The sequence below is a fragment of the Hippopotamus amphibius genome, chromosome X (genome assembly GCF_030028045.1).
Source record: "Hippopotamus amphibius kiboko isolate mHipAmp2 chromosome X, mHipAmp2.hap2, whole genome shotgun sequence".
In the NCBI taxonomy this organism is placed as follows: domain Eukaryota; kingdom Metazoa; phylum Chordata; class Mammalia; order Artiodactyla; family Hippopotamidae; genus Hippopotamus; species Hippopotamus amphibius.
Genome location: NC_080203.1, coordinates 101,875,935 through 101,948,023, shown reverse-complemented (window position 1 = coordinate 101,948,023; position 72,089 = coordinate 101,875,935). Strand labels below are relative to the sequence as shown.

General features: G+C 44.9%; 1 long non-coding RNA gene across 1 annotated transcript; it reads left to right on the top strand.

The window, feature by feature from the left end:
- Positions 1–22,697: 22,697 nt before the first annotated feature.
- On the top strand, positions 22,698–52,823 carry LOC130842093 (uncharacterized). The gene is made up of 3 exons (XR_009050348.1): positions 22,698–22,990; positions 31,643–31,830; positions 52,684–52,823. It is a non-coding gene; the product is annotated as an uncharacterized LOC130842093 (long non-coding RNA).
- Positions 52,824–72,089: the final 19,266 nt, after the last annotated feature.

The following is a 72,089-nucleotide window of genomic DNA, read 5'->3' as shown; positions in this document are numbered from 1 at the left end:
AGTTTCTTTGGGAGGTGATTGCAGGAAGTATCACTAAGGGGTGGAGAAGGGAGACAGAGAAGAGAAGGAAACTAACTCACAGTGTCAAAACTGGTTACCACTGTAGGCGACAGTCCTGCTGGGGACCTCAGGGAGGTGATATGGAACATGCCTCCAAGTCCCACCCAAGGGTGGGGAAGCTGGGATATTTATCCACCATCTCCTGTTAGTTACTGGCTTAGCGCTGCGCCTATGTGAGTTACCTCCCCAGCACTCTGGCCTCTCCCACCTATGGGCTGAGAGCATCTCATTTGCTTACAGTAAGAAGGCATCAGGCTACAGGGGGACAGTGAGTGCCAAGGGGACAGGAGCAGGACACTGACATCATCTGCTGCTCTTTGCTTAAGAGCTGGGCCAGTTTATGGAGGAGGAGGGTCTGAGGGAAGACATATTGGAATTAGGATTCTTTTTGTTGCAAGTGACAAAATTCCAGCTCAACCTAGCTTAAGAACAACAGCAGCAAAAAGTAATATTAACTCCGGGTGCACAAGCAATGCTGTCAGGGCTCTGCCTTCTATGCATCTCTTCCTTCTGCTCTTTTCTGTGTTGGCCTTCTTGTCTGGCTGGATGAGAAGAGACTGGAAAAGATGGCAACTCTAGGCTTACGTGATCCTTATTCCTCGTGATCTCAGAGGAGAAGAGCATTTTTTCTAACAACTCTGGTGAAAATGTTGAAGAAGGCTTTGATTGGTCTGCTGTGCGTCACGTGCTCATCCCTGTACCAGATGATGTGACCAGGAGGATGGAGCATTCTGGCTGAGCGGACTCAGGTCACGTGTTGTGTTGGGGAGGATGGTGTCATCCTACCCAAACATCATGGACCAAGCAGAATATGGGGGACCTGAGAGAGGGGTGGTTCTAGAAGTATGCTGATAAACCAGCTTTTAAACAAACAAACAAACAAACAAAAACCAAAGGCCCCGACATATAGCTGATTTCCATGGTGGAGATATTCCCAGCACAACTAATTTCAAACTAGTGACATGATGTCACTAAGCGTGGGGCTGGAAAGAGATGCGTGCAGTCAGTCCTCATGAGAGTGTATGAGCTGGCTCCAACACACCGCTGAGTGACTCCCACGCACAAGGACCCTGGGCAGACAGTGTGGCCACTACGGCTGTACAAGACAAGGGCAAGGTCTAGCTTGTGGAGCCTTGGTAGCCATGCAGACCCAGGTTAAGAACTCACAAGACAACTTGTTTGACATGTGCGATGCTTAGGATGGATTAATATATTACAATCAGCATTCTTCCCCCAGAGTCTTCGTCTTGCAAGCACTTCCAGGAAACCCTTAACTGACAATTTGATGATCTAAAAATAACATTCGGCAACATGTGCTCCACTACTGTGTGCGCTCCAGGAGGCGGGGATCTTTGGCCGGTAGGTTTAGTGCTCTATCCCCAGGGTCTAGAAGGGAGCGCAGGAAAACACACAGGCACTCAGTATTTGTCAGTTAGGATGGATTCCTCAACAGCACACGGGTCCACACCTAGTGAGTCACCCGCCCCTCGCTTGTGATGTTCAAGGCGTGCAGACCTCACTGCGTACCTCGAGGCTGCCTCCACAGGCCCTCCAGACTTTCTCTTCCCAGTCCCGGAAGGGCCCACCGCTGGTGACTGATGCCCACAACCCACATGCCACACTGCTTCCTGGTGTGAGGAAAGTGCGACTTTGGCCCTTTGTTCCATAATTGCCCCTTTGCTCTCCTCGCTCCTTGATTTTTCCAGCTCGGAGCTGTTTGTGGTTTTACACCAGGAGGGGCGGCTCTCCCTTCCTGCCTTGGGGCTCAGCCCTTCCCAGGTAGGGACCGGCCATGACCACGACCATGACCATGACGGCTCCTCCTCATTAAGTCACGGGAGCTGCCAGGGCTTGTCTGGTTAGAGTCTCCTTACACGTTGGTACAGAGAACTTTCTGCCTTTGCCATTCTTTTGTTTGAAAATAAAAAGCATAGCTAGGAAGCTTCAAGCTTGGAAAGTTGTTAACCACACACACGCACACACACACACTCACACACTCACACTCACACTCACACCAAACCAGATTTGCTGATAACAGGAGAATGGGAAGGCCTGAAGCCGAGGGAGCATTTCAAGGTCACAGGCAAGGAGGGGCCTGCGGTGGTGGCGATGGAAAAGATGACTAGACAACAGTTGAATGCATTATTTAGTGTGTTCCACATCGCAAAGCCAAGAATGGTTCCTTCGCACCAGAAGATTTGATGTATCAGGCTGGCTGTCTCCTCAGAGGACACCCCCCAGTCTCCTCTGGAGTTCATGGAGACATGGTTGTCTAGGTGACAACTGTCAGGCAAGAAGCTGCAGGCTGAAGAATAAAATCGCCTCAGCTAATAGACCGGCGTGCTATTATGTACCTGAAGGTTTAACTGCTATATTACCCTGAAAGAGTCATTTGGAGGGGAGGAAGGAGCTGGCTTTTCCCTGGGCTACATCAGTGAATTCAATTTCTGTTGAAGAGAGACTAGCATTTTAAAAAGCACGGTGTGTGGAGCTTCGAGTCCTTTTCTTCTTTCCGTGAGAAATGATTTAATAATGAACTTACAACTGCAGGGCCTCCAGTCAGCCCCCTGGAGCCTTGAAGAGGGAAAGGCAGTGTGGAGGTGCTGGTGGCTGGCAGGCTCCATCCTGTTCTGTCCCTGCTCAGGCCCAGGCTCTGTGACTGAGGTTACCCCAGAGCAACTCAGTTCAGACGCGGGTAGCGTCTGAGCGATAATTTTCTTCCCTCCTAAGATTGCCGGGCGCCTCTAATTAACGGTTGTGAATTCCTTCGATGGGGTTGTTATCAGATGGAAAGGGGCTAATTGTACTGGTCACAATAGTTAACCTCTTCCAGAAGGAAGGGTGTGTGTCTGTGTGTGTGTGTGTTTCCTCACGTGCGCGCGCATGTGTGCGCCTTGGTTCTTTCTGCAAAGGAGGCAGAAAAGCTTGAGAATCGTCGACATTCTTTGGCATCACAACACCAGCAAATGAAAGACTGTATTCACTAAGACTTTTTCACCAAGCAAAGAGTGGTCAACATTTACTGGGCTCTCTGTCTGTGCCTGTTAGAGCACTAAGCGCTTTACTAGCTTAATCACGTTTAACCCTCAGCATTCTTGAGTTTTAAGAGCGATTATTATTATCCTCAGTCTACAGATGGAGAAACCAAGGCTTAGTGAGTTTAGGAGACTTGTCCAAGGCCCTACCCATGCCAGCAAATGTGAGGGCCTTTTACATTCAGAAGATCCCACCTAAGGTTGAGGGCTGAGCAGGGGAATTTGAGATTCCTTCATTAAGAGGAAAGTAGATGCTCCCATGCAAGGACCTGGACAACTTGGCACCCTCCACACATCTGGGCCTTAACCTCTTGCCTTAACTTCTGCCCTCATTCCTGGCTCTGCCCTGTGTTTTCTTCAGCCCCATCCTTGGACTACACACAGCATCTCTGTTCTGTTCCTCTGTGGCTCAAGTATCTGGACTTCAGTTTGCCCAGAGCCCATCTCAGGCAGCCTTCCTAAGATATACAAATGTTGGCTGGTCTCTGCCATGTGCTGGGTGCTGCCGGGAAGCTGAAGAGGCAGAGATAAATGGCATCAAGGCATTGCCATGAGGAAGCTCACAGTCTAGAGAGAGAATGAGATGTGAAATTACACTATCAACACAGCATGATGAGAATACTACTACTACTAATAATAATGAAGGAATGATATTAATAACAGAACAGCTGTTTTTGGAGTGCTTCCTATGTGGCAGGCCTGTTCTGAGCACTGGAAACAAGCCTGTGATGTAGGTACTACCATTATTTCCACTCTAAAGGTTAGAAAATTAAGGCATACGGAGATTAGATCATTTGCCCAAGGTCATACTTGTAGTAAATGGCAGAGCAGGAATTTAAACTAAGGCTCTCTATCTCCAAAGCCAATTGTATTCACCACGATGCTCTATTGCACATATATAGACCAGTGCAGAAGCATGTGTGTATAATAAAGGAAGCCCAGATGAAGAACATAAATTCCTTCTTAAGTAGAGTGGTTCACTGGAAGAGAAAGAGAAAAGGTATAAATAAGAGGGGGAAAGGCCGTGTGTCCAGAACATTGAAGACACAGACCAGACATTGGGCTTCTGTCTTTGACCTTATGGCCTGTATCTAAGGTTGCATAACAAGCCACTCCAAAGCTTAGTGGCTTAAAATAACAAGAATTGTTTATTACTGCTCATAGTTTCTACGGGTCAGCAAGTCAAGAGTGGCTCATTTGCATGGTTTTTAACTCAAGATCTCTCATGAGGTTGCACTTATGTGTCAGCTGGGGCCGCAGCCATCCAGTAGAGCTTACTGACGTGGCTGGTAAGCTGGTTTTGTAACCAAAGTTCTTCTCAATATGCGTTACTCCACAGGGCTGCTTGAGTGTCCTCATGACATGGTGGCTGCCTTTCCCAGAGCCAGGGATCCAACAGACCAAGGTAGAATCTATAATGCCTTTATGACTTCTATGTAAGTCACACAGTGTCATATCTGCTGTATTCTATTGTCTGTATACACCAGCTCTGATTCAACATGGGAGGGGACCACACAAGGACACAAATATCAAAATCCAAGATCATTCGGAACTATTTTGTAGTCCACCAGTGAGAGTTTAAAGTTCTCATGTACTGAATGCAAAAATCTATACAGTCCTTCCATCCCTTGCTTGCCTTGGAACTTAGCTGTTCCAAGCTATAGTCTTAGGATTGAGGGGCTAAGTATTTATGAGGAAACAGCATGTTTGATATCTTAGAAGTCCTATTGTTCTGGACAAAATGGTGGCTTTGATGAGGAGGAAAGAAGTGAATACAAGGCTGATAGGGAAGCTGGGAAGAGGGGCTGCAACTGGAGCTACCTGTAGGTCTTTTGGTAACTAAGCCAAAGTACCAAAAACCCCTGGAGATCTACTATCATTTAGATCGCTGGCCAGGCCCATGTTCTGGTCCGTGAATCCTATGCGGACAGAATCTATTTAACCAGATTCTTTTGCTTCCAGATTGGATGTCTGCTTGTTGACCACATGCAGAAGGAAGTCACAAGCAATGTTTTCTGTGGAAAAACTTTGATCCTGCTTTCTTTCTTCTACTCTGGGTTATGTATATCTGGAAGTGTCAAAGCCATCCATGAATAAGTGGCTATTCAATGGTAAGTTAAAATACTATATTGGAAACAAACATGGATTTAATAGACTCAGTACTTTGTGGCACCCTGCTGTGTGCTGGGCAGGATAACCTGCTAGATATCGGGGTAAGGGAAGGAAGGTGGTACTGCCCTTATGGTGCTTGTGAAAGACATGTATTAACCAAATAACAATACAGGTAAATGTCTCGTTATGAACTGAGATAAGCACTATAAAGGAAAAGACGTGACATCAGGAGATTAAAAATTGAAAACACTGAGAAAGTGGTGCTTGAGCTAAGATCTGAAAAATAAATAGGTTAAAAAAAATAGGAGGAAGAACATTCCAAGTAGCGGGAACAGCACGTGCAAAATGTGTTTGTAGAACTGGAAGGACCCTAGTGTGGCTGAAGCAGAGGGAGTGAAGCAGGGTATGATGTAAGATGAGGGTGAAGAGGTCATCAGGGACCAGATCACACGGAATCTTATATAGCCATGTTAAGGATGTTGGTTGTAATCCTAAACAATGGGCAGCCATTGAAAGGTTTTAAAGCAATACAGTGACATGATCAGATCTGTGCTTTGAAAATATCACTGTCTGTCATATGGAGCCTGGATTAGAGAGGATAAGACTGGAGGCAGGAAGGCCAGTTAGGAGGGAGGCTATGTCCAGAAGAGAGATGTTGGTGATTTGGACCAGGATATTGGTAATGGAGATAGTGAGAGGAGGGTGGTATTGAAGTATATTTAGGATGTAGAACTGACAAGTCATTGTGACCTGGAAGGCAAAAACAGACATCATATCTCAAGGGCCAGATGAGAGTGTGAGGGGAGGATGAGAATTCAGAATGGAGGCTCTAAGAAGTAAGAGGAAGAAGGTGATATGTGAAAGATAGGTTGGGTAGAGCAAAGTAGAACTTAGTCTGCAGAAGGAGGGCTGCATAGTGCCTGGAGTGTTTGAGCAATGAACTTTGTTGCTAAGTGGCATTGGCCGTTCCTATACAGGGTTCTGGTGTGTAAGTACCTTTGGAGGTGTAAGCAATACATCTGTAATGATCAATATTGCTGTTCTATCAAACAGCAGCTGTGTCATGTCACCAAGCGCTCCCTGGAGTCCTTCATTGAATAGAGCAGTTCTGGCGGTTTTTTATTGTATACTTTGTAAAACAGGACAGGTGGTATCAAAAATGGGTTTTCAGGTAGGGGCTTTAAGAGTGAACAGTCCTTAAGAGAGACTTCAGACCACACATCTGAAATTATTACTGAATTTAATTTAAAATGTGGGTAGTTTATAAATAGGCAGACCCGAGACCAATGGAACAGATTAGAAATTCTAGAGATGGAGCCAAATACATATAGTAATTTGGTTATAAAGGTGGCATCTCCAGCTGTTGTGGGAAAAGCAGGTCTGATTAATAAATGATATTGGGACAACTGGTTAACCATCTAGATAATATTAAAAGGAATCCAGTCCTCATACCATATAACAGGGCAAATCTCAAATTTGATCCAAGATTCAAATGCAAAAAGATGAAATCTTAATGATTACTAGCAGAAAACATGGGGAAATTCTCTTATAATCTTGGAGTAAGCAAGGCCTTTCTAAGTATGACTTGGAAACTGTAATCCATAAAAGAAAAAGGTGATAAACTTAGTTACATGAAAATCAGACTAAACTCTCTGCATGGCAAAAAGTACAATAAACAAAGTTAAATAAATAAACAAATAAATGTGGACAAATTAGGAGAAAAGTTGTCAACCAAATCACAAAATACAAATGTCCCTGAAAAAAATAATTGATAAGAACAACAACCTAATAGGAAATGGACAAAGGATACAGATAGTTCCCAGAAAAGGAAATAGAAATGTCTCTAAAAGTTATGAAAAGATGCTCAACTGTGCTCATAATACGAGAAATATGAACTAAAACTCTACAGAAGTATCCTTTCATAAATCTATCAGATTTATGAAAAATAACAACAATAGCCTACCAAGTGTCTATTGGCCAAGCTGTGACAACAGGCATGCTCATACCTTAACTGTGGGAGGGTAAATTTGGTGTGATCCCCCGTGGCAGACAATTTGGCAATATCCGTCAAAATTACAAATGCCTATTCTATTTTGCCCACTTGTTTAACTTTAGTACCCTATGCTATAGAAATACTTGCTCTTACAAAATGATGTACATGCAAGGCTATTCATTGTAGCGTTATTTGAAATAGCACAAAATTAGACACAACACAAAATGTCCAACAATTGAGAACTGGTTAAATAAATTATATCACATCTACCCAATAGAATACTATGCAGCCATAAAAATGAACGAGGGCCATCTCTGTATATGGATACAATCAGATCACCAAGATACACTTTAAAGTGAAAAAAGCAATGAGGAGACCATTACATACTCGTTGCTATGTTTAGGATGTAGAACTGACATCTATGCTCATATTTGCTTGTATTTGCATAAGGAAATTAGGAAACATACACAGGGAGACAACCATACTTCATTGATTCTAAGGTATACATTTTTTCTCATTTTGACACCTGTGAAATAGGAATGTATCTTCCATTACATTGCATTTGAGAATGTAATTAGCTGTATTATCTTTGTTAATGGTACATGAAATAATGATGCATCTTAAAATTGATGATGTCTTAGACTGGATGGAATACACTAATAACGATGGTTACCTATGAGGAGGGGAGCCTAGGGAAAAGGACGAGGAGGAGTCTTCTCATTTATATGTTTTTATATGGTGTTTGAGCATGTGAATCTATAGCCTACTCAAAAGTTGAATAAATAATATTAATAAAAATTTTACATATATATACACATACACACACACATATACATATTACATATAAACAATAGATTAGTTCCTGGGATCTATGTCCTTCTATAGTGTTAGTCTAAGTATGAAATCCAGTTCTAAGATGTTAAAATGGGATGCAAACTGACCCACACTTGAAACGTATTAATTGCTAAGAAGACAACAGCTGTGTACTGTGCTGACCTGGGTCCACCTGGAGTGCTGTTGTCTCCTCAGCATCGCTTCTGGTTTTGCCAGTAGGCAGGACACTATTATTTTTCTAGATGTGACTAACGCACGTTATTTTGGGAACCAGAGAGACACTGGCTCATCATAAAGCTTTATGAGAGGTGGAGGCATGCTGTTAAGGCTTCTGTTATGACCTCGTAGACATTTTCAGAGCTCTCAGACAAAAATCAATGCTTGGGAGAACACACAACTAAACCAGGATCTTGCTTTTATTTTTTTTCTCTCTGTGAAAGACTAGATAAGCTCCGAATTAGATAGGTTTTTCTTTTTGGCATTTATTTTAGTGATGAGAGCAATTGCTTCTCTTCTCCTTCTCCCTACTTCCACAAACCTTTATCAGCCTCTTTTGGGTTAAATGTAGTTTCTAGGTAAGACATTGACAAGAAGCAGGGTGACAAACACTACAGGAAGGGCCAGATGTATAGCATCTTAAGTTGTGTTCCAAACTCATCTTTTTAATGAAAAATAGAACTGGGAGAAATCCCAGAAGGGATTTTCTTTTTGTGAGAGAAAAAGCTCAGAACCTTGTGGAATGCCTAGCTTAGGTTCAAGAGACCTGGTTCTAGGTCCAGGCTCTGGCAAACAGATGGGTGCCTGCTGCATACTCATTTAATGGCTGTTTCCCTCAGTTTTATTATCTGAAAAATGGATGCGATAGTACTTATTCTGCTTTCCTTAAAGGGCTGCAGTGAGAATAAATGAGCTACTGCTTGGGAAGACACTTCAATGCATGTCTACCAAAGTTCTGCAGATAGAGAGGAGGTTCTATTTTTGCCATCATTTGAAGGCCAATCAGAATGTGTGCAAGAGAGGCCATTTGACAGACACTCATCATGTCTCAGCTTGAGAGTCTTCTTTCCCAACCGCTCTGTGTAACAGTTAGAAAACATCCCTGAAGAATGACAGTTGGGAGCAGGGCGGGGCTAGGCTTGTCACCACCTGATGAGGTAACAACAATAATAACTAAATTTTCCTTCCCAAAGTACTTTCACAGCCTTTATGTCACATCATCCTCTAACAGTCCTGTGTAGTGGGTATCAGCATTATCATCCCACATTACAGATGTAGAACCTGAAATGATGAACGAAGCTGAAATATGGACCCAGCTCCAAACTTTGTGCTCCTTCCACAATACTATCCTGCCCGCTCTCCTCACTGCTCTGAACTGATCTCAGCAATATGTCACAGAAACCACAGGAAGCTGGGGCCTGGGCTGCTCTGGGGACCGAAGATAGAAATAGGGAGGGTCAATGGAAACTTTTTCTACTTCTAACACAGGCTATTAGCACACATGTACTAGCACATATGGTGACCATCTGGAACTGGAATCACTTAGGTCATTGCTGAAATTCAGCCCAACAACAACGCACTCAGCTTAGACAGTATCATAATGCTCTAGTCCCTGAGAATTTTGCCTTCGGGGAGAACGCCCTTGGCAAGTGGTGATCAAGAGTAGCAATAATCTGTTGACACACAAAATAAAATGTCAGCCAATGTATGGGGACTTGGTACTAGTTTAGTTGACCTTAAATGTCTTCAGGCAGCTTGTGTCCTAATCTAACCATAGATGTCACTGTTAATGATCTAGCCATGCAAGATTATACCAACAAAAGGGACACCCACAAAGGGATCCAACTTAGTTCCATAAATCAGATGCCCCTACTGAAGAGCCAAATAACCAGTTCCAGCCTCAGCCCTTGGGCCAAGTCTGGCCCCTGACCTGCTTTTTTTTTTTTTTTTTTTTTACTATTTATTTATTTGGCTGTGCCAGATCTTAGTTGCAGCCCATGGGATCTTCGTTGCCGTGTGCGGGATCTTCAGTTTTGGCCTGTGGGCTCTTAGTTGCAGCATGCCGGATCTAGTTCCCTGACCAGGGAGTGAACCTGGGCCCCCTGCATTGGGAGTGTGGAGTCTTAACCACTGGACCACCAGGGAATTCCCCCCGACCTGTTTTTGTAGATGAAGTTTTATTAGAATACAGCCACACTTATTCGGTAAGTGGTTTTGGCTCCATGCTATGATGGCAGAGTTGAGTGGTTGATGAGTTGACAGACACTGTGTGGCCTACAAAATCGAAAATATTTACTATCTGGCCCTTTACAGAAAAAGTTAGCCAATCTCTGTTCTAGACAATGAATGCGCAGGTGAGTTCATACTTATGAGTGCAGCCAAAAGTGCTGGCCATGTCTGCATCTGATGAAACACAGGAAAAGAAGGGCAAGAGGAATCCCTGGCTAACCAGGCCCAGAGAGGTACTCCAAGGGGACTGGCTCCTGGTGAAAGGGGGCAATGGTCCCATGGATTCAGCCATCGGGGAGCCTTGAACCACACGTATATAGTTTATCAATTTGAGTTGGGGTCTGAAGAGCCTCGGAGAACCTGGCTGACCACTCTGTTGGCTGCCCTCTCTACCAACTTCTATGGTGTTTGAATTAAGCTGGAACAGAGTGAGCCATTGTTAGAAGGCTATTGTGAGTGATGTCCCTGGGACATTGGTGGCCTCTCTTAGACAGTTAAGTGACTTGACAGGCATTCTTCAAGGGATACTAGAGAAAGCAGTGACAGCAGCAAATCAGGTTGTCATAGCCCTGGAGGAGCCTCTTGAACCAGAAACCCAAACTAGTAGATCTTGAGGGACCCTCAGAGATCATCTAGGCCAAAAGATTGGAATGGCTTGTTCAGGGGCTCACTGTGAGTTAAGTGGTGAAGTATTCTAATCCCATTCAGGGTGTTTCTCACTACTCTACTCACTGTGACCTAACATCAGTCCACAGCACATCAATGTCTCAGATACCCACTGAGCTGCAGGAGTGTTTATAGGTTCATTATAGCCTATCCCTTGTGATCTGGACCTGCTAGGCAGAGATGATTGTTTTAGGGAAGCCACAAAGCCATGGTAATCCCTGAGGCTGAGTTTCTTACAGAGGTTAAGGGGATGGGAAGGGTTGTGAGTGAGCCTTTGTGGACATGTGGGAGAGGAAGGAAGGAGCTATCAGAAATGGCTGATGTATGGCTCTTAAATAAAGGTCTGGATGAGTAAACCTGGGTCAGAGCCAAAGGGGCAGGAGCCAGGACAAGTCACCAAGACATTGGGAAGAGAGCCAAGACATCCCCAAAACAGTGCCAGAGTCTACATCCCTGGGTAAGAAATCAGTCAGATCAGAATCAGAATCCGAAGTCACTAAGAAAAAGGACAACCCAAGGAAGGGGAGGGGTTCCATTCTAAATACCGGGATAGTGCAGACAGGCTGAGGTCCTGGCAACAATACAAGGCATATTGGATTAGAGACTCCATCGGCCAATAACATACCTACTCTCCCATAATAATGATTAGTGTGATGGAGAACAGTATGGAGGTTCCTTACAAAACTAAAAATAGAGTTACCATATGACCCAGCAATCCCACTGCTGGGCATATACCCAGAGAACACCATAATGCAAAAAGACACATGCACTCCAATGTTCATTGCAGCACTATTTACAATAGCCAGGTCATGGAAGCAACCTAAATGCCCATCGACAGATGAATGGATAAAGAAGATGTGGTACATATGTACAATGGAATACTACTCAGCTGTGAAAAAGAATGAAATTGGGACATTTGTAGAGTCATGGATGGACCTGGAGACTGTCATACAGAGTGAAGTGAGTCAGAAAGAGAAAAACAAATATTGTATATTAACACATATATGCGGAATCTAGAAAAATGGTACAGATCAACCAGTTTGCAAGGCAGAAATAGAGACCCAGATGTAGAGAACAAACATATGGACACCAAGTGGGAAAAGCAGGGGGCGGGGGGGGGGGGGTTGAGATGGGATGAATTGGGAGATTGGGATTGCCATACATACATTACTAATAAGAAAAAAAAGTCAAATTGTACACTTTAAATATATTCAGTTTATTGTATGTCAGCTGTATCTCAATAGAAGTTCTTAAAGGAAAAAAAAAATGATTAGTGTGGGTTCACAGGCTTCCAGAATGTCAATGTTGTTTTGTAAGTGACACTATAAAAGTCTAGAAGAAGTATGTGCCTGTTTGGTCTACATGGTGACCACTATAGCTACAAATATGTAGAAGGATAACCAATTAAAAACAGAGTCCCCAGTCACAGAGTTTCAGGGTACCTACAGAACTGCCCACTGGTCAAGATGGTTGCAAAATTGAGTGTCACATTCTGTTTGGCAAGAACCGAGCACCCACAAACGAACACAAGGCTGGATTAGTAGAAGCCGGATTAGTAGACAGCACGCTGAACCCAAAAGGTAAAAAAGTGGACTCAGAAAGACATTGAGTATTGAGTTTAGAGGTGCCCCACTGAATGTGGAGCTCTAGCCCTGCTCTCCTTATCACAGACCATTTTGAACATTGGCTGCTCCTCTAGAATAGGGGCCTACGAGTAAAAGTGAGAGAACGTGTGTGCTTGGAAATAAAATCCTGAATAAATTATGAGGCTGAATATCAGTCTCATTTGTCTTCGGTGCTTGATCCAAGCCAGTTGAACAAATTCATTGCATACCTGTGGACATTGTACTCTGTGATAGGGACTAGGGGCATGAAGCTGAGTGGACACAGCCGCTTCCCTCCGGGGCCTTTCTGCTTCCTAGGGGAAACACACACATGGGCAGATCATTTTGGTGTAATTTAGTAAGGGCCAGAGCATTAGAGGAACATAAAGGAGTGTCATATAACTTAGCAGAGTGTGTTATGGAAGCTTCTGAAAGGAGAGGACACTTGGTTCCCCAATGGGGTCAGTCATGGGATAGTCAGTGAGACAGGAAGAGAACCAGGGGACATAGAAACCAGGGAACGCAGTAGTGAAAGGGCCACAGCATCAAATACCGTCTCATTGTCATACTGCAGATGACGATGAAAAAGTTTTCATTGGATTTGGAAACAAGGAGGTCATTGTGACCTTAAAGATAGCATGTTTCAGGGGAGCCGGAGTGGGAGGGGAGAGCCAGTGTTAGGGGCTGAATGGAATTGAGGAAGTGGATGCAGCCAGCGTAGGCCACCCTCTGAAGGCTCATGACTGGAAAGGAAAGGAGGGCAATGGACAGTGGTTGCAGAAGGCAAAAGGGAAGGTGTGTGTGTGTGTGTGTGTGTGTGTGTGTGTGTGTGTGTGTGTGTGTGTGTGTGTGTGTGTGTGTGTGTGTGTGTGTGTGTGTGTGTTGTGTTTCTGTCGAGTTTGGGTTTTTTGAATTGGAGGGATATTTCTCATGCCTTATAGGCTAAAAAGAGTGAATGAAAAGGGCCCAATGACAACTAGAGCAGAGCAGGAAGATGGGTGTTGAAGCTGGGAGGGAGAGGCTGGCCTCGAACAGGAAGGCTGACCCCCATCCTCTGAGATTAGTGGTGGGATTAGGAGCAGTAGGTGCAATGGAGTTAAGTCAGAGGGAAAATGTGGTGGTGGCGGTGGCCTCAATGGCTTCGGTTTTCTTAGTTGGCTGGGGTCTTAGCTGTCTTGGGGTGGAGGTGGCACTCTTTGGCATGTTTCCCTCTCTGTCAAGGTCTCCGAATGACACAGTCATTGGTCCTGTGTCTCCCAGTGGAAGGAGAGCACCCTGAAGACCTTGGAATAGCCAAGAGGCTGGCCGGTAGGGCAGAAGGTGGAATTGCAGGGATTTCCTGACTTCCTGCAGCCAAGGGTGGGAGTCTGTCATGCCGTTCTTCAGCATGGCTCTGCCATTCCTTGACAAGGGTTTATTCTGGACCATGGCGCAAGCCAGGACAGGAGTCTTGCACAGAGTAGAGGCTTCTCTTGCAGCCACTGGCCCCCACGATGGCTCAATCGTACCTCTTCCTCCCAGTTTTATAGCCCACTTGAACCGCCCCCATCTTCTCTGCCCAGCCCTGAATGCATGAAGCTGTCCATGCATAGTTCCCATCGCACCTCCCCTGGGACCTCAGGCTTACAGATCTCTTGACTGCCCTCTACCCTCCAACCCCATTCCTGTTATAATACACTTTGCTTCAATTCAATGCAGTTACAATAACTTTCTTTGTTTTTAGCACTCTCTTGGCATTTATTAACTACTGCTTTGTTTCTGCTAGTTTTCATGTTGGTTTATCTTATTCCTTCCCTCTCAACAAAACAGTGACCTTCTTGACGGCAGGTACAGAATCTTGCACATGTGGTTTCAGCATTCCCCAGCACAAGCTCCGTAGTTGCTGGTAAATAAATAGTGCGAATATAATTTGGCTGAATTGATGGATAAAGCAAGCATGGGTGTGCTCTGCCTTGGGGCAGGCTGGTTCTTTTCTGACCCACAGAATACCAAGCCTTTGAGAGCAGATTCCCTCTCTGGGTGGAGCCGGGGTAAAGTTGTCAATGAACATGACTTTCTTATTGAAAAGTTTCTTATTGAAAAGTGTGTGGATGGTGATTAACAGCTGCCTGTTAGTGTTCCCTGATTGTCCGGAACACACTGCTACAGGAGCGCATTTGGAGAGGAAGGATGTGGCATGGAAACCTGCACCCTCCATGGCTCCCACGTCTCCTGCAACCCCCCAGCCACCACCTCCTCCCCGACTCTGCCCTTGTTTCCAGATTTATTCATTCCTGTGGGCAAAGCCTGCCAGTCACACAAGTTGGCCCCACAAAGCAGAGGGTGTGGTCACCCAGCATTCCTTCTGCTTGCAAGTAATTTGTCCTGTTGCAAAGGTGAAGCAAGACTTTCTTTTTTCCATCTGATTTATGGATCAAGAAAAAAAATGACTGTGTGAGTAAGAACTACAGAAGTAACTACTATCCTTCTTGGGCCCTCTGTTAGAGAGATTTCAAGATTTGTGCTTTGTGAACTTGGACTTCGCCTGCTGAGTCTGTTGCACCTGGTTACAGGGCCAAACCATGGAGAGCTGGGAGGCTGAACTCTGTTTAAATGTTGGTCTAATGAAAGCTCTTCTTCGGATTTTCAGAGCAGGAATGTTACTAGATGAGGACTAGTCTTGAGCATCCTTATTAGATAAGATGTTTGGATTTGGTCTTAAAACTGGGACAAATCAAAAGGCCATTTCATTGCTTCTTGATGTTAGATGTGAATTAAAATCATGGATTTTCTGAGGCATTCAAGGCCAGATTATCCTTCATTTAAGCCTTGTTGTTTTTGCATTTACCTTGGTTTCTTGGGTTGTTTCTCACACTAAAAAGGACAATGTAATACTTGGGTAGTGCAAAAAAGGTTTCAAGGCATTTCATTATAAAAACTGAAATTTCCCTTTGTTCATCCTAGCTCCTGCCCAGGCCGCATACCAGGTCCCCCTTACAGCACATCTAGAACAGGTTTCTTACGTCACCCCTTCTGAACTAGCACTAAATGGTATGAGGGTAGAGCACAAAACCATATATTTAAACTAATAACGAAGGGAACACCTAAAGGTTAGGAGCGGTGATATACTCATCTTAACCACCAGAACTGCTCCCTCCTCTTTACATTGGGCTGGTAAGTTCTAGAGTGTTGGTTTACTTCTGTGATGTGCGATCCCAAGGATCACACTCACTGCCCTGTCCTCACAGACACCATCACGTCCTGAGGTGCAAGTTCTCTTTACCTCGGGCTAAACCCAGCTTCCCGATTCAGCACAGGATCACTTGGGTAGCAATTATTAGTCTTTCTGTAACCACAGGAACCTGTTTTGCGGAGGGGACTGTCTTAATGGCAACGATCATCTCCATAAATATGCTCATTCGGTGTCCCATACTTAGATTGCAGTATCTGGCCGTTGACAGCATAAGACAGTAACAAAGCAGTGTTTTTGTCAACTCTGATGTGGAGGGGTGATTCTCAAATTCGAATGCACCTGTGAACCCCCTGGGGCTCTTGTTCAGATGCAGGTTCTTGTTCAGTAGGTCTGGGGAGGGGCCTGTGACTCTGCATTTCTAACAAAGTGCCGAGGGGGTGCCACATATTGATCCAGTCTCCCTTAAGGGAAGTGCATATTTCAAAACCAAAGACTCCAAATGGGTATTGTCAATTTGGCAGAACAAAACCACGTGAAAGCATGTGGCTTCTGATTTGGTCTCACAGCCCCTTCTCCTTAGCTCTTGGTTCACCTGCATCTGACCCAAGATAACTTGAGTTATTTGGCTTTTAATTCCAGGAGACAGGAACCTTTGGGATCTGCCTGTTATTAGTGCTTGATGAATGTTGTTTGTTCTTATTGAAACTGATTGAGTGTCCTTTGAATGTTAGCTTCTAAATCAGCCTTGCAAACCTAGTGGCACCTAACTAATTTTGGTCCTGGATCATCTCCATTCTGTCTGGCCCCTGAGGCCTTTCCTCAGGCCACACTATTTACTTGGCTTCAGATATAGCTAATATCTGTATATATTAAAACTTTATTCTATAATTCACCTGCTTACTGAATTCAGATAGGCCTTCCCCAATTAACCCAAGGTGGAATCATAGCACATTGAGGCCAAAAGGGACTTCTGAGGCCAGGGCCTGGACAAACCTTTGCAGATCATTCTTGAGCTTTCTTTGAGATTCTTAAGCTGACTGGCAGTTCCCTGCCTCATACAGCAGCCTGTTCCATGGTGGTGATGCTCGGATTTGGAGAGAGTTCTTCAGGTCTTCAGCTACATTACCTCTCGGTAATTTCCGCTGTGATGTTGCCTTCTAGAACTAACCCCTCTTCTGCAATATGGCTCTTCAACCAATAAAAGCTACTCTTGTGACTCCCTGTTTCTTATTTCCAGGCACAAATGTCCCATTTCTTCAGGTATTTCTTGTATATTGAAGTTTCCAGACCTCTTGCCTTCCTGGTCTTTGGGCTGTACATGCTCTAGTTTGTCAGTGTCCTCTTTTCCCTAGCCCTCTCTGATGTGGCCTGGCCAAACCTGGTTCTGAATGTTTATCTTGGCAGCCATGTTTTGCTGTTGGCTCATATTGAGTCAAGAAACCCCCGCCCCCAGGGGCTTTTCAAAGGGAGCTGAGTTTCCCGGACCAGGGACATTGTCTATTTGAATCCAGTGCAGATGCTTGTATTTATCTTAATTGGATTTCATCTTGTTTCTTTCAACCATTCCTTCCATCCAGTTGAGATCTTGAGTCCTGCTTCCAAACCTTCTTCCCTGATAGCCTATTTGTCATCAGGTTACTCACATCGTGTTGGGTCTTTCTCATCCCTTCTGTCACCTGCCAGGACTGCCTCCCATTCCCCTACCACTTGCTTTCCATATAAAGTGAGGACCAAGACCCTGGGATTTGGAGGAGAAGGACTCAGAGACAGAGAGTATCAAAATGCAGTTGGCTCTACAGAGGGGAGTGAAAAGGGGAGGGGAGTGAGAGTGAAAGAGCAGTGGAAAGGGGAAGGAAAGGCCAAAGGAGGCTGGGAGGGAAGGAAATCCTTTGACCTCTTGGCTGGTTGGAAGTCTACTGTGATAGGTCGGATGTGGTTGAATGTACATGTGAAATGAATGTGTATAAATCAGGATGTGTCTGTGTAAACCAGTATACCAACAAGCATAGCCTCAGATGTGAACAAAGCAGCACTTGATTGCTTGCCTTTATTCAGGGATGACAATCTTTCCTGAAACCTGAATGCAAACTGAGCAGGTCTCATTTCTATAGATTGGTTTAAAACCTGAATGCAAACTGAGCAGGTCTCATTTCTATAGATTGGTTTTGCTTTTGTTTTGTTTTTACATATAGACTTTATCTTTTACAGCAGTTTTAGGTTCACAGCAAAATTGAGTGGAAAGTACAGAGAACTTCCATACACTCCTGTACCCCACAGCCTCCTCCAGCCTCAGTGTTCCCCACTAGAGTGGTTCATTTGTTAAAATTGATGAACCTGTATATAGACACATCATTGTCACCCATAATCCATAGTCTGCATTAGGGTTCACTCTTGCTGTTGTACATTCTATGTTTTTTTTTTTAAAATAACGGTATTTTGAGTGTCTTTCTTTCTAGTCTTTATTGTATAGATCTATTTAGTTATCGTAACTATTTACCTATCTAGTTTCAATTACCAACAGTATATGCTATTTTTTTAAACAATAGTCAATAGTGAGAACCAATAGATATAATTTTTTTCTCCTGCTTTTTTTCTTTTTTACTTAAGTTGTGAGCATTCGCTCATGTCACTAAGAAAAAACTTGATATTTTTCTCAGAGACCAAAGAGGAAAACATGTATCAATGGATGGTGACTATGAGCTAGTGTACCAAGTCTTTATAATTAAGAATTCACTAACTCACTAGAAAAGGTGAGTTCCATGGAATAGAGGCATTTGGTATTTTTTTCCTTTGTTCATTTAAGTAACATTTTAACCATAAAATACGTCCTCTGTTCAGCTACTCCATCCCCTCTTGTTTTTCCTTATCCTTTTAGTTTCTTCTCACCTTCCTCCTTATTGATAAACAATTAGTGCTTAGCATCAGCATCAGAATGTGTGTGTGTGTGTGTGTCTGTGTGTGTTTGCACCTTTTTAGTCACTCGGCTTGCCTCCACTGGATCTTCCCTGTATAGCTAGAGATTGGTAGTAACAACATTCCACAAATAATCATTTTTATGGACTTTACACACCTTGTTTTAAAGTATATTTTGAACCAGAGCATTATATATATATTTGTGCCAATTTTGCTATCATATTCTTTTATTATTTTTTAACCTTAAGACCCCCTTCACCCATTCCCCAACCTGTCCCTGCCCACCCCCCACCCCCAGCCTCTGACAACCCACCATGTTGTCACACATGGCAAGATTTCCTTCTTTTTTCATGGCTGAATAGTATTCCATTGTATACATATACCACAATTTATCTACCCATTCATCCATTGATGGACACTTAGGTTGTTTCCGTATCTTAGGTATTGTAAATAATGCTGTAATGAACATGAGAATGCAGATATCTTTTCAAGTTAGTGTTTTTGTTTTCTTCAGATAAATACCCAGAAGTGGAATTGCTGGATCATATGGTAGTTCTGTTCTCAATTTTTTGAGGGACCTCCATGCTGTTTTCCATAGTAACTGCCCCAGTTTACATTCTCACCAGCAGTGCATGAGTTTCCTTTTGTTCAGATCCTCGCCAGTACTTGTTATTTCTTATCTTTTTTGATAATAGCCATTCTAACAGGTGTGAGGTGAGATTGTGTTTTGCTGTTGAATTGTACGAGTTCTTGAAATATTTTGGGTATTAACCTTTTGTCAGATATATGATTTGCAAATGTTTTCTCCCATTCAGTAGGTTGCCTTTTCATTTTGTTGATGGCTTCCTTTGCTGTGCAGAAGCTTTTTAGTGTGATATAGTCCCACTTGTTTATTTTTGCTTTTGCTGCTTTTACTTTTTGTGTCAGATTAAAAATATTACCACCAAGGTCTATGTCAAAATGCTTACCACCTATGTTTTCTTCTAGAAGTTTTATGGTTTCAGGTCTTACTTTCAAGTTTTTCATCCATTTTGAGTTATTTTTTGTGTGTATAGTATATGATAGTGGTCCAGAGGCAAGAGATTGTAATGGCCACTTCATGTCATAATTGAGCAATTAGAATGTCCCATCCAAGATGTTAAAAGTCAAAACTCCAAGCTTGGCTTAGCATTAAAATTTTTACCTGCCTGCCTCAGACCTCTTTTAGGCTGAAAGGCCGCAGTGGAGAGGTGGGGTGGGGAGCAGAACTTCTCCCCTCTTCCTGCTCACTAGCTCCATTTGTTGGCTGCTGTTTTGCTTCAGCCACTGTTGAAGCTGGGAGGGGGAGGAGAGGCCAGGAAGCAGATGCCCTGACTTGCCTGAGTGGTGTTGCTCTCCCTGGGTCTCCATTTCAGACGGTTAAAGCCGAGGCCCCAGCTGGCATCCCAGGATGGGTATGGAAGATGAACAAAGCCAACTCCTTCTTTCTTGTGGTGTTCTCTTGGTTCTTCCGAGGTTCCCATGGCTGGAGACCTCTCTCCTACAGTTCTCTTGACCTCGGTCTGATATGTCATCATAAAGGGTAGTGGCCTCGGGCTGCTCCCCAGTTAGAAATCTGGCAGGACACCTCCAGTCTCTTGCTGCTGAGTTTGCCTTGCACTACTGGTCAGGATCCAAGTGGACTCCACATCAGCTCTCTCTTTGCCATGCCCACTTTGGATCTAGGGGTCACACTTTTCTATCTCTTCTCCCAACATACTCTGAGGGTCCAGGGTCACCCCAAAGCAGTAGTCTCTACTGGCTTGGCTACCAAAGCACTTAACGGCCCTTCGCTCTTCCCTTGATGGTCCCAGGCTGGAGGGAGACCTTGACCCACAGCCTACTTTAGCTCTCATGGGCATGGGTGAGGTTCCCTGGGGCTCCCAGCTGCAGGGAACATACTGCAAAGCACCTTGAAGGCCCCTCACTGGGCTTGGGGCTAAAGAGTAACACACCAACCCCTGCCTTAAAAGGGGGAGAAGAGGGCATTCACTCCAGAGCTAGTGCTCTTCACCAGTCTCCTCATTTGCAACCCTCTTTTCCCACCCTCTGACTCTCTTTGTATCCTCAAAGTGGGGATGTGGCTCAAGAGTCCTTATGAGCAGCCGTTTAAGAAAGCAGTTTGTTGCTTCCTCCTCAGGTCAAGTAGTCACACATGTAGGTATTGGGTTGGCCAAAAAGTTCGTTCAGGTTCTAAAAGAACAGCATATTGTTCTTTTTGGTTGAAGTTACAAACGAAAACAAAATATTTATATTTTTAAAGGAACGTATGTAGCTGCAGTAAAACTATATAAAAAGAGAAGAATTAGAATGATCACTATATGATTCAAAATTATGATAAATTATCTTGAATGGGGAGTCAAATGCATAGATTAATGGGGGGGATGCGTGTGGGCTATTATCGAGGTCCTGGCTTTTTCTTGTGTAGTGGCTTTGCTAGTACTTCTGGGGTGTGCACGGACTAGTGATGAGTGTATCTCGTTAACTAGTAGTTGTGAGTAATCTAAGCATCTGCACCTGATATCCAAACATTAAATTTCAAAGATGGAGAAAGAAACAAAAAACTGAGTTAGGGAGAATCCCATTATGGAACCATACAGTGTTTTTCCAGGCAGGATGGAAAGAGGGATTGGCAGGGAAGATGCCTCTGAAGAGGCAGTAGTTGAAATGGACCTTGAAGGATGTGTAGAAGTTCACTAGATGGAGGAGGAGGGGGAAGCACTCCAGGAACAGCGCGTTGGAAAGAAAAGCAGCACAACAGAGCCTTGCCTGCTCAGAGAACAGTAGTGAAGCTCAGAGTAGTCACAAGCCGAGTTGGGTGACAGTGGTGAGAACAGAAGCTGGAGAGGTGGGAGGAGCTCAGAACTTAGCTTTGGGCCTCAGAGTGAGCAAACAGCGAAAGGGTTATGCAGGAAGCTGTAACTGTGCGCCCCTAGAAAATTCTCATACCCAAATGAGGAGTGTCTTGACTTCACATATGCCAACTATTGATAAGGCTATTGCATATGGCGGAGGGTGGGTGGAGAGGACTGGCAAAGCGAATGCTAAAAAGACAGAGTCTCATGGGCTTCATGGATGCTGAGTCAGAAATGGGCAAGGGATGCCTTATAATTATCGTCCAAAATCATAAATACAGGATGACTGATGGCTCTGAAAATAGAGATGGTTATCAATTTGGTGTGAAAGGGGAATGGGGCAGCAGAAAAGTTTGGCTAATTCTCTAAAGGTGATTCTAAGAAAAATGTGAAATCATTAACACAGAAATATTAGTAGACACCCTTGACGGTGCCTGTGGATTTCTCATGTCTCACCTGCAACGGGCACTCCTCGCTGGTTGCCAAACCCATGGACTTTGTTCTTTCAATTCATTCTGTTCCATTAGCAAGGCACATCCACTACCACATGTCGGGTGGTGTGTTGGATGTTGGACATACCAAGATGAGTAAATTATAGCTCATGTCTTTATTTTTTTAATTTATTTTATTGACGTGTAGGGTGATTTACAATGTTATGTTAGTTTTTGGCGTATAGCAAGGTGATTCAGTTATATATATATATATATTCTTTTTCATATTCTTTTCCATTATGGTTTATTACAGGATATTGAATATAGTTCCCTAGCTCGTATCTTTTTATTTTCTGTTCTAAAAGGTACTTTATTTTTTTAATTTTTCTTTTATATTGGAGTATAGTTGATTAACAATGTTGTGTTAGTTTCAGATGTACAGCAGAGTGATTCGGTTATACACATGTATGTATCTATTCTTTTTCCAATTCTTTCCCATTTAGGTTATTATAGAGTATTGAGCAGAGTTCCCTGTGCTATACAGTGGGTCCTTGTTGCATATCTATTTTATATATAGCAGTGTGTACATGTCTTTATTGGGATTATAGCCAAGGAGGAACACAAGCCATCAGCAAGTAGTTATACTAACATTTGGAAAGTACTAGAACAGAGTTACGTACAAGTCCCTACAGGAATATAGAAGAGGGAGTGATTGGTACTGCCTAAAACGGGGGTGTCAGAAACGGGGTAGCATTTGAGCTGGAGCTTACAGGTTGAGCGGAAGTTGGACAGGCAGGTGGGAGGGGGGCACACAAAGCAGAGAGAACAACAAGAGCAAAGAGCTGAAGGCGAGGCTGCCAAAGGTAGGCTGGAGCCAGTTTGGAACAGGCTTTCTAGATCTTAGTGAGGAGTGTGAATTTTCTTCTACATGCCGTGGTTTTTAAGCAGGGTGCTGCCAGGAGCAGCTCGGCGCCTTCGGAACAAGCCTCCTGGCCGTGTGTGGGGAATGCAGTGGAGGAGGCCCTGATCGAGGTCACAGAGGACAGCTAGGGGGCAGCTGCAGAAGTTCCTGTGAGTGTTAAGGGGCTGTGGGGGTGATGATGTTGGGACCACAAAAGGCCTTGGTTTTGAGGTAATTCCTTCCCCTCCTGCCGGCCGCATAGGTGAACCGTGGGTGAGGGACATGGCCTTCAAGGAGACCGGAGCACAGACTGGGGGAGGGAGTGGATTTGGGAAGGGCTGCAGAGACAGGAAGGGTGTTTCCACCGTCCACCTGCCAAAAGAAACCTGTGACTCAGCGGATGGCATGTCTGATTACCCAAAAGAGTGTACAGTCTTGGGTTATCCTGACTCCTATCTACTTCCGTAATTCCACGCTGCCTCAAAAGTGGGATGGCAGCCAAGGGGTGGGGTCCACTGCCGTGCCTTTTCTTGAGTGTAAATAATTCCTGCACCAGTCATGAGCCTATTGGAGGGAAACTCCTTTGTAGGAGGCACATACCAAGGGAAGATGGATAAAGAGCAAGGAAAACATCTTTTTTAAGGAGTGCAATTCTCACACCCGATTGGAGTGACCTTCCTTGTGTCAGAAGTGGGTTATATCAGTCATCGATAATATCACGGTACATCCTATTTAGAGAGCTCTATGCTAGGAGCTGAGTTAGATAATGTTCTCCAGTATCTGATTTATTCCGCAGAACACCTCGCATGGCAAACATTACTAGCTCCTTTCTACAGGTGGGGAAGTAAGGCTGAGAGAGTCCTAACGTGTTGGTCATCAGAAGGCCTCTTGAAATAGCCTCCCTGTTCCAGGTGACGGTATTGCTTGTTATCCGAGCTGTAGATCATTTTCTTTGTTAGTGATCAGAACGCTGGCCACAGTCATCTTAGATGAAAAACCCTTCCCTTCCTCCTACCCTAAAGTACTTCTTTGCAGTGCAGTCCTTCCGAGAGCCATGTTTGGTTACAAGGTCTTTAAAAAACCAGTAACCATGGGAATTACGTTAGTAAGAGACTAGGGCTGTGATGGCATTCAGCAGTGCCTGGTATTCTGTTTGCTTCAGCTGATACTTAACAGTCCAGCAGTTAGAAGATGGAAAATAATTATTCCGTCTAGCCGGGAGATTGGGTGATAAAAGGAAACTTTAGGCTGCTGATTAAATTGTTTATTTAAGCAGGAGCTTAGCTGTGTCTTCGGCACAATGTGCTGTAGCAGGAAGATAAGGATCTGTCCTCACAGAGAGACACCCACAGGGCGGCCGTGATGCCCACCCCTGCCTCTCCGCAGCTTGCTGTGTCTTTGTTTCCTGCCTCACTCCAACTTTTGAGAACTTTGTGAGGCTGGAATTGGGTGGAATGACAGAATGTTAGTCCAGAGAGGTGCGGTGACAGTGCCAGACAGGGGCCAAGAACGGCCTGCAGTCCGAGTCCCGTGATTCCCGGACTCGTGTTCTCTATTTGTCTTGTGTCGCCTCTGTAAGACATGTTATGATTTCTCCTCCTCCCAGCTGGTCTCTGCATTCTTCTCCCCCCTACCCCAGGCTGATGAAACAAGAATTGGCTTTCTTTTTTATCTTTCACTCTTTTCCTTAATTTTCTTCCTCCTTCTCTGTGTTTGATTATGTATAATTTGTATGCAACGCGTAATTTAAGCCCTTAGTTTGCCCATGTGTTGAGCATAGACAAGTCCGACTTTCTAGGGAAGTACTAGACCAGTGGTTAGCAAATTACAACCCATGGGCCAAATGCAGCATAGGCCTGCTTCTGTAAAGAAAGTTTGATTAGAACACAGCCATGCTTCTTGGTGTGTAGACTGTCTGTGGCTGCTCTCGTGTTGCAACAGCAGAGTTGAGTAGTTGCGGCAGAGACTGTATGGCCTGCAAAGCCTAAAATATTTTCTATCTGGCCCTTTACGGTAAAAAATTGCCAACTCCTGCACTAGACAAAGATATCACAAGCTACATTCTAATTTAGGTCATTCCTGCCCCCCAGAGAGCCACAGGCCTCACTTCTATGCCTGCAGAATATGGGAGACCTGAGCTGCATTTACACTGGACCATTGAGAGGGTGAGAATTCGGTAAGACTGCACGATTCACTCACTAAATTAGGATTGAGTTTCTAAACTTTAATTTTTGATATTCCGAACTTTAAGGAACCTCAGATTCAGTTTCCTCCCCTACTTTTTAAAAAAGAGACATGGATGGACCTAGAGACTGTCATACAGAGTGAAATGAGTCAGAAAGAGAAAAACAAATATCGTATATTAACACATATATGTGGACTATAGAAAAATGGTACAAATCAACCGGTTTGCAAGGCAGAAATAGAGACACAGATGTAGAGAACAAACATATGGACACCAAGTGGGGAAAGCGGGGAGGGTTGGTGGGTAATGAATTGGGAGATTGGGATACCAAATTGTACACTCTAAATATACACTGTTTATTGTCTGTTAACTGTATCTCAATAAAAGTTCTTTAAAAAAAAGACTTTACTTATTTAGAGCAGTTTCAGGTTCACAGCAAAATTGGGAGGAAGGTGCAGAGATTTCCCATATACCCTCCACCCCCACACATGCATAGCCTGCCCCATTAACACCCCCACCAGAGGGGTACGTTCGTTACCACTGATGAAGCTACATTGACCCGTCATTATCACCCAAAGTCCATAGTTTACATTAGGGCTCACTCTTGGTGTTGTACATTCTGTGGATTTGAACAGATGTATAAATGACCTGTATCCACCATTATAGTATGCAGAGTATTTTCACTGCTCTAAAAATCGTCTGTGCTCTGCCTATTCTTTCCTCCCCCCACCCCAAACCCCTGACAACCACTCATCTGTTACTGTCTCCATAGTTTTGCCTTTTCCAGAATGACATGTAGTTGGACTCCTATAGCACGTCCTTTTCAGATTGGTATCTTCCAATTAGTAATATGATTTTAGATTCTTCCAGGTCTTTTCACGGCTTGATAGCGCTCTCTCTCTCTCTCTTTTTTTTTTTTTTACATTGAATCATATTCCATTACCTGGATACACAAGTTTATTTATCCATTCACCTACTGAAGGGTATCTTGGTTGCTTCCAAATTTTGACAGCCATGAATAAGGTGCCTATAAACATCCGTGTGTAGGTTCTTGTGTGGACATAAGCTCTTCCCCACTTTTAAGCCTTCCATGCCTCCTCCTCCATAGGCTAGACCCTTACAGCCACGTTGGCCCTCCTGTTGGCCTGCTTTTGCACCGTGGAGATTCCCTGGCTGGGATGTGAACCATCTTGCTCTGGTCAAGGCATAACACATGCTCCAGCTGAAGGGGGGCAGAATTTGTCACCCTAAAATGTACCTTGGTGGCATAAGGATTGTTTCCGGCTGATTATTTTTAAGAAACAGCAGACATAGGCAAAGCTTTGAAAACAGAGTAGGAGTTACCCTTTTGTAAGGGACATTTATATTTACAAGAAAAATCTCCATTTGTAAGCATATCTCCCTCTCTGTACCAGGGGGGAGAAAGATGATTCTAAATCTCTAGAAATTCTCATCAATAGAGAAGGCAAGGACTTAAATATGCAGAACGACCTTATCCTTCTTTACTGTGCTTTTGCTTGTAACCTCCCATAACTGGTTCCTCCGTCCCCAGCATCTTTTCTGTAGCTAGAGATGGTATTTAAAGTGATGAGTTGAGCCATTTGGGGGAGGTACTCGGTTTTCCTGGGTCTCTCCCATGTACACAAAAGGTAGACATTCAACTTCTGTTTGGTTTTGCTCGTGATAATCTGTCTTTTTTATTCCTGGGGGTGGGGGATCTCAGCCAAGAACCTAGAAGGGTAGAGGGAAAACGATCTTTCCTCCCCCACACAGCCATACGTCTTGCAAGGCCGAAGCCAGAGGGCGTAATTTCAGGACCATGGTCTCACTCAGCATGGCACCAGCTCTGTCCCACGATAAATAAACATTCTTTCCTTCTAGCAGCGCTCTGAAGTAAGACATTCCTTCTGACATTTTCCTTTCCTTCCTTCCTTTGCATCTCACACATGCTGACCTGGAGTCCTCTAGCTTTAGATTTTTGATGATGTTCTCCTAAGAACATAGAATTTCCGTGAAGATCAAATCCAACCTCCCTTCTCTTTAACAGCCATGTTCTATCTCCTCTTGATTTCCTTGGGCATAAATGAGAGTCTTTCTTTCTATACAATTTAATTTCTTTCAGTTTCTTTTCTGCATTTACGGCTCTTTGTCTTTATTGTGCCTGGTCTTTTCCTGTCTCTCCTCTCCAGGGTACCTAAAAGCAGAGTCTGCAAAGAGCATATTTTGCAGAAAGTGCTGGATCCACGGACTACAATGTTCACATTTATTTGCTGAGAAAGATCTTCATTAGGTTGTATTAGAGTGTTCTGGAATCACCTGGAAGGTGAACTCCTAATGAATATGTTTGGGTCCAGATTGTTAATTGAACTGTGTGCAGCCTCAAAATCTTTCTGTAATCTCCTGGGAATTTCAGCTTGATTGCTAGAGATGGAGGTTGGGCTTTGTCACCTGCTGCCACCACCTCGGCAGGTGACCGGGGCCGGTCCAGCAGCATGCTGGCTCTGAGGTTTCCTGCCAGGGAAGACAGATGATAATGCCTCACTCCTCCCGGCCTTGGGTAAGGGGGGGAAATGAGGCAATCTGTGTGTGCCCACAGAACAAGGAGTTCCTCCGAGGACTAAGGCCAAGACGCGGGACTCTTTCCAGCTGGTGGAGACTCCCAATGTTGCAACAGCACCTGGGCGCTCTTGGCACCTCCGCACGCAATGCGGGTTGACCTGGCTCCCCAGTGAGGAAAGAGAAAGACGTTATTACTGTAACAAGGATGCTCCCAACAGTTTCCTTCAGGCCAAACCCTGGGTGTTGTAGGTGAGGAAACGGCCTGAGGTCAAAGTCACTGTGGTGGCTTTATACTGTAGGGCTAAGCTGTAACTACCTTTCACGGAATTCTTTTCCTTTCCCTCTATGGTTAGCATGGGCCAGAAGAGAAACGGGGAGAGATTTGGAAGGTGGAAGTGAAGGAGCAGCCATGCCTATGGTTGGTGTGGGCAGAGGCCCCTGCAGCTCCCCTAGCTCCCCTGAGCGCTGGGGCAGGCGGGCACATGTGCAGCTTCGGGCGAGAGGCCACTCATCTCTCCCTCCCTCCCACCCTGCTGGCTTTGGGCTTAACAAGGGACTCAGGGCAGGAGCCCTAGCAAACTGCTTGACAGCTCCTGCAACTGCAGAAGGTTCTGCCCTCTCATAAATCCCTTACTCTGTAGCCTCAGAGCAGTTTCTGCGTCAGAGCCAACCCTAATCACTACAGTCCCACAACCTTGTTTGCTGCAGAAGAACCCAGGGACCTAGGCTTCCAGGACAATGTGCTTCCCACTTCCAGTGTCACCTCTGCTTAGAGGTTCTGTCAGCCTGGTGCAATGCTAGTATTGATAAATGCTGAAAAGCAAACGGGGAGGTTCTGGCCAAGGAAATCCTCAGGGCATCCAGCCAAGAATTTGTCATCAAAATGCCTGCCTCACCCCCACCACCAACCCCAGCCCCAGCTCCATCTCACACTGTGCAGGGTAGACCGTGTTTGCATTACTCTTTGGGCCAGAGCAGAGTACATAAGTATGATAGACACTGAATCAGTCCTGGGGGCTTGGGTGAGAGAGCACTATTGGATGAGTCCCAGATACAGTTAATTCTCTCCAGTGGTTTTGCCATTCTGTGTGGGAAATGTGGTGAGGAAAGGTCAGCCAACGTGTATTGAATCACGCTGTGCGTGGTGACACTGTTTGTCATGGGACTTGGGGAGTTAGAGAGGGACACCTTTAAGTCACCCTCCCTCTTTCCACACTTCTCCATCCCCAAGATGCCTCCATCCCCAAGATTAAATATTAGGAGGTTTGAAGTCTGGGAAGTCAGAGGCGTGGAGCCAAATTCACCCTTAGTCGGTTAGTAATTAAGCAGAACCATATAAGGGGTTAGTTGTTAGTTAATGGAGAACCAGAGAGGCCCATAGGCCCCCAGAGGTGGCTGTTGAGATGTCAGCCCAGCAGAGCCGGCTGGTGGGGTGGCTTGGGACACCTGTTGTGGTGTCCTGTGAGTCTCCACTGCAGCGCTCCCCAGCCTTTTTGGCACCAGGGACTGGTTTCGTGGAAGACAATTTTTCCACGGACAGGGGTGGGGTGGGGGTGGTGGAGTATGGTTCAGGCAGTGATACGAGTGATGGATGGCCATGGGGAGCAGCAGATGAAGTTTCCCTTGCTTGCCTGTCACTCACCTCCTGCTGTGCATTGCGGTTCCTAAGCAGCCTCAGACCGGTACCGGTCCACGGCCCAGGGGTTGGGGACCCCTGCTCTACTGCATTCAGGATCTGTGGTGGCGCCCCTTGTCTCTCCACTCCGGCTCCATTGGCTCCCATGGTGTAATTTGCCTCTGCCATGCACTCTTCTACTTCAGGACATTTGCACTCACCATCCCCTCTATGTGGGTCCCTTTTCCCCCAGAGGGCCCCCTGGCAGGACTCACTCCTTCTCTCCTGTTCCGTCTTTGCTCAAAAGTCACTTCATCTCGATGAGCCTTCCCTGACTACCCAACTATAAATCTCAGCCCTCCCCCACTCTCCATCCCTCTCCCCAAAGTATCTTTGCTATAGCAGGTGTCACCCGCTGCCACGCTGTATATTTACTAATTCGAACGTGAGCTTCGCTGGGCCAGAGACTTGTTCTGTCTGTACCGTGCTGTATCCCCAGTGGTGGCACGCGGTGGGCACTCATTGGGTGTTTGTCTTGCCTCACTCCACAGGGCGCTGTTAGCACTGTATTCGCCCTTGACACCTCCTGAAACACAACTCCACAGACTTCGACAAGAATAGTGCCTCCTAGAATCGCGTAACACAGAGGTACAGAGCCCAATATTTGTCGAAAGGAGGCCACGGGTGGCTTCCTCTCTCTGTTTACCTTCTCGACTCACTGGCTGCTCTAAAAATCCTGTCAGCAGCTTCTAAGGCTGCAGCTCCTATTCGAAACCTGCCCTGTGTCAGGATGGGAAGCTGGCATGAAACACTGGGCCGATTTTGTTTGTTCGTGGTTTATGTTCAAACTTTGACATCTTATTTCCGAGAGATGTGAGAAAAGCACTTGATAGGCTGTCTGCAGCAGTTTCTCCTAAGGGGTCTGCCAAAAACTGCGTGCGATCTCAGGGTCTGGTTTTCTTCACCTTCTTCAGGTAAGCTTGTTTATGAGGAGGAAACATTTGTGCCGCTCAGCAGGTTTGAGAAACCCGATGGGAATGGCTGTTTATTTGTCTTTTGATCACAAAGCTTGGGGTTTGGTTCCAAGGCTGAAAGGTCTCCAGGCCTCTTTATCTTCTCCCCTTGAGACTTTAATCTCTCCTTTGACATTCCTTCGGCCCACAGGGTAGCTGGGGAGCGGGGGCGGGGCCCTCGCAGGTGGACAAAGATTCTCCAGCTGGCCTGCCCAGAGTCTCTGTCCTTAGTCTGACCTCTCACCAGGGACTGGGGTTTCGTCTGAGATTGGCTCCAGAGCGTAGCCTCTCTTTGGCCTACAAACAACCAAAAGGAAGGGACACCCGAGCCACTCACTCTTCCCCAAACCCCAGTAAACATTCCTTTGGGGGAAGGAATCTTTTGTGTTTTAAGCCACATCTTATTACTTGCCTTTTATGGAATCTGAGCACTGAAGTCAGGTCGCAGTGTGCAATTTGCTCACTTTATAGATGAGGACACAGCGGTTGCAGGGGTTCTGGGGCCTGCCGAATCATACCTGGCTTCTCTGGAAACGCTACTGGGCCAGCCCCTGACCCCACCTCTGTTGTATTGTCCCCTAGGCGGTTTGCAGGGCGCCCCACAGCCCAGTGCAACGTGAGCTGCCCATGCCTTGCTATAAACCCCAGCGAGCGGAGACAATTTTCTTTGAATCAGCATGCAGCACCACGCAGCGTTCCCCGCAGGGGGACGGAGCGAGAAAATGAAATTCAAATCACCCCTCTGGTACGCTTTTCACTCCCTTTCCTGATAAGGCACAGAGAGAAGCTGATTCTGTAGGTGAGCAGGCGGCTGTTTATAGGGGCCACCCGGGGCCTTCCTGCAGTCTCCAGGGACCCCTGATAGGACCCACTGAGACCAGCCCGGGGCTGAGGATACAGGCACCCCCAGACCTTGCTCCTTGACACTGGGCTCGCTTCCCCAAGTAGCTAAACAGCGTTTTAGGGTATGTGGCTGCATCCATGTCCCATGTCCCTCACTTGGCACCAGGCTGAGTAAGCACCTGGGTGTTCGGCGACCTCAAGAGATTGTGAACCGATTTTGAACTTGCTCCCTCAAGTCATCCTGCTCTGGAGTAGATGGCTTTACATCTTTCTTGAAAAAATAAATAAAAACAAATGAAAAGTCCTCAGCTTGGTGCCGTGGTTTCGCTCATGCAGAAAAATGTAAAGGTAAAAGACGAGACTACAAGAGGCAGCCTTTGTGCTCTCTGGGTCTCCTGGAAAAAGAGGGCAGGCAGGGCTTGTGTGCACGAGGCAGGAGCTGCTTTTGCAGAAATGGAAATGCTCCCCCGTCTTTCCTTCCACACTAAGTTGCTTCATTATATTTTCAGGCGAGCGAGTCATGGGTTCCTGGTGCGCGGGGCTGTCTTTTTCAATTAATGCTTTTCACAGAAGTTCAGGTTTTAAACATCTCCCCCTCTCTTCCCAGGTCTGTTACATTTCCCAGAATGGTTCCCAGCGCTGGAGATAATTCCTTTTCGGAGAACCTACATTTCTCACCTGCTGATTGCAATTAGCCACTGCCAGCTGGGGCCTGGTATGCAGCTGAAACGCTAACAAGAAGTGGAGACCACGCGGAACCCAGCCAGGGCAGAGGATGTGAGTAAGTAAGGAATGGTGCGTGTGTTTATGACACTCCTGTGAATTCGAGGTTTCCTGACCCTCTGGATGGCCCTCCCTCCTCCGGCTCTGTGCTCTCCACCCCTCCCCTTACTATTTCTCTCTTTTTCTGTCTGTGGGTTTGCAGCCTACACTTAACATCACAGTCACGAATTTACCACTAAGTGCGTTTTGTTAGGCAATAAACAGCCTCGGAAGAAAAATGAAATTCAACTAGGACTTCTCTTCCAGTAATATTTGTGAGCCGTGGTGGATTCAGGCAGGCGCTGCATGCAGGTCTTAGAGCTAACCTTGAACGTGAGGGCTGGCAGGGCTTGGAGAGGCCTAGGGAACAACTAATCCGAACCCCTCATTTTATAGATGAGGATATTGAATCCCAGAAGGGGAGCATGGCTCGTCCAAGGCCTTAGAGGAAGGCACAGGGCTGGGCGAAGTCCATGTCTCCTGACCCCCAGCCCAGGGCTCTAACCATCAGACTGCCTTACCTTTGATCATCTTGGGTAGCCAACCTGTAGAGTTTGTGAGGAAAACACCAAAGAGATTGATTGGAAGGTAGCCTATGTTGGGCAAGGTGCTCTCCAACCTAAGGAGACACTTCCTTCCGCATGAGCCAGTACCAACATTATACCCACGGACCGTGGATGACCACGATGCCCTGCCTGCCCTCTGAGGGGAGAATGTTCAGCCTTTGGGGCTGTTTTGAGTTTGTTCTGTAGGCAACAGTAGGGAACAACCAACCAGGGGGAAATGAGCAGCTGTTCCTGGGACCTCCACAGGTACATGGAGGGAGGCTGGCCCAGTTGAAGTCTGTGGCTTCTGGTGCAACCGTATCTGCTTGGGGGGATCAAGCTGAGTCCTTCGCAGCCATTCCCTATTTGCATTTAGAGGGTGGAGCATTCCCTGCCCAGCTCACTTTCCACTGGGAGAGGCTGCCTTGTAGGGCTTAGTGTCAGAGAATTGGATAGGCTTCCAGGGCAGCAGGCAGTAATGAAAAGTGCCTGGATATGGACTCCAACCCCAGCTCTGTTCTCTGGTAGGCATGTCTCTCAGCCTCTGTTTCTTTACTGGAAACTTGGAGACTCATTCTGTGTGGCTCATTGGGCTTGCTAGAAGATGAGGGAAGGAGACATAGATAAAAGTAGGTTCTCTATAAGTATTCATTTTTCTTCCCTCTAGTACTGTCTCCAGTTTACAGCTGAGGAAAACTAGGGCCCAGGGAAGTAACACTACTCTCCCAAGGCCACAGGCTCTTCTATTACCTCCAGCCATCTACTGTGTCTTCCGTGAGGCACTCAGGTATAAAGAAAAAAAAACCACACCAAGTTTTACTAACACAAAGTTCATTCTCCAAAGAGAAGTGAATCAGTGTGCTGGTAAATGTTTAGCAACTAGCTGGGGGTAGGGGGCAGTGGAAGGGAAGTGGGGAGGAAGCTCTGATTTGTAGGGTTGTTGATTTTTATTTTGAGATAATTCTAGGTTCACATGCAATTAAATAGAAAGATCCCCTGTACCCTTTATCCAGTTTCCCCCAATGGTAACATCTTGCAAAACTGTATCACAAGCTGGATATTGACATGATATAACCCACCAGTCTTTATATTTTGCTTCCACTCATTTGTGTTTGTGTGTACTTAGATCAATGCAATTTTATCACACATTTAGGTTCATGTATTCATCACACAGTCAAGATACAGAACGGTCCCATTACCACAAGAATCCCTCTGTTGCCATCTCCACTTCCCTCCTGATCTCCCTTGCCCCATCTTTAACCCCTGACAACCTCTAATCTGTCCTCCATTTCTAAAATGTTGTCATTTGTTACATAAATGGAATCATACAATATGTAACTTTTTTGGATTGGCTGAGTGAAAAATGCAGCATAATTCTATCAAATTTGATTCAAGTTTTTATAGGTATCAATAGTTCATTCATTCCTTTTTATTGTTGAACAGTATTCCATAGTGTGGGTGTATGACGGTTTGTTTAACCATTCACCTGTTGAGGAATGTCTGGGTTGTTTACATATGGCTATCATGTATAAAACTACTATGAATATTCATATACAGGTTTGTTTTCATATACAGGTTTTTGTGTGAACATAAATTTCCATTTCTTTGGAAACTGCACTCCGCATCAAAGTGTAGTTTTTGTTGAATTGTATGGTAGTTGCATGTTCAGGTTTTTTTTTTTTTTTTTATGTTCGGTTTTATAAGAAACGGTCAAATTGTTTTCCAGAGTGGCTTTACCATTTTCCATTCTCACCAGCAATATGTGAAGTGATCCATTTTCACCACATCCTGGCCAGTATTTGATGTTGTCACTATTCTTTATTTTAGCCATTCTGATAGATATATAGTGATATCTCATTGTGAGTTTTTTGTGTACATTTTCCTAATGCCTAGTGAAGCTGAACACCTATTCATATGATTGTTTTCTATCTGTCTATCCTCTTTGGTGAAATATCTCTTCATGTCTTTTGTCCGTTTTCTTATTAGGCTATTTGCTTGTTTACTGTTGAGTTTTCAGAGTTCTTTATATATTCTACACACTAGTCCTTTGTATCTAATATGTGATTGGCAAATATTTCTCCCTAGTATTCAGTTTGTCTTCTCATCCTCTTAACAGGGTGTTTTGCAGAGCAAACATTTTTAATTTTGATAAGGTCGAATTTATCGATTTTTCCTTTTACTGATTATGCTTTTTGTGTCAAGGCTAAAAATTGTTTTCTTTTTCTAAATGTTTCATAGTTTTATATTTCACCTTTAAGTCTATGATCCATTTTGAGTTAATTTTTTATGAGGTATGAGGTCTAGGTCAAAGGTTGCTTTTTCTTGTGCATGTGGATTTTTTTTTCCCTATGAATGTCTAACTGCTCTGGCACTATTTGTTAAAAAAGCTATTTTTCTCCGTTGAATTACTTTTGCACCTTCGTCAAAAATTAATTGGGCATATTTGCATGGGCCCACTTCTGTGTTCTCTGTTCTGTTGTATTAACGCATGTGTCTGTTTACCCACCAGTACCACTGCCTTGATTACTGTAGCTAAATAATAAGACAATATTGGGTAGAATAATTCCTCCCTTTATCCTTCTTTTTCAAGATTGTTCTGGCCATTCTAGGGCTTGTGCTTTTCCATATAAATTTTATAATAAGTTTTTCTATGTCTACAAAAAATCTTGCTCGAATTTTGATAAGAATTGCATTAAATTTATATATCAATTTGGAGACAATTGACATTTTTTACTACGTTGAGTCTTGTAATCCACTTATTGGAATGTCTTTCCATTTATTGGGTCTTCCTTAATTTCTTTTATCATCTTTTATAATTTTCAGCATACAAATCTTGTACATGTTTTGTTAAGTGTATACCTAAGTATTTCACTTTCTTTGGAGTAAATACAAATGGTACTGTTTTTAATTTTAGTTTCCACATGTTCATTATTAGTATACAAAATGTGACTGATTTTTGTGTGTTGATCTCATACCCTGCAACCTTGCTGAACTCACTTATTGGTTCCAGGGATTTTTTTAAATAGCTATCTTGAGATATTCTATGTAGGCAATATGAAAATAGGGACAATTTTATTTCTTCCTTTCTGATCTTTATGCCTTTTTTTTTCTTGTCAGTTGCACTGACTAGAACTTCCTGTACTCTGGTGAATATGAGTAGTGAGAATGAACATCCTACTTCGTTCCCTAAGAGGAGAGCATGCGGTTGTTCACTATTAGGTATGATGCTGGTTGTAGGTTTCTTGTAAATACTCTTAACCAAACTGAGGTAGTTCCCTTCTATTTCTAGTTTGCTGAGAGTTTTTATCATGAAGGGTGCTGGATTTTCAAATGTTTTTTCTGTGTCCATTGATATGATCATAGTTTTTCTTGTTTGACTTATTGATATGGTGATTTTTTATTGATATGGTTATTGATATGATGATTGATTTTTGAATGTTGAACTACCTTTGCATTCTCGGAATAATCCCACTTGATCATGGTATATAATTTTCTGTATACATTGTTGGATTGTATTTGATAGTATTTTGTTGAGGATTTTTAAAATTTCTGAGTTTGTGAGAGATATTGGTCTGTAGTTTTCTTTTTCTGCACTGTCTTTTTCTGGTTTGGGTATCTATATAATACAGGCCACATAATGTGAGTTGAGAAGTGTTGCTTCCTCTTCTATTTTCTGGAAGAGATTGGATAAAATTGGTGTTAATTCTTCTTTAAATGTTTGGTAAAATCCTTAAGTGAAGCCACCTGGGGCAGGGGACATCTTTCTGGGGAGTTTTAAATTACAAATTCTATTTCTTCAGTGGTTATAGTAGTATTCAGGTTATCTATTTCATCTTGATTGAGGTTTGTTAGTTCATGGTTTTTGAGGAATTGGTCAATTTCTTGTAAGTTGTCAAATTTGTGAGAGCAAAGTTGTTTGTTGTAGTCCTTTATTATCCTTTAATAGCTGCAGGATCTATAATGATATCCCCTATTTCATTTGTACCTCTTCTCATTTTATATGTCAGTTTTGCTAGAGGTTTATTGATTGTTTCTTTCGAAGAACCAGATTTTTGTTTCATTGATTCTCTCTGTGTTCCTGTATTCAGTTTCATTTGTTTCTGTTCTTATTTTTATTATTTCCTTCCATCTGCCTACTTTGGCTTTATTTTGCTCTTCTTTTTCTAGTTTTTTGAAGTAGGAACTTAGATTATTGATTTGAGACCTTTCCTTTTTTCTGATATGAGAATTTAGTGCTATAAATTTCCCTCTCAGCAATGCTTTGGCTGAAGCCCACAAGTAGTGATATGTTGTATTTTAATTTGGTTTAGCTCTATTATTTTTCAATTTTTTGGAGACGTCCTCTTGGGTCCATGGATTTCTCAGTAGTGTGTTGTTTAATTTCTAATAGTTTTATTTTTGTTTTTCTGTTATTGATTTCTACTTTGATTCCATTATGGTTAGAGAATATATTCTATATGATTTCAATTCTTTGAAATATGTTGAGGTTTTGTTTTATGACCCAGGATAAGGTCTTTCTTGATGAATGTTCCATCGGATATTATTTAGGAGACTGTGTATTTAAATCTTGTTTTAAATCTTGTTTTAGCAGGCATTTGTTCTGTTTAGGTTTAACTTATAGGTATTGTCCTACTTTTGTGACTTGTAGTTCCAGTGACAATTTAGTTTTCTGAGCCCTTGAAATGATATTCTGGTCTGTTTCATTTATCTGGCTCTGCTTGAGTTTCTGTAATGTCTCTGCTGGTGGCATTTGCAAGGATGAACAGTGTTTTCCAAGGCCTCTCAGTATTCTTAGGTGGGATGTGAAGGATACCAGACCTATTAGAAGAGCATTTCTCTTGCATTGTTCACTGGTCATTTGGTGTGGTTTGGCTCCCCATTCTATTTCTGCAGGTATCTCTGAAGGAGCAAAGAGCCTACTTGAGCTGCCTTTGCCACTGAAAAGAGGATAAGGAGCCATGGGGCCTGGATGGCTCTTTGCCATTAGGTGGAGGGTTGGGTTACATTGTCCCTGGGTCACCTTCTGCTCAGGTGGCAGAAGTGGATGGCTGGAAAAGATGGGGCTTGCTAACCCTGCCGATGCCTGTGTAAATCTCTGCCTGATGCTGGGTGATGTGGGGTGTGGGGTGGATTGGTCTACTCAGGACCCACTCTTGCCCCCACCATACACAGACTGAGCCCACTGCCATTGTTGGATGTGGGCAGGGGATGGGTCAGCCTCCTGAGCTCTGCTGGTACCATTGCTATGAGTAGACTGGCCTGCCACTGCCATTTGGGTGTGGGGCTCCCTGCTAAATCCCTGCTGGGGTTACCTTTTCTTGGTAAAAAGTAAAGGAGAAAAATAAAAACCCAGGGAACTTACCATAGTATTGTTCTTCAAGTCTTGAAGTCCCTAACCAGTCTGTCTTCTTCTACCCAGCATTTATAGTCCATTTATCATTGTTTGTTGAATTATTTCCAGGGTGTTTAGTTGTACTCAGAGGGGAAGAGAAGAGAAAATTGAGTCTATACTATCTTGTCCCAGAACCGGAAGCCAGTTATTTAAAAAACCAAAATTATTGCTCAGAGAAGGTGACTTTTCTGTGTGATAGATATACAGGTATTCATTTTATGTTATTCTTTATATATTCCTGTGGGATTAGACTATCAAAAAAGCTGAATGTAAAGCTATGCCAGGTGTAAGCTAATCTCCCATTGACATTACACTGTGTATTGTGGTTTATTCTGTTATATTTATTTTCATCAACAAAATACTTGTTTGGTCAAGACACATGAGCTAGGAATTATTTCAATCAATGCTAAATTTGGATGGCCATCTGAGAGAATAGACTGAAAATGAGGCAAAGAAATTTAATGCAAATTTACTCATTATGTGAGAGTTAAATGCTGATGTAAGCAAGCCTTTAAAAGATTACTTTAAAAAGCAATGAAGTAAGTGGTTACCTTTGGGGATAGTAAGTATAAACTTATAGGATGAGTAAAAGAAAAACTGGCCTAATTCGAGGATGGGAACTTTCATTCTAGTAGCTTTAAAAATTTTCTTTTTGTCCTTGTTGTTCTGAATTTTCAATATAGTATGTTTATATTTAGATTTGTTTTTATTCATGCTGTTTAGAATTTGGTTTAACTTTTAATCTGAATGCTTTCTATCTTTCTCTAATTACCATAATTGTGGAAAATTCTGTTCCCTTGTTTTGAACTCCAATTAGATGTATACTGGAGCCTCCCCTCAGTATCTCTCTCAACTGCTCTTTCATTGTATCCTTTTATCTCTTTGTACTGTGTTTTATAAATTATGCAAGATCATCTTCCAATTCACTAATTTTCTCTCTAAGTCCAACTTAGAACTAACCTCATTTATTGATTCGCTTTCCTAATTATATATTTATTTCCAGGATTGCTAAATGGTTCTTTTCATGTTCCCTTGTTCATTTTTCATTTTAGCTACTTTGCCTAGTTACATTTCATAATGTCTTGTTCTCTCTCTAATATTTTTCTTTCCTTTATCTCTTTGGGGATCAGAGATATACCAACATACTAATATTAAAGTTGTTTTTATATCACTAAGTTAGCTTCATTTTATCTGGAGGAAATTCATTTCCTGATTATTGATTTTGTCAACTGTATTTCCTAATGTTATTTTTCTTCATGTATTTGGAGTTTTTGTTTTCAGGCTTATGTTGAATGGGATTTGGTGTTATTTTTTTCTTATTCTGTTTATGCAGTCACTTCTTCCTGGCTGGCGGTTTTGGAGTTTCCTCTACTGGACCTACTAGAGTCCCATGACTTAGCTTGGTTGCTCAAAGCTCCCATCTCCTGATCACATTGAGATATCATCAATTCAGTCACAGAGCCATGAGTAGCTTCAACTAGATCCGAACTATTAGGCACTTTTATTCCCAGTTTAACCCATAGTCACTGAAACCCACCCCTCTCCCACTTGAACCTGATTCTGGTCTGTTGCCAACCAGGTCCATAGCTTTTGTCCAATTACTGCTTTACGTTTCTGCTTTATTTCTGTTTCCCAGAGATGTTTTTATTATTTTAGAACTTAATTGGGTTTCCTTAATTTTACCTTGTGATATTTGATCTATCATTCCTACTGATCCTTTGGAAAAGAAATAGATATTATCTTGACTTTATTTTATTTCCTTGCCTTTATTTCCCCTTGACCTGATTTCTGCCTCTGCTTGGATTAACTTATTATATCAGATGTGTTTATACAAACTACCTCCAATCTTTCCTGGCTTGATGAAGAGTATAAATAAATAAACAAATACAGATAACTACATAAATAATACAATTACATTCTACCTACAGACTATTGTAGTCATTAAGGCATCAAATCTCCCTTGCTTCAGCTTTATATATTCACCTGCCAGACCAGATCTTCACATAACCATCCGGAAGTGGTTCTAGGTTGCCCTACATTCTTGTTTGAGTCCTCGGGTTTGGTGCTGGTTGTGGAACCACTGACTATCTTTGCATCCCCAAGATAAGAATACATTCATTGTGGCTTTTGATCTTACCATTTAGACTGTATGAAACTTGAAAAAATATTCATTCAACAAATGTTTGTTGAGTGGTTTATTATGTGTCATGTACTATGATAGGCACCGTATTTATGTAGATGAATGAGATAGATCCCTACCTTTGATGAATCCCACATCTAGTCAGGGAGAGAGGCAACTTAAGAAGCAATTTTGGGGGACTTCCTAGGTGGCGCAGTGGTTAAGAATCCGCCTGCCAATGCAGGGGACATGGGTTCGATCCCTGCCCCAGGAAGATACCACATGCCGTGGAGCAACTAAGCCCGTGAGCCACAACTTAAAAAAAAACAGAAAAAAAAAAAAAAAGAAGAAGCAATTTGAGGAATTCCCTGGCTATCCAGTGGTTAAGACTCGGGCTTTCACTGCCATGGACATGGTTTTGATCCCTGGTCAGGGAACTAAGATCCCACAAGCTACATGGAGTGGCCAAAAAAAAAAAGAAGAAGAAATTGTACACAGTGTGTTAAGTGTTATGACATAACCATGGTGTTTTCTAAGTATGGAGGTGGGTACCTAGAAATCAGAAAGGGCAACCTTAGATAAAAGCTCCTTAAAATGAACCTTACAGGACAGGTAGAATTTTTCCAGGTGACCAAAGAGGTGGAAGTACATGCCTGTCAAAGAGAAAAACTACACCAAGAGGAGCAGGAACTGATGTGTCTGTTAGTAACTGGAGAGGAGGCACGAGGAAATCTAAGGGGAGAGGTGAGAGATGGGTTAGAGAGGTGGGCAGGGGTCACCTCTTGAAGGGCCTGGTACACTCTGTTCTTGAGTGTGAATTCTTTCCTGAAAGTGATAGGGAGTGATTTAGACATTTTAAGCAGAGGACTTAGCATGATTAGATTTGGATTTTAGGACTGTCACTCCAGATTGCAGGAACTTGGGGCTAGATACAGGAGATGATGAGGCTATGGATTCTGGCAGTCATTAGAGGAGTTGGAGAGGGCAAGGTGTGTGGGAGAGATGCTTAGGAGGCAGACATGATTGAGCTTGGTGATAGAGATGCTGAGAAGTGTGAGGAAAGGCAGGAGTCAAGGACAGCTCACAAGTCTGTGCATTTTGTAATTGGGTGGGTAAGATGTTGTCACTGGAAATAAGGCAGAGCAGATTTGTGTGGAGGGTACGGGAATGATAATAAATAGGGGTTGGGAGCTTTGTGGGTCTTACAGATGAAAATGTGTAGTAGTAGGCAGACATGAAAATCCTGAACTCACAAGAGAGCAGTGAGAGGCAAGTGGAGAAGGCTGTTGATAACATTGGCTCTTTGAATGTATACAAGCTGTTAGAATCGCCTCAATGATAAGGACAAGTGTAGAAAATCTGTCTGTTCCCCATGTATCGTCCTTCTCACAAAGAAAGGCTGAAGATTCCCACCATCACTGATAAAAGAAGGTGATAGTCTTCCTATCTCTTGGAATACAGTGGGATTCCATTATTACCCAGTCCCTAGTTACTGGTTGTATGAGGCCCCTCATCACTGAAACTACCATATGTAGCAAAATGCCTGGTATCAACCCAGTTAACTTACAACACAGGGATCTGCCCTATTCCCTAAGACCCTTCTACTGCATGGAAAAAGCACAGAGAATGGTAACCAGTGCGTTTTAGGTCAAGTAAACAACAAAAAAGAAGTATACTTTGGTTAAAGAAAGAGGTTTAGGTTAGAGACAGAGGAACTTTCCATGAGGGTCTTGGCACCGGCATTGTTTAGTGGTCCTTCTACTGCCCTCAGGATGAAGTACAAAATCTTAGTATGGCTTACACAGCCCATCAGGATCTCTTCCCTGCTACTCTAACCTAACTCTCTCCTCCTACTTCCTTCCAGATCCAAACCTATTGCATGTTCACTGTCTCCAAAGGTCCATGTTCTATCCCCTTGATCTTCTCTCTGCATGGAACCCTCTTCCTCCTGCCTTATACCTCTGTTGATTCTGATTCATCCTTCAAGTCTCACCATAGATGCTACTTCCTTCAGGAAATCATTACGGATCTTCTAAGTTATAGTTGTCTCTCCTGTGTGCTCATGTTTATTAATTAAATCATTCAGTATGTATATTTTTTGCATTTTCTGCCCCTTTATTTTATTTTTTTCATGGTGTTTGTCATTGTTGTTGTTGTTTTATTTTAATTTCATTGATTTATTTTTTAGGCCATGCAACGTGGCATGAGGGATCTTAGCTCCCTGACCAGGGATCGAACCCGTGCCCCCTGCATTGGGAGCATGGAGTCTTAACCACTGGACCACCAGGGAAGTCCCTGGTATATGTTTTTTTAAGGGCCTACTTTTGTGTCAGGTACTGTGCTAAATTCTGAAAAAAATAAGCCTGCTCCAATAGAGTCTACTGGGGAAGAGCGAGTAAAAAGTCAACCAGTGGTATTAATCAGTACACAAGGTGAGCTGCTGTACTAAAATATCCACCAACAATGTAGCATGAAGAACACAGAGTTTATTTCTCTTTCAGCAGTCGGGGGTAAGTATTTCAGGTCAATGGGTAGCTCAGCTTCAAGCAGTTGTGCGAGAACCCAGACCAAAAGTGTCTCTGCCATCTTCAGTGTATGGCTTCCAAAGTCACTGCAGACCAGTGCTGTCCAATAGAATATTCTATAATGATGAAAATGTTCTATCTGAATCTGTGTGGTCCAACATAGTAACCATTAGCCACAAGTGGCTATTGAACACTTGAATTGTGACTAGTACAACCAAGGAACTGAATTGTAACATTGGACTAATTAAAATGTATATTTCTCTATCCTCGTGTGGCTAGCTAGTGGCTACCATATTGGACGGTGTAGCCTTGTTGTCACTCCAGCCAGTGGGATGGGAAAAAAAGTGGACTTCTAGGGCCTGAGATCTTCTCTTAAGCAAATGAAGCCAATGTTGCACCCGCAGCTTTAGCTCACATTTCTTTGGACCAACTGTGTTTCCTTGCATCTAAGTTGGCATCAGTTATATGACAGATCATGATTTTCTATATCACTGAGAAAGAAAAAAATGCTGCAAATTAAACCCTTATAATGTTTTTTAAAAAATCACACGGACTTTTATTTTTCACATATTGAAAGTCTTTTAGATATACTAAATATACATGAAAAGGAAAATATAAGTAAAGTAAATTCCTAAAACTTGAGTCTAACTCTTCTGAAATGCTTTTCAACTTAGAATGGCTGTTGGTGGTTTTCCATAGAAGATCTTTCTCTATGTCCCCTAAAACATCAGTGATATGGAATTTCTTAAAAGAGTATTCTCCTATTATATCCACGATTTTCTTCCAAGATGCAGAAACTGTTTGGCAAGTTTTGATTCTAGTGCTTGCCATTTGATCAAATTAATAGTATTATTTTCCCCCAATTGAAACAAATGTTGCTAGAAGTTGAGCGGTTTGGACAAATGGATACTCAGTCTTAACAATGGTCCTGCTCCACACAATCAGTCACATCAGCCTCTCATAGCTTTGAAATTTCTTTTGTCTGTTCTGAAGAGTTTGGCAATTTCTCCTGCTTTCAGTTGCATTGTTCAACATGAGACAGGCAATCCTTTTGCTTGTACCTCAGAAGCAAAATGTAATGGCTTTATCTACTTGTGGATGTCTTCCTTTCTTAGGTCTTGTAAACACTTGGTTGTTACTTTGCAAGAAAATATGAAATTGCTGCCATTCCTCCAATGATGAATATTTGCTTTGTTAATATCAAATCTATGCCCCATTGCTCTGTTTACACACTTTTCTGTGTGCACGATACCTTTTCATTTCAATGCTAAATCATAGTATGATCTTTCTGAAAACATTTTAAACAACAATCCAATTTAGCATGTGTGGCATCAGCAATGCACAGATCTCAATTGAAGTGATGACAATATGAATAGCCATGACCACCGTTGCATATACAAGGGCAATGACAGCCATTTCATGACTGGCATCTAGCTTACAGTAGTGGTAACATGCCATTGATTGGAGGGGGGGGGGGGCGGGGCAGGAGTCAGTGCCAGGACAAACCAAAGCCAAAGCCAAGTCAGTTACGGGTGAGCTAAGAGGATTCTGGCCTGTGGGGAAATAGAAGAAAAACCCATATATGGGCAGAGAGAGGCAAACATGAGAGCCCACGATAACCTTGAAAGGTAGAAAGGAGGGAGGGGGGGATAAAACGAGGGAGGAAGAGGAGCGTTGTTTTCTGAAGACTCCTCAGCTTGAGGTCAGTGGTATATACATGTATGTATCTGTTATACGCACGCACACTCACAGGCATATACATACATACACGTTTGTGTTTTAATCAACCAATTCTTACTTGACCTAGCTCAAGTGAGTTTCTGTACTTGCAAAAAACAAAGACCAGAACTTTAGCCTTTTAAGATCTGTTTTGGTTCAAGGGCTGACCTTCCAGAAAAAGTCCAAAAAAGCTGATCTGACCACAAAAGGAACTGCATCGGTTGGGTCAGTTTGAGGCATTCTGACTAAAGAAGAAACGTGAATTTCATGCAGCTTAATATGAGCTGACACTCAAGCACATACCCTCTATAGGATTTCACCCATGACTAACAAGCCTTTTAATCATGGCAAGAAGACACGGAGATTTTGCAAACACGCTTTTGCAGTACCCACATTTAGTGTTCCTGACCCTGTTTTCTTGCCAGATTGCGAGAAGCACCTGCTCCTTTTCAAGCAGTTGTCAGATCAATATTTAATCAATTGCCTTTTGATATTTGGTAGTGCTGAATAAATGGGATGCCAATATTTCTGCTCAGAGCCTTTCCTCTGGTGTACCTCATTCCATTTCTGTGAAAGCCTTCAGGAACCACTGAGCACTAAGTGGCACGTCCTCTGAGTTACGTGATATCCGCCCCCTCGGCTGCAGAGGGGCTCCGTGGCACAAGGAGATGCAGGATGCTGGTGTTGGTGCCACTCTTATTAAAGCAACGTCCAAACTGAGTCATGAAAGCGGGAGCACAGAGCTGCATTCGGGACACTGTGGGGGCTTTGCCAGGTGAGGGCTATTTGATAGACCAGCCACATTAAAGACAGGCAATGATGTAGTGAAAGGAGCCTAATGAGCAGAAGTGAGGCTACCCTTTTTAAAGAGAAAAAATAATGAGCTGCGAAATATCCCCCAAGGCGAGATTGCCAGCCTTCTGCAAGGAGGTCTCAGCCTATAGGTAAAAAAGGCTCATGTGGTCCTTTATCCTTGCATGGTAAACAGAAGTTCTGTGGGCAATTAGGGGCTGAGCTGAATGTGAGATTCGAGGACCAAGAATTATGTTGCTGACTCTTTGGAGATTTCCACACCCAAGACCCCAGCTTTAATTCCCAAAGGCAACAGGGACATAACTCGAGCTGTGAATAGAAATTAGGAACATCACATCATCAAAAACAACCCTCTCAGTATCTGTGCAGCAGACGGACATCTGGAAGTTAGTTTTAGAAATCTCAGGGATTGGCACCGCAGAATCTTTCTAAAGCTGTCCTCAGGGGCCATGCCATGGGGCTGCCTTGAGGGCAAAACCACCTTCTAATGAGACCCTCTTGGTCTTTCAGTAATGACCCTTCCTAGAATGGGATCCAAGCTGGGCATGCCCTACCCATAATCCTGTTTGTTTTATAGTTTGTGTGGGAATGCCAGGCTAGATTTGGGTACATCTGGGTGGGAAAAAATTATTAAACACAAAGTGTGACTACATTACTAATGTGAAGGAAATAAAAGAAACAGAAGGTTTGGTTCCTGCCCTTAAGAAACATATAAACCTCTGTCACATGGATCATCTACAGAGCAACTTTTCAAGTTCACATATTGAGAAAGAGGATGATACCTGTGCTTCCCAGATGAGGAAGGAGACAGGACAATGAAATATACATAATGAAACTGTAAAAATAATACAACTTCGTGAGAATAAATCCTTATTACTTATGACTATTTTCTTCAGCATTTTCTAAATAGGTGCTCACAGCAACGCTATGAGATAGGCAGGGTTACTGTTATTCTGCCATCTTACATGTGGGAAACTGAAGCTCAGCGGGATTGAGTCATGAGTTCCTAATCTTTTAGCCACTGGGCTGAAAGAATGAGTAGAGTTTACATGCACAACGCGCTCCCATAGTCAAATCCAAATTTAGAAGAAATTCACATTTCTAGGGTAAATAAATAGTACTATAAACTTTTTTGGAGGGGGGAAGTGAGACAGGGATAGACATTATATTCATAACAATTTTATAAATATGTGAATAATGAAATCAACCATTTAAAAATATCAAAATTTTATCTGAAAAAAAAATCCAGAAAAATGACCAATTAGGGCTCATAAGATTATTATTTTATTTTGAATCAGTCAAGCAATCCACAGAACTATTCATGAACCAATGATGACAGTGCATGTCATATTAAAATTTTTATTTAACAAATTACCCCAAAACTTAGTAGCTTGATACAATAATTAGCGTTCACTGTTTTTAGGGATGATTCATGTGATTGCGATCAGATAGCAATTAAGGCCGGAACAGCTGATGTTTCTTTCTCTTCATCTTATCTCAGGATTCTTCCCTGTGGTCTTGCCCTGTGGGCTAGTTTGAGTTTCCTTACAGCATGGCTGCTCCGGCCCGAGTGTTCCAGCGAACTAGGCAGAAGCAGCATCACCTTTACTGACCTAGACACATTCTGTTGGTCACAAGCAAATCACAGGTCCCACCTAGTTTCAAGGGATGGGGACAGAGATCCCCACTTCTCTATGAGAGAAGTGTTCAGGTCGCATTGTTGATGAATATGTGCGAGGGAGTCTTTATTGTAGCCATCTTTGGAAAATAAAATCCGCCAGATATGTCTTGAACTAAGGATTATGATTAATTTAATTTTGTGCCCCCTGAGGCCCACATAAAGAAAAAATGTGGTCAATCAAATTTTCTTTAATGGAACTTATTTTTGAAAAAAGTGAGGCTTGAATTTTCCCAGACTTTCATTCCATACATAAAGTGGTAAACATGCAAATTGAAGGAAAAATGGAAATACATCTTATTTTATTGTTAATATCACAAACGATAGAATTTGTAGAGAATTAACATCTTATAAACATGAAGAGCGTTTTACAATTTCACGTGTTATCGCTTTGTCTTGCCTTTTATTGGGAAGTTAACTATTGTATTATAGACAGAAATGTTCCTAAGATACTTCATTCCTGTACAATATAGAAGCCCACACACCACTTTTTTCTCTTGTCTTTCCTTGCAGTTTGTTACTAAAAATGTATTATTGTATGAAATAGAAAGGGGATGGAAGCAATTGCCGAATCACAACTCGTGGGCACTGTAAAAATCTATGATCATTATTGCAAATACTGATAGAGCAGTAACTGTCTGGTTTGGCTGAGGCATAATTTTTTGTTTGTTTTTAAGAAATTTATTTATTTATTTATTTTTATTGGCTGCATTGAGTCTTCGTTGCTGTGTGCTGGCTTTCTGTAGTTGCGGCAAGCGGGGGCTACTCTGTTGTGGTGCGCAGACTTCTCATTGCGGTGGATTCTCTCGTTGTGGAGCATGGGCTCTAGGCTCGCGGGCTTCAGTAGTTGTGGCATGCGGGCTCTATAGTTGTAGCTTGTGGGCTCTAGGGCACAGGCTTAGTAGTTGTGGCTCATGGGCTTAGTTGCTCCACGGCATGTGGGAATCTTCCCGGCCCCAGGATCGAAGCTGTGTCCCCTGCATTGGCGGGCGGATTCTTAACCACTGTGCTACCAGGGAAGCCCTGAGGCATGGTTTAACAGTTTCACAAACTTTTGCACCTCAGAACCCATACCAGCCAAGGAGAAAGCATGTGTATCCCTGAGTCCTTGGATACAGAGCCCCAAGTATCCAAGTAGCCTCAAGGCTATGGGTGATCTTGAAAATTCATGCACTTTTTACATTCTCTTGAAGAAGGCATTGGTATTTTTGTTTTGCTATATATTTAAAAAGGATGTTTTAGATACAATCAGTTAGCATTGAATGACCATGTCTGTGACTTCAAGAGCCTCTGCACATCCCCTCAAAGCAGTTTTGAAAGGCAATGGATGGGTCATGCTTAGTTTCCATGATGCTGGCTGTAATTTCCCTAACACTTTTTCTCTTTGAGAAAACACATCAGAATGCAGGAAAATTAGAATGATGTAATTATTGGCATTACCTTAAATTCACTCTAATTTATGTATTTTAAATTGCTTTCAAATTTCAGCCCTTGGCTATTATTGTTAACTGATTACTTGAGGCACACCTCGCAGTGATTATAACACCCTAGAATGTTCCAGGCACCTCTGCTAAGAATTGGTTGGATTAGTGACTAACCTAAGGTCATGTGGTTAATTAATAACAGTGCTGGTATTCAGACCCTATCTTTGAACTCCTTATCTTGCATTTTCTCTCCTACACTTTAAAGTCATAAAAACTCCTAACAGAAATCCACATTCCTAAAGAAAACTGGGGACCCAAGGTAGGCCTAAAAGAACATTTGGCAAAGAAAGTAAATTTAGTAACTTATGCTGTATTATTTACACATTCAATTATTTATTCCTGAGAGGATTAGAGAAGAAACCGAAGAGTCTCTGTTTTTAAGCCAAGCCAGCCTTCGCTCTCTCTGCCCGCCCCCAGTTCCGCAGCAGAGCCGCTCCATGCTGGCCCCGCACCCCATGCCTAAGGGGCTATGCACGTGCTGGTGATGCAGGAACTCCCCTGAGCCTTGATACAGTGAAGCAGAAATGCCATGTCATGGGTCTTGCGAAGTGAGGAGGGTTATAATCAGTGGGGGGTGAGGGTCCCTTGGTTGCTTGGGCCACACAGTTGTAGAGGTGAGTTATACAGGGTGGGGGGCACTCACATCCACAGGTTGGCAGGATCCTACCACTGCCTGCCATCATGTTGTACCCAGATACCACCGTTTGCCTCAGAGGCGTAGTTCCTGTTATTGAATGGGCTTCACTTCTTTCCTTATAGGGAATTCCCTCTCAGGGGCTCTGCTGCCCTCCATGAGATCATGCTTCTACCAGAGACCTTCTAGATAAATATGATGTGCATCCATGTGTCCAAACCCCAAGATATATATATATTTTTTTACCCAGGAAACTTCTTAGCTTCTGTTAAGTTCTATTGACCTTCTTCTTTTAAAACACGATGTATATATAGTGGTGGAGACGAAAGATGTCAGCTGATTTCATTCACCATCAGCATCCCAGTCCCAACTTTGTATCGTCTAATAGAGCTTGTCACACTGGCTTTAGGAATATCTTGGGTAAAAGGCCTGAGAGAGAGAGATTGGTGCTAGGACAGAATTGCTAAACTAGCTCATTGCATGCACTTGAATCCACCAAAAAATACTGAACAAAAAAAAATCAGAATACATGCCACCTGGGTGTCATTGTTATTGTTGTTTGCTTGCTTGCTTTTTCTTTTTCTTTTTTTTAAAAATCTTTTTATGCCAGCAAAGAGACTTGAAATGTTAGAAAAATCCTGGAAGCCAGCAGACCTGGATTTCAATCCTTATTCTCCTTAACTGATCTGGCTATTTCCTTCCCCTTCCTGAGCCTTGGTCCCTCACATTTCCTGGGGGGTTAAACTAAACAGTCTCCCAGGGACTTTCCAGCACTAACAGCCGTGCTTCCATGAACTTGTGAATTCTGCCAAGTAATCGTGCTTGTGAGGTGCCAGTAGCATTACCCCCAACAAAGTTTCCTGTGAACTCTACAGGAGTAGAGTTGGCAAACTGCCAAACAGACTCACATGGAAAGCACACTGGGCTCCAGTCTCTAATGGGGGGGGGGGGGCCGCTGCAGCATCCTGGAACTTGGACCCATTGGTTGCATACCCCTTCATAAGTTTTAATGGGTAAAAACAGAAAGAAATTACTGGGCTTCTGCAACCTTAAAAAAGTCTGAAGCCAAGACAATGCAGACAATCCAGAAACAAAAGTCCCTGAAAGTGTGAGTAAAATACTGGTTGTTTTGAACCCTCTGCAGAATTAATAGGCTGAATCAAATGCCTTTGCGGCACAGGTTTTATTGAAACTGTCAACAGGGCAAGAGAGTAATGCAGTGAGTTGCTAAGGAGAAGACCTGAATGAGGCAAGTGGCCACTGACCTTGCACCTGGGTCCCAAGTGCCCAGAGGCTCCTGGCTCAGGGAAGGGTCCACAGGTGGAGGGGGAGGGGAAAGGGCTCACCTCGGTGTGGAGTGATCCAACTCTGGGTTTGTAGGGCTTCCGGAACACTTTCTGATGACAAGCCAGGGCTCAGCTCTTTCTTCAGGAAGTCCCGGGTTTTACATCAGGAAACGGTTTTCCGATCTTGCTCAAGAAAAGATCCCAATTCCCTCACTAGCACTAAAACCATCTGGGTCTTCCAGGTCCTGTATTTTAAAAGCTTATTATATTTAAAAGCCTTTTCTCCATTCTCCTCCTGGATCACTTCTCATTCATCCACCAACACCCAGCTCAATGTCACACCCCCCTGGATTTCCCCAACTTTAGGTAGGAAGAGGATTCCAAGAGATAGTCTCTTCTCCCAGAGTGCTGAAGTCTCACCATAACCTATCCCTCTGTTACAGGGCAGGTCACCTTATATCGTAATCATTTGCTTTTATTTTTGAATCAGTTAGGATGTTTTGATTGCAAGTGTCCAAAAACAAAACAAAACAAAAAAAACCTGGCTTGAACCAAAATGAGAGTTTATTGGTTTGTGCCACTGGAAAATTCACCTTCAGTTGCAGCTTAATTCAACTGCCCTACAGTTACTCCAAGATCTATTTGGGTGAGCTCTATTCTCAGTTTTCCTGTGCTCTCTGTGTGCTCTCCTGTGCTTCTATATGTTGCTCCTCAGGAGCCATCAAGCTTAAATAATCTCAGAACTCCTGCCAAGAACAGAAAGAGACTCCTTTTCCCTGAAGCTAGAGGAGAAATTTGAGACATGAGTCTTCTTGATCCTGATTGGCTTGGCTTGTATCATGTACCCATCTCTAGCCAATCACAGTGGTCTGGAGGATTGACGTCTCTAATTGGTTTAAAAGAGGTCACATGTCGCACTCATATTGTCCAGAAGTGGAGGTGAGTTTCTCCAACCTTGAAGGCTGAGAGCAGCAGCAGAGGGGTAGTTTTTACCATATATGAAGGATCTACTGAGGCTGGGTTGCAAAAATAACAAGTGTCCATCCCTGTGCTGTGAGCTCCTCCAGGCATAGTGCTGTCTGGCATACAGTAGGCACTTAATAAAATGCTGACTGGGTTCATGAATGAGGAAGAGAATGAACGCAGCCTGGCCCTACCTCCTTTTCTCTACTCCACTCTCATCCATTGCCCACCCATGGCCAGTGGAAGCCATCAGCCTTTTGGGGAATGGGGCTTAAACAGTTGATATCTTCCTATACTCTTCCCCTCCTACAGTTCTCGTCAATATAATGGTGAGGGGTCTTGATTCAATTGCTTTTTTTCAGAAGCCATAGAAAGAAATTATTTCTTGCTAATATTCTTGAAGGATTTTCCACAACATGACTAGATTATTGCTAATCTAATGAGACACCATATAATGGTGATATTAATAACATTATGCGATTTTTCCAGCAATCACATTGCTCACTGGATGAAAAATTTGAAAATTTTCTTTCTGAAAAGTTTTGGATGGCCAAAATACAGATACAGTTCAATCTGTTGCTCTGTAGCCTTCTATGCATTTATAAAACTAAGCGAATTAAAAAAAAAATACCGCTTTTGTGGTAGCAGAATTATGAGTGTTTTATCTTTCTCTACAATGAGTATTCATCCAAATGTACTATGAATAGTTTGTGTTTGTTTGTTCCATTTTCCTTAACTATTCGGGGCAGATTCCTTCCAGACTGAGGAGGCGGATTGGGTTTAGGGGTCCTGTCCCCGGGCCCAGGCCTATCCTTAACATGTGCAAGAATCAGAGCACAAGTCCAAATGGAGCCCTGCATAGCATTTGTATACTAGTTACAAGGTGTAATTAAGCTTATAAATTGTTAAGTAAAATACACCTGTCTTCCTACCTTGACAAATATAACTTCGTAATGGTCTGGATGTTCAGCTTTGAGTTTAGAATCCTTGGACTCCTCTGGGTTGTGTGCTGGAACATGGTGGCATGGGAGGGTGGGCCTCTGGCCCTTGTCCCACTGTTCTTCTCTTCCCATCCCTGGCTCCAGCCCACATTGCAAGAGGTCCCACGAGCCTCCGTGTCCAAACTCCATCACCCCACTTTGGAAACAGCCACTCCATGTCCACTTCTTGGGGCTGGGGTGCACATCAGCTCTGTGGTCCACCCTCGGGGGAAGCCCTAGGGAAGAAGCCTGCGCAGGCCCTAGATACATTTTCTTGCCCTTCTGAACGCCTCACGCCATGAGGAAGGGTATAGCCAGGGGAAGGCCAGAGTGGGCATCTCCTAAAGCACAGGGCCCTTAGCAGGGGATCTCTTACCTGGGGCCAGGAGAGAAGCTGCCCATGATTGAGGATGCAGGGTCACAGGTAAGATGCAGTGACCCCTGTTATTATGACTGCTGCTCTGGGGATGCCCCCATTCACCACACACACGCACACACATTCTCTCTCTCTCTCTCTCTCTCTCATACACCATATTCTGGGTTTTGGAAATGATCTCTGTAGTAAAAAGGAACTGATGGGGCCATCACTGAATGTGGAAGCTGCTGTCCTGACAGCATGGCTTCCTGAGCCATGTAGATCTGGGTGCTCTCTGGTTCTGGGCACCTAGGTCCTTAAGAGCCCTACTGAGGGGCCAGCTCACAATGACCAAGACGAACATTAACTGAGCCTTTAATATTGTTTTAACAGATGTTGTCACTACCCTACCTGTATTCCTTCAACACTTATTGCAGTCCTCGCCAACAACATCATTTTGCGAGCACCCAAAACTCTCCACCTGATGGAATCACTTCGCTGAAGCATGGGGAGGCCGGAAGTGCTAAGCGGTTGATGCTTCCAGGAGCAGCGCTTAGCCAATGATGGGTGGAGTTGGAGGGTGAGTACCTAGCTTCCTCATTCCTCCAGTGGGCTCATTGTGAGGCATGAATTCTATAGCCTCTCTCAGAGGTGTCCAGCAGGACCGAGTCTCAGTTGTCTACAATGGTAGCCTGACCATTAACACACTCTTTGTCAGTTTCCTTCCCTTCCCGGTCATGCTTCTTCACTCCTCTACCAGTATTTCCTGGGATATTTTCCTTAGATATTTCCCTAATGGACTGCTTGCACCCAAATCCTTCTCTTGGGGTCTGCTTCTGGGGTCCACAGCATGAGACAGTTGTCTACTTCTGGTTCCACTAATTTTGGTTGCTTATGGCATGTCAAGCACTGCTCTCTGCATTTGACTATTATCATCTCAATTCTGTAGATGAGGAAACCAAGCCTCAGTGAAATCAAATAACCTCCCTGAACTCTCACAACTAGAAAGCAGCAGAGACAGGATGTGAACATGGTCAGACTCCTGAACCCAAACGCTTGATCAGTGAGCTCTAATTGCATTACATGTGGCCAAAAGACCCAGACTTAGCTTGGGCTTAGACTCAAACAGAAGAGCAGTACAGGGTTTTAAGAATCAGGTTTGAAACCCCAATCTACCATCTTCTACTTGTCTGACCCTCCGTGCTCTTCCTTATACATTGACAATAATAATAGTAACTACCTTCCAGAATTGTTGGGGAAATTAAGTGACATGACACATTCACAACGCTTTGCACCATGCCAGGCATGTGGGACATGTCCTGCCCCTGGGTTAAGAGGCTGCCCCATTCCCTCCTCCTCTCTGTCTGTCAAGAGGACGGGTAATGGCGGAGGAGAATGCAGCCTCAAAAGCCTGTTGTTCCAAGCAAGGATCTGGCTAATTTATTTCAAAAGGTTTTGCTTCTATGAAGTTTAATAGAGTTGATGAGTATTAAAGGAATCATTTAATCTTCATTTGAATGTGAGCAGTAAATGTGTTTTAGAGATTATATCCATTCCCCAGTGACTCCGAGTACTTTCCCATTCCAAAGCTGATTTTCATCCGTCAGCGCAGAGGGTTTTCAGGTGTGTGGAGCTGTCGGCGTGAAAAGCAGGAGTTCCAAACAGAGGGTGGTGCATAGCCTCATCTCAAGCAAGGTGGCAGGGTTTCCTCCTGGATGTAGGCACACATGTCACCCCTGCCTGACCCACTTATTCCCGTCCTGAGCTGCTTCCCAACGTGTCCAAGACTGCGAGGCTTTGTAAAGCAGGCTTCAGAAGCACGGGACGTAAAGACTGGTCCTCCTCCCCTTGGCAGCCTGCTGCCTCTTCCACTTTACTGCACCTAATGGGAGGTAAGCCACATCCGCTAAAGGTGAAGCGGCTAAGATCCGTCTGGGGAGGTATTTCACCAAATGAATTTTAATAGCTTGGAATCAGGTTAAACTTGTGTAGAAGGAAGGAAAGGAAGCCTTACTTGTTATCAAATGTGTAATGCGACATTTTTACATCCTGTAAGCACTTGGGATGTGCATGTTGCTTCGAGAGTAGGAGGAATTTGTGCTCCTTGCCAGGAGCACTTCTGTCTTTGGCTAATTTTTAAGCCCAGTAGCATCTGCAGAAGGGCTTAGAGTTTAGGGTTTCTCCTCTGGGCTAGCAAAACATTCGGGGGAATCAGGACAGAACATTGATGGGCTAGTTACACAATATGCATGCATTGAGTCCAGTGGTGGCGTGTAAAGGGCAGTTGAGCAAAGGGGGAACGTGGCCAAGGGTTTCCAAGGATGTCTAGTGGGCCTCGTGCCTCCCCGCTTCCCATACTGGGCCTCTCATCCTCCCTGGCACCCTCTGAAGTGTGCCTCAGACACACGCTGAGCCTTGTTTTTTCAAACGGGAACACATAATTGGAGAGGATAAAAAACTGACCCAATCTCAATCCCAGTTGGGATCGGAACCCAAACCTTACTATGACCAAACCTGTGCACTTTCTCAGACGTCATGCCATCTGCTGACCAGGAGTGTGAAGACCTGAATTCAAGGTTCGCTTCAGCACTCATGTGGCCTTGACCAAGTCACTTACTCTGTTAGACACCCAGTTCCATCTGTAAAATGGGAAGGACAGTGCGGACTTATGTACACGATGATTGGCGTGAGGAGCACATACACGTGAAAGCACTTGAAGGCAGTGAAATGCTCTTCCAATATGATGCAGTGTCGTTTATCAAGGATGGTGGTAGCGAGGACGGCAGTAATGGTCATCATTGGCGCACCAGAGACACCCCAGGGGGGAACACTTCACATTGGGACGCACAGTAGCATGCGGCTGTTTGCGGAGAAAGCCATGGGATGTGGTTTTTGGAAGGCTGCTGCTAATCAACTAGAAAGATGAAGCCAGATGCGAGGGAATCAAAGGCAGCGTCGGGTAGGAGGAAACGCAGCCGTGTTCGAGTATTCTGGTGGTGAATTCAGACCGAGAAGTAAGAAACAGGGCCAGAGCTGAGGGGTCAGCTGGGTCAGAGGCCAGCAAGGCAGCAAAGGAGAGGGCAGGGGAGCAGCCGGATGGGATGCGGGCCCTGAGCAGCGGTGAGATCTGACTGTCTTTGTGAGCTGTCAGTTTCAGGTCATATTTTTGAACAGCAAGCGAGCAGCCTTATGCCAAAACCATCTGGGCCTGCTCTGGGACAAGCCCCCAGCTGCAAGAGTACACGGAGGTGGAGTCTTACAATATTTATGGATTTCAGATGCATGCCCTCTGGAGCTCCAGGAGGCGAAAGCACATTCCAGATGCATGAAGGCTGAGTATCCGTGTGTGAAACACCGCAGGAGGCTCTGGCTAAGACAGTCATTCCGTTCCCAGCTGAGGCTGGGTGGCTGCAGATGGAGATGAGGAGTCCAGAGCCTCAGGGCAGGCAGGCTCTGGGGTGACTCCTTGTGTTGCTTTTGGCAGAACTACCCATGGGGGACCCTGACTCAAGGGCTCTCTTTCGTGTGGCCACGTTAGTGTTCTCCTGTGGGAGCATGCGCAAAGCTGTCTGTTGGCTCTTCCTCCCCTGTTAAAAGCTGAACTCCTCAGGGTGACAGAAATAGGTTACCCTTGTTTCCGAAGGTGCTAGAACTCAATGCAGCGCTTCATCGGTGTTCATTAAACAAAAGGCGGCTTGTTCTCAGCGGCTGGGGTGGCTGCAGTGCCTTTGGCCCTAGACCTTGGTCTCAAGCCCTTTGGCAGAGAGATTTTTACAAAGGAGTGACTGTAAGAAATTATAAAAGAGCACAATCTGCTGAAGGTGAAGAGGTAAAGAACAGGAACTTTTGTCTTTGGGGGCCAGGAAAAACCACCTGGGGTTTCTCAGGTGTGAGTTTAATCTGCCCATGACTCGGATGAGGTGTCTCTTCTCCAGATACATTATCTGTCACCTTTGCTCACCAACCCTTCAACAGCTCAGAGAGCAGCAGGGACCCTGCAGAGGCTGTGACAGGAATGTTAGGAGAGCAGAAATCAGGAATTTGGTGTTTTAAGACAAATACGGCTTCTCGTAGGTAAGATGGAGATGAAAGTAGGGCACTGGGGTGGCTGGTTCACCATGAGAGATGTTCCTTCTCACCTCAGAAAAGGGGAAAACAGTCCAGGCGGTGCTTCTCAGTGAGGATGGAGGCATGGGAGCGGGCGGGGCGGGGGGGGGGGCGTCCTGACAAGTGTGAGGACAGCCTTTTCCCATAAACTTGAGATATTTGGAGCTCTCAATAGTAGGCCTGATCTAAAGTGAGGGGCGAAGGACCCAAAGCAACAAGGGAGACTTTGAAGCCTCGACCCTGAGACTGTTTTTCTGCCACCACAGAACCGACCAATGCTGACCTCAGGGGGCCATCAAGAGTCCCTGAGCTCCATGTCTGTCTGACCAACCTGGAGGGTGGGGAACAGAGACCCCAGTTCTCAGCTTCTGGAATCCAGGCCATCTTTCCGCTGCTCCCTTGCATCTGCTCTACTTGGCAGGGTGCTTTTGAGGATAACCAGCAAACTAAACAGCCGCCATGATTTCAATGTGTAATGACCATAGTAGTTGAATTTGTCCAATGGCAGTGACTTTGAGAAACTCTTGACAATGTTCCGCTGCTCAAGTCCACAGATCTGTGCTTGTTTCTCCCTCCCAGGGTCTGTTGCTCAGCTCCAGAGTATGGAATGCGGAGCAACCTCCTAGTGAATTCCTCTTTCTGCCAGAGTTGATTTCTGTTGCTTCTAATTGAAGAAACGTAAATGATATTCCCATTCGTTCATTCATTCATTCATCCAGTAATCATTTATTTGGCACCGCCATCTGCCAGGCACAGATATCATTACAGGTAAAGCATGGCTCCTGCCTTCAAGGACCTTAGAGTCTAATGGAAAAGAGATGCAAGTAAGAAGAGAGGCTGTAAGTGCGTGCAAGGGAAGCACAGGTTGTGCAAGCAGCTGAGACTTGATGGAGTCAGGGAAAGCTTCCAGAGGAGAGGAGGCTTGAGTTAAGTTCTGATGGGCGGGCAGAGGACCTAGACAGACATGGAAATGCTGCAGGAGGGGCCACAAGAGAGGTTGGCAGGCAGGCATTGGACCAGGATGTCTACTGGTGATTAGCCAAAGAGACTGAACGTTGCCCTGGAGGAGTCACTGACAAAAATTTGAACCAGAGAATGCTTTGGTCATACTTGTGTGTGAGAAAGGTCACCCCAGCCTCAACTGCAGACTGATTTAGGAGAGCCCTTGGTGGAAGAAGGGAGACCAGTCATGCAGGGGGCAAGAATGGGGGTCTGAACCCAGCTGTTTGTCATGGGAATTGGAGTGCTAAGGTTCAGACCAAGGAGAGAGTCATTTGGAAAGTAGACTATTTAGAATATACTCATCTAGAGAGGCAGAGGAGAGCAAAGAAAAAGCCAGAAGATGGAGCCACACGGTGCTTTTTCTTCTCTCTCACCTCCTATAGCTAATTGATCATGTCTTTTTTTTTTTTTCTGGTGCAACTCTTTCTGTGACTTCCCTTAGCTTTCAGGGAAAAGTTCGGATTCTTAGGTTAATGAAATAAAGCTTTTTCTAATCTGGTCCCTGATAAACTTTATGTTAGCAGGAGGCGGGGGCAGAGCTTGTTTCCTTGATTCCCCCTGTTGTGCTTTAAAAATGTATAAACCTGCAGAAAAGCTGAAAGAATCTGACGTGAACACCTCTATATGCTTCCTCTAGATGCACAAGTTAACATTTTGCTGCATCTGCTTTCTCTCTCTGTCTGTCTCTCGTTTTCAATGTATGCACATTCACACACTGAAACATTTTCTAACTGGACCATTGGTAAGTTGCAGACATCACGATATCTCCCATCTAGGTTTATCAGGGCATATCTCCCAAGAGCAAGGACATTCTCCTCCAAAACTGCAATACTCAATACATTTAACATCAATCCGATAGTATTATCTACTCTACAATCCACTTTTACATTTCCCCAGCTGTCCCCAAATATGTGCTTCCTAGCTTTTAAAAATATCTAGAACTCAAGGATCATGAATTGCATGTGGTAATCATGTCCCTTTAGTCTCCTTTAATTTCTTACAGTCTCCTCTGCCTTTTTCTGTTTTTCATGACATGACCTTTTCTAAGAGTCCAGGCCAGTTGCCTTGTTGAATGAGTTGCAGTCTGAGTGTGGCTGATTGTTCCCTTGTGATCAGATTCAGGTTATATAATTCAGGTTATATATAGCGAGAATTCTACATAGGTGATCTTATATCTTTCGTGCTGTGTCACATCAGGGACACATAATAGCTGTTTGTCCTGTTAGTAATGATGCTAAGTTTCATCTCTCCCCCCAAAAAGCCAACTTTCCCCCTTTGTAATTAATCAGTAATTTGGGGTGTGATATTATGTGTAAATATATTGTTCTGAACAATGTTTCACCCATTATCATCTATTAATGGTCCTTGCTTGAATCAGTTACTCTGCTGTTGGTTACAAAATATTGATTTCCTAAATCTATCATACCTTATACATATATTAGCTTTTCATCTATAAAGAAGAGCTTTCCTTCTCCACCTCTCCCTCCACCCCTTCACCATTTTGTTAAAGTACTGCTGTGGACGCCTGGATGCCTTTAAATGTCTATATGTATATAGGTATGTATAGATGTGCATATAGGTATATATACACCTATGTATATGAAACTCTCATCATTCTTTCTGATGTTCTACTTGTCCCAAATCTGGCCAATGGCAGCTTCTTTAAACCAATTATTGTGTCCTTTTGGCATATCCCCAATTGCCTTTGAGCATGTCTTTATTATTATTTTAATAATATATTTTGATAATATAAATAAAATTATAAATATATATAAATATAAATATATAATTTTATTTATGTTAATACAATAATATTATTTTCCAGCATCATCTGGTACTTTCCTGAGGGGCAGAGTTTTGGGGGGCAAAGATGATGAATTGTTTTTGTACATGCCGTATTTGAATTTGGCACACCTCTATGATATCTAGAACGTGGTAGGCAATTGTGCATGCACGTACACACACACACACACACACACGTTGCTATATATATCTTCAGTTTTGTCTCCAGTGTGTTTGAATGGTGGTCTTTTCTCTTGACAGTCTAGTAGCCCCTTGCAGCTGTGCTGCGACTCTGGAAGGGGAACATGTATCGGTGGTGGATTGCTGCTGTCTATGCCATAGGAGTAATGGGTTTGCCCATCAGTACTCTCTAAGAATGATGTGAGCAAGATAATCCATTGGGAGGGAGGAGAAATGATTAAAGCCTTATATTTAGATTTTTTCAAAATCCAATTTTCACATTTTGTTACATACAAGTTTTATAATACACAGAGTAAATAAGTACAATAATGCATGCACGTCACCCTATAAATAAAAAATCATACATACAGAGGGGTCTATGCACAATTCTTAAAATTGTAGTTGAAGGTATGGATTGAAGGAAGTCATCTAGACATGTTCATAGAAGAAGAGCAGAGGGTCTAGAATGGAAGCACAGGAAAATCTCAAGATTTAGGACATGAGAAAAGGACTGGAGTAGACACCTAGAAAGGAGACGAGCCAACCAAGAAGTGGGAGAAAAACCTGGGAGAGTGATGTCATCAAAATATACACAATGGTGGAAGTGCCAGCAGTCTCAAATACTGGAGAGAAGCCCAGGAAGAGAGGCCAGAAGTGTGTCCACTTGATTTGGCAATATGGAGGCCATCATACTGCCGACTGATTGCTGTGTAGAAAGTAAGGGCAACTTAAGAACTGTGTCTGTGAAGGACAGGAGAGCCATCAGACAGACAGAGTATATGGAACCAGCTAGTGTGATAGTCATGTTAGCTGCTGTAACAAATAGCCCCCAGCTGTGAAGTGGTAATGATGATAGAAAACGGTGTGGACATTTGAGAGACCTGTGAACGTCTAAAGGCTTTGAGAGAAAGGGGCTGCAGAAATCTGACTCGACATGGCTAAAGGTAGAGAGCAGCACAAATATACCTTGGGGCATGTGTTTTGACAGCACAGTTCTAGGCACAGAATCATGTCCTCAATCAGTATTTGCTGAATAACAGTGACCTTGGACTCTGCTTTACCATGGCTGGGCCCAATCTGAGCTGTTCCAATGTTATGTCTTACATGGCCTACACTGGCCTGGGGAAAATCTGGAATGGACTCTGTTCGGTCTTTAGCACAGCCTGTCTTCCATCTTGGGTCTTCTCCTGTCCTAATGAAGTGTCATGCCCATTCCAGGGCACACAGTCCTGTTCTTTGTCCCACAGTCCTGAGCAGAACCTTTTATGCTGGACCTCTTCTTAGATTTCTTGCATCAGCATTGGCTGCTCTTGGGCACCTTGATCTCTGCCAGGTGATAATAGGAAAAGGATCTGTGCTAACATGTGTTTGCTAATATGCTCGTGGGAAGTGAGTTTTGGCTGTGCCTCAGGTGAGGATTCAGAGAAAGAGCCCAGGTAGACCAGTCAAAGAGGCTTCGGTTCTCATCTGGACCCTGCCATGCCTGCATGAAAGGCCTGGAGCAGGTGCTTAAGTCTGCCAGGCCCAGTTTTCTCACCCATAAAGTGGGTATAATGATGGTAATAATATGCAGCCTGTAGGTTACAAGGTTACTTATGAGAAATAAATGAAGTAATCCTCAAAAAGCTCTAGCATGTCCTAGTAAACATGTTGATAAATTCATTCATCCACTAAATAGGTATTGAGCCTGTTTGGGGGCCGGGCATTGTTTCAGGCACTGGATAAATGAGAATGGAAAGAAAAAAAAAAAGAACAAATACAATCCCTGCCCTCAGGGAGCTCACGTTCTAGTGAGGGAGAGGAAAAGTAAACAAATGTATAATAGAATGTCAGATGATAATAAATTCTAAGAAGGAAAAGAAAGGAGGGTGGGGCCCAGGGAATGCATGGGAATGTGAATTGGGAGAGGTGCAGGGAAGACCTCCCCGAGGGCCTGACAGTGAGTAGAGGCCTAACTGAAGTGAGGCTGCGAGCTACATGCCGATGGGGGTGTGAGCGTTCCAGGCCCAGGGGACAGCAAGTGTGAGAGTGCTCAGGCGGGCGCACCAGGGAGGGCACCAAGAGCACGCCTGCATGCCGTAGAAGTAAAAGGAGAGGCGATCAGAGGGCTAAGGAGTGGCCAGATCTTTTGAGTCTTATAAGCCACTGTCAGAACTTTTGATACCATTTTATTCTAAAGATGTTAGAAACCACTGGAGGGTGAGAACAGAGGAAGATGACATTTTTTTCTATGACCTTTTTGGCGGCTGTGTGGAGAGCGGATGGCAGGGTAAGCAAGAATGGAGCCGAAGACCTGTTAGGATGCTCTCTGCAGGGTCAGGCAGGAGATGGAGGCGGCATGGACCAGGGTGGGAGGAGCAGGCATGGCAAGAAGTGGTCAGATTTAGGACATGTTTCAAAGTTAGAGCTGACGGCATTTGCTGACGAGTTGAGAGTGGAATGAACGAGCAGAATCAAGGATAATGCTGGGCTTTTGGCCTGAGCAACTAGGTAAATGGTAGTATCATTCTTTAAAAATATTACTTATTGGGACTTCCCTTGTGACGCAGTGGTTAAGAATCCGCCTGCCAATGCAGGGGACACGGGTTCGAGCCCTGTTCCAGGAGGATCCCACATGCCGCGGAGCAACTAAGCCCATGAGCCACAACTGTTGAGCCTATGCTCTAGAGCCCATGAGCCACAGCTACTGAGCCCATATGCCCCAACTACTGAAGCCCATGTGCCTAGAGCCCATGCTCTGCAACAAGAGAAGCCACAGCACTGAGAAGCCACACCACAATGAAGAGAAGCCCCTGCTTGCCACAACTAGAGAAAGCCCATGCGCAGCAACAAAGACCCAACACAGCCAATAAATAAATAACTACATATTTAAAAAAATATTAGATATCATCGTCAGCAGCAGCAGCAGTAGCATCTTGACATCAAATCCTATTATTTCCTGACCACCTGGAACACTGCCTTGATAAGATAAGGGTTCCAAGGCCGCGATCAGGGTTAGCAGAAAAGTGAATATTGACTTGTGAACTCTTTCTGGCAGCTTATATACTAAATAGTTATCAACCTGGGTCTAGATCAGCGGGTGTCCAAGTGTGGTCCAGTGGCATCTGCGTCACCTGGAAACTTGTTTGGAAATGAAAATTCTTGGATCCCACCCCTGACCTGTTGAATCAGAAACTCTGGAACTGGGCCTGAAACCATGTAACCCAGATTGGGACTTGAACCCACTGTCTTTTAACTGCGATCACAACCTAGTCTCAGGACTTAATGAAGCTCAGGTTGTTGATGTCTCATCACAGAAAGAGTTCAGTGAGAGACAAAGTGATAGGTAAGAAATGGATTTCTTTAGAAACACACTCCATAGAATGTGAGCCATCTTAGAAAGCAAGAGCGGCCCCAGGGTATGTGGTTGTCAGTTTTTATAGGAGTGGGTAATTTCACAGGCTAATGAGTGGGAGGAGTATTCCAGCTGTTTTGGGGAAGGCGTGAGGACTTCTAGAAATTGGGCCACCACTTTTTGACCTTTATGGTCGGCCTTGGAACTGTCACAGTGCCTGTGGGTGTGTCGTTTAGCTTGCTTATGTGTTACAATGAACGTATACTGAGGCTCAGGGTCTAGTGTAAGTTGACTTATCTGCCATCTTGGAGCTATTTGGTTGTAATCAGTTTATGTGCTGTCCTTGGGCTAGGTCATTCTTTTATGTCATACTGCCCCCTTCCCTCCTGTTTCAGGCCCAGTGCTCTTTTAACCAGCCTTCCAGGTGATTCTGATGTGCGATACCTTAGGCCAGTGTGAAAACCACTGACCTAAGGTGTTTTGTTTATTGCTTTGCTGTTGGGCGCTGGGAGGAGGCTGCAGTGCTCCCCAGGAATGGGTCATCATTCCTGCGTGTGTTCAGAAGGTCTGTGTGACAAGAGACTTCTGCTTAAAAGGAAAAGAAAGGAAAGAAAGTGAGGGGAGCACCTGGGACCCAAAAAAGGGATTGTCTGGGAGTGTTGGGGCCCTTGGAAATGGGTCTAAGAGCTGTGTGAAGCATCAGCCCGAGTAGAGCTAGAATCCTTTACTTGATAAACATGGTTTGTTTGTTTGTACGTGTGTGTGTGTGTGTGTGTGAGTGTGTTTTCCCTTTTTTGGCCGTAGAATTTTAGATTTTATTTTTTAAATTCATAATCTTCTCAGCAGTCTGAAGACTAAAGGAAAGTTAAAAGAAAAGGCCTTTTATCCCCACCAGGGACAGAGTTTTAAAGAGAGCCCACCCCCAAGACGGGCTGCTGAAGTAATGGCGGCTGTGGGAGCCGCAGGACACCAAGGGGAAGGTAGAACCTAAGGTGGGGGTCCCTCCCCCACCCCACAATCTATTCTAAAGATGTTCCTTCTAGAGAGTTGACTGACCTCAAACCTTAGAGGGGTTGAGGCTTTATTTTTATAAAGAAGAGCTCTTCTCCTACCTCCAAATAAATAACAAACAAAAAAAGGTGCCTCTGTAAAAGAAGGTGCTAAAGGTGGGAATTTTCAGGCCTGCCAGGCGATGTTTCCAGTGCGGTACGCCTGCTTCCTCTCATTCCAACTGGCAGTTGGTGGAGCAGCCTCCCTGGCCTGGGGGGGAGGCGGACCCTCTGATCCCTCAGCTTCCCTGGCAGGCAGCTGCGGGACTTCTGATTGGCTGACCCGTTAATTCCCGTTCCTTAGAATCATCGCAGGATGCTTGCACACACCTGGGCCCCAAGGTGCTGCGGACCACCCGGGGCAGCACGAGGTCTGCATTGTCTCTTCAACCGGCGTTGAGTCCGTGTCCAGGAAAACTGCCTCCCAGTTTAAAGCTGCAAATGCGCGTTGCTGCGGGCTGGCTTGCCCTCTGTGTTCTGGCCAGGGTCTCTGAGACTGGCTTGGTGGCCTTGAAAGACCCCCTACTTTCTACAAGACTTTCTCCTTCCTGCACCTTCATGGTTGGCCACATGCCACGGCCCCGCTTGTATCACGGTCCCTTTTCATTTCTCAGCCTACCTGGCTTCTCAGCAGCATTTGGCACTGATGACCACTCTCCACTTTGAAGATGATGTTCCCCTTGGCATCTGTGACCTCCAGCCCACTCCCGACCTCGCTGGCTGCTAGCAGGCTCCTCCCCCACTCAACACTTCTTAAGGGCTGATGCTCAGGATTCTGTCCTGGGCCATCTTTTCTTGTCTGTGGTGGTCTCATCCATCTCTGGGATTTCAACCACTGTCTGCCTACGTTCTCATGTGTCCCAATCCTCACTTCCAGTCCAGACCTCTTTCCTGAGTTTCAGACGCTCTGTCCTCTGGGAGTCCCACGGCCGTCTCAGATGCAGCAAGTTGAAGATGCGCTCATCCTCTGGTCTGGAGACCTGCTTCTGGCCTTTGTCCCTGAAAGCAGTGAATTGCTCCACCACCCTGCAGCTCTCAAGCCTGACACTTGCACACTGTCCTCACCTGCACCCTCCGCCTCCCTCCTCATAGCCAATGACTCACCGAAGTCTGCCGAGTCCGCCTACAAAATATCTCCAGTTCCATGACCTCTGTGCGCTTCCGTTCTCATCCTCTCAGCCTAGCTCTGCACAGGCCCTCTCTCACCTCCAGGTCTGAAATCACTGCATGTGCAACTTTCTTTCTGGGTATTGCTTGGATCTTCTCTGCCTCGCCACCATTCCCCTTTGCTGGCTCACCAACCCCTCAGCTCTGGTGGCATCTCCTCTGGGCAGCAAGGCTGAAGTAGGCGGCCTGTCCTCCCACTTCTGCTACTGCCCATTTATGTGTCTGTGTCCCACTCCAGCCCTAGGTGTTGAGTCTATCTTATTCACACTTGTCCCTGCACTCAGCATGATGTCTGGCACATAGGGGCACTGAATAAACAAGACAGAGATGCTGTTTCCTAGCGGACCTGTACACCAGGTCTAGGACTGGTCTGGGGCTTAGAATCAGGTGGGTTCACATGGAGACCCTCTGAGTATGGGGTCGGCGACAGTTCTTTTTCTCAGTTGGGCTTTCTCTCTGTGCTCTGTCTGGCATCAGTACAAGGAGGAAAGAGGACGCAACAGGAACTCCAGGTACACCTGCACGCCCCCTTCCTCTGGGCAGCCGACCCATACAGGCTGGCGGACTATACATCAGCTCCCATTACCAAGCATATTGTAAATGAACATGCATTGATGAGATATGGTCTTCTTTGGCTTAGTAATTTTCAGCCCATGAGTGAAGTGAGAACATGGCACCTGTTTCCAAACCCTTGTCTATGGTGCCTGGAACCTGCTTCTTCCGTTGCGTCCCTTAGTCAGCAGGTCTCACAACCCTAATGGGACATTTGTCATACTGGTTTGTAATTGTATCTTTCCATCTCTGACCTTGGGAGCTTGGCAGGGACCAGATCTGACGCCTCTCTTGGGTCTCAGCTGGTCTGGTGGCACAGAGGCTGGCACAGACTAGAGGAATAGCCCAGGTATATACCGTGTTGTTAACGGGTAGAAGCCAGGAGCAGTAGTGATGCCAGATGCTGCCAGTGCCCCATTCCCATCCCAGGAGGTTCGTCCTGCCCTCTGTCAGCATTATTCAGAGGAAAAATTCCACAAGCTCCTTTCAGGGGTGCTGGCGCCACCAGTTAGGTAACAACAGGTCATGATGCAATGTTACTGGGTCAAAGTGTGATGCAAGGGCCTCTCTGAAACAAGGAGGAAGCCATGCGAGAGGAGACGGGGTGGACGCCCCTGGACCAGGGCCAGAGATTTCAGAGCCTGTGCTTCAGAGAGTCTATCTGGGTGTTGTTGCCTCTGTGAGTTTCAGAAACCTGTGTGTCCTGTCAGGAAAGGAACTCAAATGCTGGGCCTCCCACCCTCTTCGCAGTATCGGGGCAGATGTAAAACTGGACCCAAACGATTGCCCTTTCGCTTTGCCGAAAGGTCACTGCATAAGTTATGGGAATTCAGGAAGGAAACTGTTCCCAAACATGCCCCACCCACCGAGCCACAATTCCTTTACACAGGGTCGCAGCCTTTCTTGCCACTAAAAGAAACGAGATGTCTTAGGTTGGGTTTCCTGGGAAGGACACTCTGAGTCAGAGATTGGTGCACAGGAAGTTTATCAGGAGTGCCCTGGGGAGCAACAGCTATTAGGAGAGAGGGAGGCAGGACGAGGCAGAGGCAGAGGCAGGAGTCCTAATGGGATGCTGTTGCTCCGGAGCTGGGGTGCTCTTGCAAAATTGTCCCAAACTGAGGCAAAGAGGCTGAACCTTTGTACCGCCTCCCCCTCCGCCACCGCGGAAGGAGGAGTGACTTTGGACAAAGGGACTCCCATCAGCTGAGAGCACTTCCCAGAGTGGGGCTCAGCAGCCCACAGTCCCAGTGGCTGGGGGTCGGAGGGCCTTGGAGGAGGGGTCGGGACATCACAGCATCCAGCACATGAGGCTAGACATGCAAATCTACCTGAGAAAGTAACAAACTGTTTTCTATGGATACCGGGGCCTTTTTGGATAAAGTTTGGAAAAGGGTTGTTGAAGTGGATTTGAGGTTGAGATGAACAGGACCAAGGTTGGGGAAGAGAAGAGGATGTGGGGAGGGGCAAGGAAGGGGAATCCGAATTCCTGGGATTTCCTTGCTGTGGAGTTCTGCTGCAAGTGCCTGGAGCAGTTGCACCTTGCCCTCAGACAGACCTTGGACAAAAGATAATCTCTCGGCTTCAGCCCTCCCACTTGGCAAACAAGGACTGGTGACGGCAACCTCATCTGGGGGTTTCAGTGTTTAGGAGAAAAGAGGCAAACTACGCGTCTGTGGGACACACAGGTAAACATCAGCTCTTTGTTCATTTGGAATACGATAGAAATTATTATCTGAATCATAGAGACTTAGAGGCGGAAGGGGTCATTCAACGCACTCATCTCACAGATGAGGAAACAGGCTCAGGGAGCAGAAGCAACTTGCCCAAAATCACCCAGCTCGTTAGTGTCAAAATCAAAAGTAGGCCCAAGGTCCCTGACCTGTGGCTCAGCGCTCATAACACCCGGCTTCTATGATCTTTACTAGGCGGCCTGTCTTCTTAAAAGCAGCCCCAAAGCCCGGCAGAATCTGAATTTTCTAAGCCAGTTTTGTAGAAGGCGGCCCTCTTGGAAGCTCGTATTCTTTGCAGAGTTCTGTGGCTGCTGCTGCTGCCAGCGGAAGGCGGCCCAGCCAGCCAGAGAGGCCTTGGAGACATTTGCATTTGGGTGAAAGGGGCTGATGGTCTTGGACTCACAGCTGAAGGTTTTCTGGGGTGGAAATTAAAGTGGCAGCAGGAAGCAGAATGCGACCTAATTAGCAGTTTGGTCTCTGAGGCTGACCTCCTTTCGGGAAAGCTGGCACTCAGAGGAGCGTAAAGCAGCTGTCGCCTCTTCCCTGCCTGGCCAGGTGGGCTCAGAGCAGCGCCAGCCTAGCCGTCACCCCATGCGAGTTGCCCTCCTGGAAAGAAGTCTCACCTCACCACCACCACCCACCCACCCCCCCGCCCCTGCCCCCAAGATCTCCATCTCGGGCTCCAAGGGGTTGTGCAAAAAAGGAAGCACTCCCAGCGTGAAACCCTTAAAAAGGAGGGAAGGAAGAGAGAGAAGACAAAAGCTTTTCCCATCTCTGGGGTGGAAGCAGGAGGCTGAGTGGGGGTGGGGAGCCAGAAGGGGAGCAGAGGGCGGCGCTGGGGACAGTGCATGCGTTCACCAGCTTCTCGCACCTGTTGTGGTCTGCTGTGACCACACGTGCAGGCGACCCCAGGAGCTCCAGCTAAACAGGCGCGGAGTGTAATTAATCCATTGTTTAGCATTATTGAAGCTCACCGCTGTGCGGATCCTTCCTGGCACTTCTCCCAGCCAAACGGGGGAGGTTCGGCAGCCTGATGGTGGCGGTGGAGGCAGCAGCTCAGCAAGCAGGAAGAGAAGGATTGAGATGTCAGGTCTGAGGAGGGAGGCTCATAGCTGGGGGTGAGGGGAGGAGAGTGTGGAGCTCTCCTCCCTACAGGGAAGCTTCCCGCTGCTTGGCAATCGTCTGTCTGGAGCCTGCTGAGAAAGCACACTCTCCACCTTGGTCCCCAGGGGCTGGCTGAGAAATTGGGGCTGCTTCCTACCACCTGGCTTCTGGTCTGCTGTGGGGTCAGCGGCTTTCCCCTGGCATAAATGGCCAAGCGTCGGCCCTGGCGGGATCTTAGTGGCCTCCGCAGGAGTAAGAGCCAACACTTTGACAGCTCTTACCACACGCCAGGCACTGTTCTAAGCCCTGGACACGTATCATCTCATTAAATCTTCACAACAACGCTACAAGATAGGTGTCCTCATTACCCTTATTTTACAGATGGGGTTAGGGAGGCACAGAGAGGCTCAGGAACTTACTGAAAGTAGCACAGTTAATAAAAGGGAGAAGTGGGACTCAAATACAGAGCCTGTGCACCCAGCCTCCGCGTGTACAGCCTCTTCCTGGGGTCGTGGTTCGTGGTTCTCACTCACATGCCTGGCACCGGGGGAGCAGGAAGAATTGCTCTTGGTATCTCAGTCTCCACATCCACCTGCCAAGGGACATTTCCATTTCTGCCTTATGGATTCAGGGCATCCACAGAGGGGCCTGGGAGTCTGAATTTTTAACAAGCACTTGGCTGCCTTCTAGGATCTGGTCTGTTTGGGAGATTCTGGAGATAGGGGGGTACTTCAGCTCAGTGGTTCTCAAACTTTGATGTGAAGAACCAACACACACCATGGAGGCTATTAACAGTACCAATTCCTGACCCCTGAAGACCCTATATTTGTGTTTTAGACCCACTGGTTGGGTTTCATCCTCCCTCGCTTTACTGGGTAAAATACAACTATTAAATCTACATACCTCTTGGCTCCATGCTGGTGCGGTGCAGCCAGGAGGGTCAGAGCAGCTGGTCCATCTTGACTGAGCAGCACTGGGCTGAGGCAGCCCTGCAGGCCCACCAAGTCTCAGAGGCGGAGGAAGGACTGGCCGAGGGATGCTGGAGAACCCCAACAACCGCCACTTCTTAATTAGATGGTTACTGGAGTGCCAGGTCTGGGCCAGCTGGCTCCTTACTTAACAGCATGCAGCCGCCCTGGTCAAGACAGCTAGGGAGGCTTTTGGCTTCACTGGACCCATGTGGACTGTGGACCATGCTTGTCTCTCTCTCCCAATTTCAACGCACTGGGAGGAGAAAGCACACTCCCGGAACTTGACAGCATCAAAGGATAAAACAAAAGACCACCGGAGCTTAAAAATACACATTTGCAAAGCTGAGTCTATTCACATGCCGGGCGAGGCAGCACAGGCCAGGGAGTGGTTCTCTGAGTGAAGAGCTAGAAGGGGAGGTTCTTGGTGGTTATGCTAATTAAGGATCCAAAACTAGCCCTTAGGATAGGACACAGTTGGTTAAAACAAGTGTCCTCATCCCTTGATTGGGAAAAGATCTTCAGGTGGGTCCGGTGAGGAGCTGGCCTCACACAGCATTCAGTTTTGATACCTCATGGGCAAGTGTGGCCATCAATGTAAAATTGTCCTTTTATAAGCTTCTTGGGATTGTGGCTGCCATAGGCCTGGAATGACCCAAATTTGTTCCCTGAGGTCACTCTGAGCCCCTTCAGGACTGGGTCGGCCACCATCAGCCCATGGGAAGAAAGGACAGCTTCTCACAGGTCACCTAATGGCGTAGGGTTGGGGACCCTTCCCTAGCCAGGCAGAGAGTGAAGTAGGCAAGGTGCTGGGGGGGAGGGGAGGGCAAAGTTTAAAGAGGCAGGGACTCTCAAGGTCGTGCAAGTGCAAGGTTGACCCTTCAGAGTAAGCGCCTCCTTAAATGTTGTGCTAGCCTCCGCCTAGTCCCACTGCCTTCCAGGCTGTAAGGGAGGACGTTTTCAGTGTGTTGGTCTCCATAGAAAACATTCTCGCTGGATGAAGGGTGGTTTCATTCCCTCCAGATACGTGTTCTTTCTGGTTGCTCTTCTTTCCCCCATGGTAGAAATGAATAGGGTGTGTCTCCTGGGACCAGGAAGGGCGAGGGGGAGGAGTGAATCTCCGGTCCTGTCAACTTTGGCTCTGGATCTCCCTAATTCCATGGGCTTTACTCTTAGGCACAGGCGGTCTGTCCTGCTACAGGGCTGTACTCGGGGTTCTCTCGTGTTGCCTCAGGCCAGAGACATTTTTTTCAGGAGCTATTTCTTTGAAGTTTCAGGTCACCTGGAAATTACTCATCTCGGATCATATTCATGTGATCCTTTTCTCCTGGCTGTTCATGGCACCAGCAGAATAAGTGTAGGAAAAGTGTCCTGATTCCAGTTTCCTCCTACAATTTCTAGAAAAGCCCTTGAGTTCAATCTCAGGTACACTGATTCACAAAGAAACAGAGACCTCTGGGGGCTTCCGCAGGCAAGTGAATCACGCATGCCCCGGACTCTGGGCTGGAGTGGGCCTCGACTGTTCTGAGCAGAAAAAACTCTGTTCTGTATTTAACAGTCCATCATGAAGGCATGCTGTAGTCTACGACAGCCCTGGTTTCAGGGGTTAAGCGCCCCCAACGTGTTGAGCCAAGGCTGACTCATGATAGCATCTTCATCCCTGGAAGAAACAATCCTTTCTGTGTCATTGAAATTGTCCGTTAGTAGACCTCATCTTGTGGCCATCTTCAGCTGTTCCTTCTTATTCCGTCCTTCAAAGACACAGAGAGCAGCCAACCGCCACGTGCTCAGTCATCCTCCTTCATGTGGGGCATAGGAAAGAGGCACAGACAAGTGCAGGGTTAATGTGAGCGCCTCACTTCAATCCATCCATGCAGGGATCTCAGGAAGTCTTGCTGTTGAATTTTTTTTCCTGAACATCAACGACGCATAATGAAGTCAGTTCAGGATGGGCTTTAAGCCCAAATTCACTTGCTTTGGGATTCGTCGCTCAGGCTCCTATATTAAATTCACCTTGGGGTCTATGGTAAATTTTATGAAATGTTACTTTCGTCTTTACAGCTAGCATAAACATTTATTATACATCCTGTGATATATGTTTCCAGGAAGTAAGGAAATGCTGTTGTGGAAAGACAGGATTCCCAAATGATTTGAAATATAGACAAATAGCATGTTTTAGAAAGGGGCCGGGACTTTAATGGAAAAAAGTAGTTATCAGATTTTTTTTTCTTGTCTTTCTCTGCCTTCTCTTCTGACACCAGTTAAAGGAACATTTCTCAGCCCTTCTCCCCATGCACACAAAAGATGATACCTGATATGAAATGCTGTCAAATCCTGCTTCATTAAAGCCCACAAAAGCTAATGCACAGAGCTCCCCTTGCACTGCCCTAAGATGGGAACAAAGAGGCAGAATAATGTCAAAATAGAACACAAAGGAAAAGAGTTTGTCCTCTGGGCCTGGGAGATGAAAGATAGGAGAAATCATCTATGAATGTTGGGCTGGGCCAAAGTTTCTAGGGCTCATTTCAGAGATGATGGGGGATTGTCAGACTGGGCAGCTTGTGTAAACACAGCAAGAAGGCGGTGAGGGCCCTGCAACAAGAGCCCAGGCAGTGCTCCTGTTATCCGTGCAGTCACGGGCAACAAGAAGGAGTATCAGCATCACGACGGGGACAGCTGAACAACCAGGGCATCCGGACTGCCACTCGCTTGCTGTGCAGTAGAATAACCCCTAGAAGAGTAAAGAGGTCTGGGGATCTCAGCTGGGCCAGGGGACCCAGGAAACCAATGATTTTGAGGGGTGTGCTGGGTTCTTAAAGGGAGG